This window comes from Homo sapiens, chromosome 3, assembly GCF_000001405.40.
Source record: "Homo sapiens chromosome 3, GRCh38.p14 Primary Assembly".
In the NCBI taxonomy this organism is placed as follows: domain Eukaryota; kingdom Metazoa; phylum Chordata; class Mammalia; order Primates; family Hominidae; genus Homo; species Homo sapiens.
Genome location: NC_000003.12, coordinates 193,748,223 through 193,818,730, shown reverse-complemented (window position 1 = coordinate 193,818,730; position 70,508 = coordinate 193,748,223). Strand labels below are relative to the sequence as shown.

Below are 70,508 nucleotides of genomic sequence, written 5' to 3'. Positions count from 1 at the left end.
GCCGACCTGTTTTCATTTGTTTAATAGCTGTTCTCATGGTTACTTCCGTCTCATAGATGCCCCATCCCTACAGTCATGCACATATTCGGTCAGTATGCTCAGCAAAAAACACCCCAGGACCAAAAAGCTTTATGGACATCAGGTTACAAGCTGTATTCTGCCCCTCCCTGCCCCCGAGCCTCTCACCATCTTAGAAAGGCAGGACCTGTGCCATCACTGAAAGCAATGGCATGTTGATATTTCCGTTTTGTTTTTTTTTTTGTTTTTTTTTTTTTTGAGATGGAGTCTCACTCTGTCACCCAGGCTGGAGTGCAGTGGCTCAATCTCGGCTCACTGCAAGCTCCACCTCCCAGGTTCACGCCGTTCTCCTGCCTCAGCCTCCCGAGTAGCTGGGACTACAGGTGCCTGCCACCACGCCCGGCTCATTTTTTGTATTTTTACTACAGACGGGGTTTCACCTTGTTAGCCAGGATGGTCTCGATATCCTTATCTCGTGATCCGCCCACCTTGGCCTCCCAAAGTGCTGGGATTACAGGCATGAGCCACTGCGCTCGGCCGGCATGTGGATATTTCAACCCAACCCAACACTACTGTTGGGCGAAGGCCTCAGGTGTCCAGGGAACAGAAGCCTTTGCAAGCTGGAGGGTGCAGGCCCCACACATTCTGCACCACCATCGGGGGTTCTCTTGTTCAGTGGTTTTACAATCTTGTTTTGTAGCCCAGTTCTGGCAATGCTGCCCAGACCATTCTCCTCTCAGGACTTCTCCTACAGTCCACCCAGAAGCAGAGCCCCACAGGATGATGACAGGTGCTTCTGACTTTGGCTTATGAACTCAGCCAATATTGTCCAAGATAAACTCTGATCTAAACAACAACAACAAAAAAAACTCAAAGTATAAAATGTGTGTCTCTACAAGCAACACCACTGTTAGAATGTCAGGGCTGAGAGACCTCATTTATTGGAACAGGCCTTCACCTGTGATCAATCACCAACAGCAGGCAGAATAGCAACGTGTTAAAGAGCTCACGTTTTGGCACCAGGCTGCCTGACTTTGAATCTTCGCAGCTGTGTGATCTTGGATTAAATGTTAACATATCTTTTCTTGGTTTCCTCATCTATAAAATAGAAATAATCATAATGCTTGCTTCATAAGGTTATTCTGAGGGTTAAATAGAACCATTAATCTACCCTGCTTAGGAGAATGCCTGGCACCCAGGACCCGCTCAGTAAATGTAGCTATTGGAATCATCGAATCCGCTGCTAGCATGGACTCTCAATGAGGGGAAGCACGAGGGGCTCGTGGGAGCTACAGCCTGGAGGAAGCTGGGGGTCAGGGAAGGCTTCAGGGGTAACTTGAAGTCTAGGAAGAACAGGCAACCTCCTGGGCTCCACATTCTACCTCTTATTTGTTCTGCTTATTATTCTTATTTGTTCTGCTGGAGTCCACGCTCGCATGTGGACACACACACATGCAACACGTCAGCAGATTTGCAGCTGTCAGGGACAGAACATGGGAACAACTGCCAGCAGCTGAGATCCCAGCCCCAGCGCGCTCACTCTGGCTGCTCCAGCTGTGAGGGCGGAGGAAGACTGGAGCCAAAAGTCAGCCTCCCCCACCCCTGAGAAAATCTCCCCAGATTAGGCAGCTGCCTGCTCTCCCTCCTCCTCCCCCTAGGCTCTCAGCTGGAGGATGGGAAGATGGATAGGGAGGCGAGGAGCCTGAGGCCAGGAAATTGGGTCTCTTTATTCCCATCTTCCTGGAGAGTGAGCAGGAGACCCCCGCCCCAGGATCCCAGAGTCTAGCCTTGCCTACAGCTGTTCTGCTTTTGCAGCCAGGCATCTGTCCGGCTCCATTGTCCCTGGATGTGGGTGAGGAGTGGGAGGAGTCAAGAGCTGCCGTCCAACTCTAACAGTGCTTCTCAGCCGCGGCTGCACTTCGGAGTCACTGGGGAGCTTTGGCTTGGGCCACGCCTCAGAAGAACTGAAGCAGAATCTCTGGGGGTAGGGCCTGGGCTCTGGTATTTTTTGGTAAAACTTCCTGGGTCATTGTACTGAGTACCTAGGGTTGAGAAAGATGGACAGATAAGGAAAACTAGCTTGCAGGAGTCATAAACCACAGACCTTCAGATCCGAATGGAACTTTGGAAACTGTCGGCCCAACACCCTTTTCTTTTCTTTTCGTTTCTTTTCTTTTCTTTTTTCTTTTTTTTTTTTTTTTTTTTTTCTGAGACAGAGTTTGCTCTTGTTGCCCAGGCTGGAGTGCAATGGCACTATCTCGGCTCACCACACCTCTGCCTCCTGGGTTCAAGCGATTCTCCTGCCTCAGCCTCCCAAGTAGCTGGGATTACAGGCATGCACCACCACGCCCAGCTAATTTTGTATTTTTAGTAGAGATGGAGTTTCTCCATCTTGGTCAGGCTGGTCTCGAACTCCAGACCTCAGGTGATCCACCCGCCTCGGTCTCCCAAAGATTACAGGCGTGAGCCACACAGCCCGGCCACCAACACCCTTATTTTCTAGACGGGAAAATATAAGGCCTGGGGAGGAAACATGATAAGCCTAAGCTGAGTGAGCTGTGGCAGAGCAGAGAGAGAACCCACGCGTCCTGATTCCAAGTCCAGTGTTATTTTCATGATGTGTATCACGACACATTTTAGAACTGCCCCTTGAACACTTATGCCTTGAAGGATAGTGCTTTAATAGTTGCTACCAAGAGTACAAAAATGACATGGCACCTGACATCAAAGAGCTGGACAGAGCAGCAGACATGAGCCACTGAATGTCATCACCTGGCCTTGGGCAGACAAGGGATTGCTAGATGAAGGCCCACGCTTGCCACCTCATTCTCCCCACCTACCCAGCTGTGGAACTTAACACTTACGGCTGCTACCAGTACAGCAATCTCACGCCTAGGCCTGTGCTAGAGGAGTCCAGCACTTTCTAGGACCATGCCCATGCCCATGGGCAAGGAGCCCAACAAGTCAAGGGCATACGGCTACCAGGAGCCTGCATTCCTCAGTCTAGTCCTTACCCTGAGCATCTGGAATTCCCTGTCAAAACACCACTAGCCAGGTCTGGGGCCTACATGGGTCTTTCCTCAGATTTGTTCTCCCAAGTATGGATTGTACAGCCAGCGTGTGTACCCCTAGGCCCAGGATATGCTGCCAGTGCGTGCACCTCAAAGCCTAGGGACCACCAAGGGATATATAACCAGCATGTGCACCCACCCCTAAGCCCGGGGGCCACCGAGGGATACACAGCCAGTGTGTGCACCCCTAGGTCCAGGGGCAACACAGGATATTTGCATTCAAGGGATTTGGAAGAGGACCTGGGCTTCTGAGCTGGGTGCCCTGCTGTGTCCAGATGGGGATGCATAATGGTCCTTGTGGGCAAGGACATTGCTGGGGAAGGGAAGGGAAGGGGGTTGGGCATGGGCTAGGGGTAAGCTCCCCTTTTGAGAATTCTAAATTAGAACATGGGCTTCATGTTATTATAAAGATCTATTTGTCTTGGCTGAAGGATAAAATATATTTTAGTTAATAGTTTTAGGCTTATTTTATAACTTTTAAATAATAGATTGATTAATTTGCATTCTTGCCCCAGGCTCTGCAAATGTTAGGGCAGGCCTCTAGCCCACACTTTATCTTTGTGTGTATTAGAAAACAGTGCCCCTTTTGCTGTCTGGGTAACCCCATCCAAGCATATAGCTTAGGACGTGGAGGGTGGTTGGGATTCCATCCCCATTTGGCCCCGTGGCCAGGTGTCCTTGTGCTGTGTAAACCCTGCACACCCTTACCTGGCTGTTGTGGAAGAAAATCAATCCACACTCTATTAGCATAAGGAACAATTCCCGGGACAAGGGCATGGGAGAGCCACAGTGGGACATTCTCAGTCCTTTAGGATCTCACACTACCCTGGCCTGCAGCCTCTCTCTACCTCTCCTGAATTAATAGCACCTTGTCTTCATCTCAATCAGTGATCCAAACACATGAAGAACCAAAGTACCCAGGGCCCCTTTCCCTGAAGCAAATCAGCTGGTCCACATACATGTCTGAAGTCCACGGGCTCGCCAGTCTGTGTGGGCTCTGCTGGCTCCACTGCATGCACAGAGCCTCCAACTCACAGAGCTACACTCACCATACCCCGCTAACACAGTGGAGAGAAGTTCCTGTCAAGTGGAGGGACTGGAGGAAACTTCATTTGGTGAGGACTTCTGTGGGGGGCTAAAGACTAAGCAGGCAGAGGTCATGGAAGTCCACCCATGAGCCAAGTCTAGGCGGTGGGGAACATGGGCGCAGCTGAGAAGAACGTGCCAAGGTCAAGTGAGCTGTGTGTGAAGAAGAGCAGTGGGTGAGGTGGGTTCTGAGTGTCAAGGGTAGGAAGGGGCAGGCAGGAGCAGGTCATAGCGGTCCTGAATGCTAAGACAAGCAGTTCAGAGGCCACCTGGTCTTCACGCTGACAATCTCAGCTGCACTCTCTGAGGAGACCTACAGGGCAAATCTTTCCGTGCGGTTGGTAATTTTTGACACTAGAAAAGTGTGAGTTCAAGAATGTGAGTTACACTCTCACCCAGTCAAGATGCTGGTCTTTCTCCTCAACGTGGGACTTGTTCTGAGTGAAGCCAGTACAGTGCCCGGAAGAAAGCATTGATCTTGAATCTGCTCAAGCAGGTGGCTAATTGTGTGATTGAGAACTCTGAATTTTGCCCCGTAGAGTCCCTATGCAGCAGGGCTGTGATATGCTCATCTGTGTATCATTATTCATTCATTTGTTCATTCTTCATACATCAGCCTCCAACTGAGGTTTTCCTTCAAGCCAGGTCACCACGAGAGCCAAGGACAAATCGAAGCAGCAGCAGACTGGGTCCCTCATGCCTTTCTTTATTCTCTTAGAGCCTCCATCGTAGTAAATTGCCTCTGAGAGAAGGATGAAAGACATAAATATATGCTTCTTATCTCTCAGGCAGGTGCAGTTTTGTTTTCTCTTCTGGACAGGGTATGTTGCTTAGGAAGTCTTGCAGGTAAGTGGCTGGAATGTCTCTAAAAGCCTGAGGCTAGAAATGTGAGGGCCGGTGGCCTGGAATGCAGCCTTCTATTGCTGGGACAAAAACACCTGTGAACTTTTCTTTGCGTGCTTGTATTTAGCTTTGCAGTGCAGCTGTGCATAGCCCTTTATTCCTCTATAGACTCTGTTTCTTGAAGCAAAAGACCCCAGTCCCCTATTGCCTCTCCCTCAGCTCCGCCTGTGTCTAGCGTCCGGCTAGGTGCAAAGTAGGTGATAAGTTAATGAATGTTTAACTGAATAACCCTTTCCTGCTCTGGGGTAATACCCAATACAAAGTCCTCTCTGCCCTCACGCCTCTACCCTCCAAACACACATTGACACCCTCACCCCAGACTGCAGGTGGCACTAGAAGAGCTGGGAGGGTCTGAGGTAGTGGGGGTGAGGGGCTGGGGCCTTGATTTAAACACAGACATCTTCCTGCTAGATTTCACACTGGAAAACAAATCCCAGCTTTTGTTCAAACCCTGGTTCATTGGAAGTAGTGCCCCACCCCTGGGAGGCTAAGGAGTAGGCAAACAGGATTCATGCTTATCCAAAAGGCTGATCCACACTTGAGACCTGTCCTCATCAGAGCACTGCAGTCTCACCAGTTAACAAGAGTCCCCATGAAAATTTCCTGCAGCAAACGTGACAGACGTGCTGTTTTGCAAATTGTGGCCTGCATTTGCCTAATCCCCTAGCCTGGGCAGATGCATATGAAAGGACTCCCCAAGGCTGCAGGAAGAAACAAGGGAGGCCTCCCTTCCCCCAGCACAGTCAGAGGACCCCAAGCTGGCCATGGCCCATTCCCGCCCACTGGTAGCTTCCCCTTGGTTTGGAAAACTGGAAGGTGATTGAAGAATAATGTTTCTATAGAGGTCACTAAATTGTACTGGCCACAACCTGTGCCAGGTCCTATATTCTTTCATTTCATTCTCACAATCACTTCCCAGGGGTGCTGGTGCTATTCCTGTTTTGCAGATGAAGAGACCAAGAGAGGCTAAGTTGGGGTTAAGTAACTCTCCAAAGTCCTCTATTGGGTAGGTAACAGAGTCAGGACTCCAGTCAGATCATGCGGAGCATCCAATTCGTGGTCTCTCCACTACAATGCACTCAAGCCCAGGTAGAATGCAAGAGGCAATTTGGTCTCCTCTCCAAAGCTCCACCCCCACATGATGCTCCAGGCTTCTCTCTTCCCCTGTCCCGTTCCTCTGGCATCAGCATTACAATGTCTCTGCATTCTCTGCAAAGTGAGTTATTATTTTAGAGAAAATGTGGATATGGCTCAGTTGACTTTGTTACAGGAATAGACACCCCCAGTGCCAAGAGGTCCCTTAATGCCCTGCTTGTGGGGAAATGAACATAAGCCGCCACTCTGAAGCTGTCAGGCCGCAGTGAGTAATGATCCCAAGGCTTGGCTATCTTCATGACATTTGATAGTCATTTTGCCATTCTTGTTCTCATTTAGTGAGCCTTGAAGTGTAGTAGGTGTGGTTATGACTCTTTAAATCAGGAGTTTCTTACACTATCTTTGGGATGTAACATCCTAAACTTGGAGATGGTATTTCAGATCCTGCAATTAAGACAGAAAATTAAAACTCAGCAAATAGAAGCCATTTGTCCAAAGGCATGACCAGAACTATGACTGCAAGCTCCTGAAGGCAATGCTTCTTCCACAGACTCATGAGGCTGGCGGATGAGAACACATGAGATCATGGCCTCACGGTGGTCCTGTGTCCCAGGTATCAACATCTCCATCATAGGTGAATAAACCGGGGCTAGGGAGCTGTGGTGAGTGGCAAATCAAAGTGATTAGGCTCCCACTGGTTACTCTGCCCAATAAATGTGCCTTCTCTCCATTTATACTGCCTATTTTGGAGTTTCGGTCCTGCATTGACTCACAAGGCAAATGAACATCTACATACTCAAGAAAGGACCAAAAAACCAGTAGTTCTCAGTCTCTGTTTCTGACCTCAAGTACCAACAGGGAAAATATATCCATGAGATCTACAGCCTGCTGGGGACCTAAGCTCCATAGCCATGGAATAGCCATGTAGACCTCTGTCTTCCTGCACTCAATCTCCTTAATCATAACATGGGCAGGAGTGAGCCCCTCAGCCCTTCCCTCAACCTACTCCTGCTGGAAACAGTGACCTTCCACACAAAAGGGCCAACCAGAAACCATGGGGTCTTAGACATACACAGTCCCTGCCCACAGTCATTTCCCCTCCCCTGTATTCCTTCTGTTTCTCCCTTGGGGTGCACTTTCATATTGTGCTGGAATGATTGCAATAACCTTCTGATGAGCCTTGTAACCCTCACTTTAGCACCATCATTATCCTCACACCACACTCCCACCCTCACCAAATCCACCCTCTACGTTGCTCCAAGAACAGGTTTGAGAACACATATTTGTTTCTGTCACTGCTTTGCCTCTTTTAAATCCTTCAGTGACTTTCCACTGCCTTCGGAATGCATTTTCGATCCTGTGGCAATGGTTATGCTGTTACAATTATCTGTTTTCTGTCTTCCACATTGAGAGGTGAGCTCCTTGAGGCAGGCACTGTTGACACAGAGAAGGTATTCTGTAAACGACTTAAATGAATCGATGAGTAGTAAATAAACACTAAATGAATACATGAATGGATGGAGAGTCCATCACTAGGCAGGAAGCCCCATTTTCCTCTGTAGAGGCAAATCAGGTGCCCTGGAGATCAGACTCAAAGAAAGAAATATGAGACTGGAGGGATGCAGGAGTGTTTTATGACCTTGAAGGTAGATTTAGGATTTAGACAGGTAGAGAGGGAAGCACGGAGATGAGGGGAGAAAAAGAGGAGAGGGAATCCCAAGAAAAGAAAAAGAGGCAGTACAAGTGCAGCATGCAGTGAAGGAATTCATGTCAGTGAGGTGAGGCCTAGGAATGGAAATAGAAGGGCAGGTGGGCAGCAAGCTCTGGTGGGGGCCTTGGAACTAGACTGAAGAACGTGAGCTTCCATCTATCCCAGCATTAGGGCTCATGCTGGCCAATGGTGGAGAGAGGAATAGCTGAAGAAAAGTGGTGACAGAACCGACTCCCACAAATGTGAGACTGTTGGTGTTTCATTTGGCTCTCGTTGACTTGAATTTAAAGGCATCTAAATATCCTTTTCCCCCTTATTTTTTTAAGACACTAATTGAACACTTGGGCCCTATAAATAAGTGGTGAAGAATGAACCGGTTTTTGTTTTAATGAAAGGTTAAAGCACATTTAACCTTTGTTTTTTGTTTTTTGGGGGTTTTTTTGAGACGGAGTCTCACTCTGTCGCCCAGGCTGGAGTACAGTGGCACGATCTCTGCTCACTGCAACCTCCGCCTCCTGGGTTCAAGCAATTCTCCTGCCTCAGCCTCCTGAGCAGCTGGGATACAGGCATGTGCCACCACCCCTGGCTAATTTTTTGTATTTTTAGTAGAGGCAGGGTTTCACCATGTTGGTCAGGCTGGTCTTGAACTCCTGAGCTCAGGCAGTTCACCCGCCTTGGCCTCCCAAAGTGCTGGGATTACAGGCGTGAGCCACTGCGCCCGGCCACATTTAACCTTTTATTGAATGTGCAGTCAACATTCAAGTCCATTTTTATCTCTGTAGTATTCCTGAGCTGTGATCTCCAGGAACGGTGATGCATTGATGTCCTAGCCCTGAACAGCAAACACTGTCTCCTCTCTGTCCTGTCCCTGAGAATGGAGTCAGTACCTCTTTGAATAATTAACACTCTTTTACGTAGACAGAGTCAGGGAAAGGGGTTAGGTGAAGTTCTTATGTAGTTTGTTCTGCTGTCAAATGTCAGTTAAGCCTTCACTCTCTTCTTTCTTGGAAGAGACAGGCAGAGGTAATGTGGATGAAGCGAAGAGCCCCTGTCTGGGATTGGGGAACTAGGCTCTATCCCTCTCTCTCTTGCCAGTTTTCTGCATGGTCTTAGGCAAGTCTCTCATCCCAGGCTTCAGTTTCCCCATCTGTGAGAAGGGATTGGATTAAACCTTCTTTTGAGAAGAGTTTTATGCTCTGAAATGCCACTGACGTCTGTGCCGTGTCTCCTCTGACCTCTGCTCTGTATACTTGTTGGTGAGAACACTGGAGGGGCAGGATCCCCAGGTGGAGAAAAGGAAGGGCTTCTTTTAAGGAGACATAACTAGGAAGAAAACCTCTAGCCAGGGGAGAAAGAAGGCCAAAGAGCTCTGTCCTTTGCACAGGCCTGACATTTTTATGGGCCTTCGCTGGCCTTGGACCATGAGCTGCCCACACACACACAGGGGAACCCCCCAGCAGCCACTGAATGTGGCATTGTGGCACTGGACCCCACCAGCCAACAGCCCTTGCTTGCAGCCTCCCTTAGAGCAGACTGGGGAGCCACCAGCCCAGCCTGTCAGCTCACATCAGGCTTGGCCTGACAGGGTCCAGCACAAAGACCTCCCACAGAGATGGGAAGGAGAGGAAATTAGGTTGGAAATTCACTGACAGCCCACGCTTGACCCCATGGAAAGTGTTGGTTTGGGCTAGAAGAAATGGCACAATTTAGCTTGACCAGACTGGCCCATTCAAACAGACTCCAATGCCACAGAGCATTGAGTTAAGCCTCCTACCAAATTCTGACTCTTAAGCAGTTGGATATCCACTGTGTAGCAGGCATAGAGAATGCAGAGGTAAAATCTGTGACTACTGTTTTCACAAAGCTTGCAGTCTACTGAAAAGAGAAGGCACGTCAACAATTTGTCATAATCTATCTTGCTAAATGTCATACTCAAGATACACAGAGGGGTTTAGGGGGAACTGAAAATCCAGCAAGTGATTCTGAGAAGCAATGAGAGGGAGGAAAATCTTCCTAGAAAATGGGAAATATCTCCTGAGTTTTAAAGGATAACATCCCAACTAGTTTCCCAGTGGAAGAGAAGGGGCTGAAAGGAGCATGCCTGGGAAAAGGCCCAGCATGTTTGCAGGTATGGAGAGGTGAGAATATGGCAAGACTGAATCACTGCACAGAGCTCTCAGAGGCCGGGGAATAGTGTGCAAGGGTGGAAGGGCAGCAGGAGCACCTGGAAGTTTTGTAGGTTGAACTGTGTCCCTCAAAACAATATGTCAACGTTCTAACCCCCAGGACTTGTGCATGTGACTCATTTGGAAATAGGGTCTGTGTAAATGTAATCAAGTAAAGATGAGGTCATACTAAATTGAGGGGAGGCCCTAATCCAATGACTGGTGTCCTTATAAAAAGAGGAAGATTTGGACGCAGAGACACACAGTGGGGAAGCGTCATGTGAAGACAGAGGTGGAGACCGGAGTGATGCTTGTAAAAGCCAAGAAACGCGCAGGATTGCCAGCAGCCGCCAGAAGCTAGGAGAGAGGCAAGGCACAGATTCTCCCTCCGAGTCCCCAGTAAAGAACTATCCCTGCCAATACTTTGGTATCAGACTTCTGGCCTCTAGAATTGTGAGGCCATACATTTTTCACCCAGCTTGTGATCGTTTGCTACGGGAGCCGTAGGAAACTAACATAGTGGGTGTATGAGCCACTCTGGGCTCTCACTTGGTGGTGGCCTAGGATGGCCCTGGCTTCAGAGATGCTTCTTATGGAGCTCTTAAAATGGCTTAAAAATCCCCATAGCCTGACATTCAAGCTGTTACCCTTCCAGATTCTCTTTCATACCTGGTGCCTGCTCACAATCCTTCATTAGACTATGTATCCTGACTTTTATAGTTTTTCTTTTTCTTCTTGATTCAGAAAGGTATCCTCTCCATAATTATAGAGTCATATTGTGTGAGTTTGGGTGAATCAGTGAACTATCAAGTTGCACCACGTGTCCTCCTCAGTTTCTCTGATTTATCATCCTTTCTTTGAGATTTACAGAATTAGATTGATTGCAAACTTTAAAAAATGACCTTCAGCTCCTTGCAGGCCCATGTGAGCACACAACTATCTTGCTTTCAGACCTGCATCTCCAATTTCATCTCGTAGAAGAAATCTTCCCATGAGTATCTCTAAGGCAGGGCCCACCTCCAGTGCTTCCTTCTGATCCTGCACAGCAAGTTCACCTCCTGGATGTCTGCTCTGTGTTGGCTGATGGGGAAACTAAGTTGAATAAGACATCCTTAAGAAGCTGGCAGTCTGGTGAAGGCTGGGGTTGGGAGACAGTTATAAAGACCAAGTTGTTTCAGTAAGTCATAATCAGTGACACAGGAGGTGGATGTATAAGGTACTTTAGAGACCAGAAGGGGAGTACCTGGCCCATAATAATGGCTTTCATTCTTTATGAGCCAGACACCATGGTAGAAGCTTTACATGCATTATCTTTAATCCTCAACAAGAAAGGTGTGTAGTACTATCCTCATTTTACAGGTGCAACTGAAAAGGTTAATTAAGTAACTTGCTCAAAGTCTCTCACTTGGCAAGTGACAGAGCCACTGTTTGATCTTAGGTCTGCCTGACACCCAAGATCACACATGGATTCTTCACAATACCAGGGTGACTGATGCTCAGGGCGTGTTTCATCAAAGCAGGTACTTTAAAATATTCACTGATTTTTCCGTATTGTTTTTGTGCTATCCAAAACATTTAGTTGAAAGATAATGATTAATTTAAACTCACCAAAGTTGCCAACAACCCGCTAATTGCTGTTCTTGTCTTACTTGACCTTTCTGTGTATTGGTCTTGCCTCTGTCTTGAAAATCCTTCCTCCCTTTGGCCTTTGTAACATCATACTTGGCTGGTGTTCCCTCTGCCTCTTTGGATTCTTTTTTTCCACTTATTCTTTCTCTGTCGAGCTCCTCTAAGGCTCTGACCGCTACTCATTTTTTATTTATCAATCTCTAACCCTCTTCAGAAGAAGTCCATGCATCTTACTTATTTCTATTACTGTCATAGTCATGGTTTCCTCATTTGTTCCTTGTTGATTTCCAGATCTTTATATGTAGCATCAACCCCTCTTCTGAGCCCCAGACCTAGATATTAAATGCTCTTCCAACCTTCTCCACATGAAGCTCCCACAAGCACATCCAAGTCACCACACCTACCTCTGATCTCACCATCCTTCCTCCCAGACCCTGCCTCTTCTAGCCCAGGGAATCATGCCCCATGTCCCACTATTGGTCAAAGCACCCCTCTCCTTCATCCTTCCACACTTGAACAATGCCTCAATTCTCTTCATTCTACCTCCTAAATCTCTCAAAAATGCCTGGCTCAGCTATCCCCACAGTCACTACCTTGGGTCTCTCCCTTGTCTTCTCTATCTAAATGATAATTTTCTAAAACTTGTTTAAAAATTTAAACTTATAGATGATTTGCAAGGATAATGGATAATATAGAGTGTTCCCATACACCCTTCACCCAGCTTTCCTAATGTTGGCATCTCGTATAACCATGGTCCAGTTATGAACTAAGAAATTAACATGGTTTACTGAATGATTGTGATGGCCTTGTTGACAGATACTTTGGGTTGTCTATTTGCCTCCCCAGCAATTTTTTTCGTTTTTCAGCTTGAAGTGGAAATGTGTTCATCCCTAGGGGATGGATCATGATAGTTCCTTCTAGATGCTACCCTAATACTTTGCTCTTTCTCCATAATCATTGGGTCATAAATCTGTGTACGTGCCTGCTGTTGTCACTGGACTTAAAAGCAGAACTGACAACTGCATTCTCAGTAGGCACTCAGTAAATGTTTGTGATACAAGTGAACAAATGAATGAATGAGATCAGTGTGGCTAGAGCTGTAGGTTTGTATATGGCAACCAGAAAAGTGTCACTTATGAATTAAAAAGTTTCAACAACGATTGAGGACCCAAAGTCCTTTCTAACACAGAGGCCCAGTCCCAGTACAGATGGACCTAATGCCATTTTTATCCTCACGCTGACCATCCTTAGTGATGAAGGACAGGGATAAGCCTGGAGTCACAGGCTTCTTGAATCTCATGTCTGGGAAAGCGCCTTAAATCCAATGGTTCCCAGACTGAGTTGGCTGACTCAGAGCCTCCAGGGATGCGGCCTGGCAATCTGCCTGGTTAATAAGTTTGCAAGGTGATGCAGCAGGCAGCGGGAGCTGGCCCCGGTCCAAGAACCAGAGTTTGGAAACCCCTGCTGAAGGCCAACCTGCTTATTTACAGACAGCGTGGACCATCTACACATAAAGGCTCCATCCGGCTCTGACTTTTTCTGATAGATTTTTCTTTTTCTTTCATTTAAAAATAAGCCTGTAAATTTGGATGCCGTAATATGCATCATGGATATATAGATTATACTTTAAAAATGCCTTTTAGAAAGTCATATAAACCAGAAAATATCTCCAGTTTCTTTTTTTTCTTTTTTTTTTTTATTATTATACTTTAAGTTCTAGGGTACATGTGCACAACGTGCAGGTTTGTTACATATGTGTACATGTGCCATGTTGGTGTGCTGCACCCATTAACTCATCATTTACATTAGGTATATCTCCTTATGCTATCCCTCCCCCCACCAAACAACAATCTTAATCTTAAAAATTTTTATTATAAACCTCATTTTATATAATGTAACATCAGAGATATTTATCTTAGGAGTCCTGTGTTAGCATTTCATTAGGATCTGATGGGTAAATGATATACATAGGAATCCAGATTTAAGTCTGCAATTTTCATCCATTTCTACCCTGTCTTTTGGGCACTTGCTAGCCTTTGTTTCTACATATAGGATTTATCATTTTTATTACTAGAACATAGTACAGGGTTATAGACCAAAATAAGTCAATCCTGATATTCACACCTCTCCAGAATTGTATATCACCGTCTAAGGAAACCAAATGGCAGATTTTCCACAAATACCCAATATTCTGTAATGGTTTAGCTAGTTACTTACTTCATGGAATCAGAACTATCATATGTCAAAACCTGACCTAACCCTGGCTCTCCTTCTCATTCTGGATAAAGTGAATGAAGCTGAGGAGAAACTTGGGCAGCCCCACCATGGATCTGCACAGCCATCATTGGTGCAGGTGGGCTGCAGGGAGCAGGGGATGGTGGGCCACAAAGGTTGATTGACCACCTCAATATTTATCCACCTCAGGCGAGAACAATGCAGCTTCCAAGTCTGCGTTTTTTCAACTCAAAGCCCACTTGCTAAGTGCAACCTAGGGTCAAGCCTGTGGCTAGGCATGGGAGGAGAGAGTGAATAAGCTGTCACAGACAAAGCTCGCGGTGCAGTGGAAGAGAAGTTCTGGGAGTTCTAATGAAATCAGTGTTTCATGCAACAGTGACAAAACTTCTATAAGTCCCAGGTTAATTTGAATCCTTTAAAGGAAAAGACACTGGATGTTCAACGATCGGAGCAGAAATGATTTCATGGTCTGTGGTGCACATTTTTTGTTCTTTCTTCTTCACTAGAAAGTATTCTTTTCCAACAAACATTTAAGAAACAATTAAGCCTTCACGGCTAATCAGATGTACATGAAAATGCTTTGGTCACCATTTTTCTGGGCAACTGCTGTGACATCTGTTCTATACTACAGGGCTATAGGGGAATAAACCATTTCTATAGCCCTGCTTCCTTTGCCTGTGATGGGAGCATCCCACACCTGGTAAGTGTAACATCCACTGAGGAACTGTAGTTCTTCTGACTTCTCAAAGTAACTAACGGGCAAGGAGACCCTTTCTAACATTTTGATCTTGGGGCCCCAGACTTGAAATTTGCAGCTAATGCTTTCATCAGAGCTGTGACAGGTTTCTTCCTACCCTCTTTTCTTTTCTTTTCTTTTTTTTTTTTTTTTTAGCAGAGTATTGTTTTGTTACCCAGGCTGGAGTTCAGTGGCGCAATCTCGTCTCACCACAACCCCCGCCTCCCAGGTTCAAGCAATTCTCCTGCCTCAGCCTCCCAAGTAGCTGGGACTACAGTCGCGCGCCACCATGCCTGGCTAATTTTTGTATTTTTAGTAGAGATGGGGTTTCACTATGTTGGCCAGGCTGGTCTCGAACTCCTGACCTTGTGATCCACCTGCCTCGGCCTCCCAAAGTGCTAGGATTACAGGTGTGAGCCACCGCACCCGGCCCCCTCTTTTCTTCTTTCTTTCTGCTAGCATGTATTGAGCATACATTATGTACGAGGCCCTGTGCCAAACTCTGGCTTAGTTGATTGAGAACAGTTATGCAATAAAGTGACTGCTGACAGGTGTGTACAGAGTATTCTGAAAGCACCTGGGCCATCCATAGTTTTGTCCAACAATTATTTACTGGGCAATTGCTCTGCTGTGTCAGAGACATAGAGATAGAGATAAAGTAGAATGAGTTCCTGTTTTCAAAGACCTCACAGCCCAGTCATAACACCTAAATGGAGACAGTTATGAAACAAGACAGATAATATTGAATGGCGTTAGATACTGATAGTCTATCCACCCATCCTTCCAACCATGATCCAATCATACAACAAGTATTTATTGAATATCCACTACAAGCCAGCTCTATTCTCAGCTTTAGAAATGGAGCATTGAACACAACTAACATACAAACCATAAACACAAAAAAATTAATAAAAGGGGTTAATTTTAATAGTTAAAAATTATTGAAAGAGAATAATTCAGGGTGATGTGATAAAGAATGCTCCAGATAGAGAGGTCCTGGGAGGTATCTCTGGGGCAATGACATTTGGGTTTAAGGGGTGTGAAGGAGGTAGCTGTGCGATCATCTGGGTGAAGATATAAGCCCACGCTAAGGGAACAGCAATAGCAAATGCAAAAGTCCTGAGGAATAGATTTAGTGGGTTAAGAGAACAGAGAAAAAGCCAGAGTGACTGGTGTATAATTAGTGTTTAGGGTGGGGAGGTGGCTGGTGTCCTAGAAGAGGAGATCTGAGGGAAGGACGTGAAATGAATTATATAGTCTCTTACAGGTCAGGGCAAGATTCTATTTTATTCCTTTTTTTTTTTTTTCTTTTGACGCAGTCTCTCACTCTGTCACCCAGGCTGGAGTGCAGTAGCGTGATCTCAGCTCACTGCAACCTCTGCCTCCCACCTCACCCTCCCGAGTAGCTGGGACCACAGGCGTGCACCACCCTGCCTGGTTAATTTTTTTTTGTATTTTTTGTAGAGACAGGGTTTTGCCATGTTGCCCAGGCTAGATTAGATTTTATTCTAAATGCACTAAGATGACTTTGAGGAATTTACACTGGGAAGGCCATATTCTGATTTATGCTTTAAAAAGCTTGCTATGAATCCCTCTCTTAGTAATTAATAGGACAAGTATACAAAAAAGTAAACAGTAAAGATATAGATCCAAACAACACAACTTAATTGATATTTATAGAACTTTCCACACCCAATAAGTATAAATACACATGATTTTCAGCTGCAAATAGAACATTGACTGAGATCAAACATTTGCTGAGGCCCAAAATATATCTCAAAATGTTTCCAATAATTGAAGTATTACAGAATGTATTCTTCCAGCAAACAAAACTAAGCTACAAGCCAATTACAATAAGATACCTAGAAAATCCTCCAAATATTTAGAAATTAAATAACATGCTTCGAACTTGGACCTGGGTCAAAGAATTAATTAAAAGGGAAGTTAGAAAATATTTTGAGGCCAGGCGTGGTGGCTCACACCTGTAATCCAAGCACTTTGGGAGGCCGAGGTGGGCGGATCACTTGAGGCCAAGAGTTTGAGACCAGCCTGACCAACATGGTGAAACCCGGTCTCTACTAAAAACACAAAAATTGGCCAGGCTTGGTGGAGCACGCCTGTAATGCCAGCTATTTGGGTGGCTGAGGCATAAGAATCACTTGAACCTGGGAGGTAGAGGCTGAGTGAGCCAAGACTGTGCCACTGCACTCCAGCCTGGGCAACAGAGGGAGACTGTGTCTTAAAAAAAAAAAAAAAAAGAAAGAAAGAAAAAAGAAAATATTTTAAACTGACTGATAATGAATATACAACATACCAAAATGTATGGTATGCAACTAAAGCATTGCTTAGATGGTAATTTATAGCTTAAATGCTTATATTAAAAAGAAGAAAGGTTTAAAATCAATGATCTAAGTATCTACCTTAGAAAGCTGGAAAAATAACACATTAAATCTAAAACGGAGAAAAAAAGTATGAACATAAGAAAAAAGAAATAAATGAAAGACCAGAAAGCAATGAAATAAAAACCATACTCCAAATAGAAACAATTGGCAAAGCCACGCTTTATTCTTTGACAAGATTAATAAACTTTACAAATCCTTATGAATTAATCAAGAAAAAAATAAAGTAAACATAAATGACTTATTTCAAGGATGAAAGAAGGGATATCCTATAGATCCTACAGACACTAAAAGGATAATAAAAGAATACTATGAACTCTGTCAACAAAGTCAATAATTTATTTCAAGGAACATATGTCTCAAAAAACATAACTTACCAATGCTGACTCAACAAGAAACAGAAAATCTAAGCAGCCCAATTTCTATTCAAAAATTTCAATTCATCATCTTATTCAAAAACATTCCCACAAAGAAAGCTTCAGACCCAGATGGTCTCACTGGTGACTTCTATCACATACTTATAGACCCATTTTACAGAAGCTCTCAGAAAAAAAGAAAAGAAATGACCATTTCCCATCTCATTTTATGAGGCCAACATAATCCTAACTTTAAAAACCTGAGAAAGACATTTTTAGGACAAGGACTCTCTCATCCCCACTGCATGGATGAAGCACACTGAGGCTTGGAGTGCTGACACGACTTGTCCCAAATCTCGGGACATGAAACGGCAGCACTGGGGCCCAGGTTCCCATCCCAAGAGGTTTTTGCTACCATGCTGTCCTCTAGAAGGTGGCCCCTTCACAATCTGCAGATCACATCCTGTAGGCAACAGCTCACACCTGCTGGGGCCAGGAGACAAGACCTGAGGAATGCCCCTTCTCCACTTCCTACCCCTAAAGGAATGTGGATGGTGGGTTTTGCACCCCATCTCGCCCATTGTGTGAATCTTCCTATTTACAATGAACAGCTGTGTGAGGCCAAAGATGTATGTGTGGTTATAGGAAAAAAACTTCCATATCACATCTGGTTTTGTCATTTGGGCCAATAATCCTGTCTAGTCCATTATGTATTGCTCTGTGTAACAGATACGGCACAGAAGGAATGCTTAAAAGTTTTAACAGGAGAGGAAGTCCCTGCCAGATGAAGATAACGGCAGGATCACAGCATGGTAAGAGCAAAACTCTGCTCAGTTTTTACTTATGCAGAGGCCCAAGTTGTATTTAAACTGAAGCTGGAGTGTTATCGATTAATATTCAAATCAGCAAAGTCTTGTGTTTTACCCATGGTCAGAACTTGAAATAACGGCCTCAGTTCCTCCGTGACCCTGCAGTTTTGATGTCCTGGCCATGATTTTAGAAGGGGGCCATTGGCTAGAACGTGGGAATTTATTTCACAGTGTGTGTTGTAATGGGTTGCCAATCTTCGTGACCTGCTGGAGAACATGGCTTAGCTTCATCTCTCAGCCTTGACCTCAGTCACATCATGCTGAGGCCTCCTCGTCAGTTCTAGGGCCATGGTTTCCCAGTGTGTCTTCTGCCTGTAATTTCCTCTCCTGCAGTATACCTTTCCCAGCTTCACTGGAAATTGTATTTCTAGGTTGTCTTTGGGTTAAACTACACATTTATTAGTACATCTCTCTAAATTCTATCCTCAGTATGTGTTACTGACTTCTCAAATTGAAATTCTCTAAACTGAGCTCCCAATGCATCCTCCCTATCTCCAGAGTCCTTCCTGTCTTAGCTAAAAGACAGTTCCATTCATCCAGTTGCAAAAAACAAAAACTTGATAGCTTTTATTGGTTGGCTGTACCTTTTCTCTCTGTCCCACATCCAATCCACCAGCAAATCCTGTTGTCTCTAACTTTGGAAGAGACTTGGAGTTCTTACTGCTTACCACTTCTACGGCTATCACCCTAAGCAAACCTCCTGATCTCTCATCCGGATTATTGCCAAGCCTCCTGACCAGGCTTGCTGGTTTCTCCCCTGCTCTGCTGGTTTCTCCCCTGCTCTGCTACTATTTTCTTTTTCTTTCTTTTCTTTCTTTTCTTTCTTTTTTTTTTTTTTTTTTTTTTTTTGAGACAGAGTCTTGCTCTGCCACCCAGGCTAGAGTGCAGTGGTGCGATCTCGATTCACTGCAACCTCTATCTCTCGGATTCAAGCGATTCTCTTGCATCAGCCTCCCAAGTAGCTGGGATTACAGGTGCCTGGCACCATGCCTGGCTAAATTTTGTATTTTTAGTAGAGACGGGGTTTCACCATTTTGGCCAGGCTGGTCTCGAACTCTTGACCTTGTGATCCACCTGCCTTGGCCTCCCAAAGTGCTGAGATTACAGGCATGAGCCACTGCGCCCGGCTACTATTATTTTCAAATAGCAGCCAGAATGCTGCTGTTAGAACTCGGAAGTCAGACCATATAACCCCTGTGTCCAAAATCTGTAATTACCACCTTGCTCAGAGTAAAAGCACCATTCATTATAGTGGCCTACAAGGCCCTGTGATAGCTGGACCTTCTCTGTCTCCCTCAACTCATCTCTACTCTTTGCTCCAGTGCCTCTTCCACTCAGCCACACTGGGCCTTGCATACTGGAGGCAAGTTCCTATCTCAGGGCTTTTGCACCTGCCCTTCCCTCTGCCTGGAGTGCCCTCATGTCTGCAGGGCCCATTCTCTTGTTTCTTTTAGATTCCTTAGCACGGAGGTCTTCCCTGACTACCCAAAATAAAATAGTCCCTTCTGCTCTGACCCTCCCTACCCTCTGTTTTTGCTTCATTTTTTTTTAACAGCACGTATAACAGTCTGATATCCTGTTTGCTTATCTAATGACACTTATAGTTTGTCTTCCCCAGCGGGCTATAAGATCCATGAGGGCTTGAACTTCTTTATGTTATTCACTGCTGTCTCCCAGTGCCTAGAACAGTGACTGAGACATAATAGGTACTCAATAAATATATTTTATATGAGCAAATAAATGAACATATTCCTCTAGCCTCATCTTCCAGAGAATCCCTCCCATTGAACACTAGCTTTTAAATACTTTTGACAATGATGACAGGTATTCCTTGAAAAAAACTTTGGCAGCTACAAAAGAATATTTAAAAAATAAAGATAATGGTTGTCAACATACGTGTGTGTGTGTGTGTGTGTGTGTGTGTGTGTGTGTGTGTACCATATTGATTAAAACAAGCAAACAGAAAAATAATATGGCCAAAACATGCACAAAATACATCAGCACAGTGTGAGGAAAGAGTTGATTGGGTTCCAAGTTCTGTGGATTTACAACAATGGGTCCCTGGTCTCCACAGCATCCCAGTGGTAATCACACAGACAAGAAACCAGATGTTGGGTTTATTGTGCGAAACTTTGTGGTGACATGGGTGGGTTTGTGTTTGGACACCCCCTCCAGGTTCTACCTCCTCAGTGTTTTGATTATTTGGCAAGAATAGAAAGCATTCCTGGGAATTGTACAGTGCCTATTGGAGTCCTTATTAGGAGAGGGATCGCTCAGGCACAAATGGATCACTCAGGCCCCGGATGTTTCCGGGGAAAGGAAGTAGTGAAGTCTCTTCAGTGCTGTTTGACTCTCCCTGTGTCTAGGATTGCCAGATGTTTCAGGACACAGGTGCATGAGATGGTCCCGTTTCCCAGGGCCTTGTCCTGTTTCATGCTGTGTTGGGACATCTCATGAAATCAGGAGGTGAGTTTCTCCCTGATTATAACTTCCTATATATCCCTCGTAAAAGTGAGTTTTCTGTCTGTAGATGACCTACATAAAATCCCTACCCCGAACCTCCTGTGCCCTACAGACAGCTCCTACAAGTCAGGGAGTCAATACTATTAGGAGACAGGCAAGTCAAGCTCTCAGAGTGCCAGATGGCTACATTTCCTCCTCTGCCCTCAACATTTCCTTCTTCCTCACCCTCAGCCTCCAACCTAGTGGTTCTCAAACTTGAGAGCATGCCTCAGAACCTACTGGAGGGGTTTTTTTTTTTTTTTTTTTGAGACAGATTCTCGATCTGTCGCCAGGCTGATCTCGGCTCACTGCAACCTCCACCTCCCAGGTTCATGTAATTCCCCTACCTCAGCCTCCCAAGTAGCTGGGACTACAGGTGCACACCACCATGCCCGGCTAATTTTTTTTTTTTCCCCTGGGACCCATCCTCATAGTTTCTAACTCGGTAGATCTGGGGTGGGGCTGTGGACTTCACATTTCCAGCAAGTTCCCAGGTGATGTTCATGCTGCTGGTCTGGGATCCTGCTTTAAGAACCACTGGTTTACTTCATCACTTAATGTGAAATCTCTCTTTTATCCATCTCCTCTCCATTCTTGCTGCTACTGGTATAGTGCAGGCCCTCACAGATTTCTCAACTTTTAGGACTTGGAGAGACTTTAAACATAAGAATTTTTCACAGAAGTAAAATAGGCTCAAAATCATACATCCAGACAGTGGGAGCTAGGATTCAACTTCAGGTCCTTCAGACCCCTGGTGGGCAGCAGAGTGGCTCACCCCTGCATGCTGGGTAGGAGGCCCTGATGCTTGGAGAAGGACAGGCCACTGAGCAAGTCAGCAGAGCATCAGGGACTAGGACCCAGCTTTCTTCTTGTTGCTGTTTTGAGACCAAGTCTCAATCTGTCACCCAGACTGGAGTTCAGTGGCATGATCTCAGCTCACTGCAACCTCCACCTCCCAAGTTCAAGCGATTCTTGTCCCTCAGCCTCCTGAGTAGCTGGGACTACAGGCATGCACCACCATACCTGGCTAATTTATTTTTTTCTTTGAGACGAAGTCTCACGTTGTCACCCAGGCTAGAGTGCAGTAGCATGATCTTGACTCACTACAACTTCCGCCTCCTGGGTTTAAGTGATTCTCCTGCCTCAGCCTCCTGTGTAGCTTGGATTACAGGTGCCCACCACCATGCCTGGCTAATTTTTGTATTTTTAGTAGAGACAGCATTTCACCATGTTGGCCAGGCTGGTCTCGAACTCCTGATCTCAGGTGATCCACCCACCTTGGCCCCCAAAGTGCTGGGACCCAGCTTTCTTAATTACTATTGCTTCTCTTCTTCCCATATTCATCCAGCTACTTTAATGAACACCTACTAGGGGCCAAGCATGAGATCATCCTTCATTCTGTCAAAATATACTTGAGAGTCACTACTGTACCACACAGTCATTTGTCCTGTTCTCACGAGTTCACAGTCTAATAGGAGAACTGGACATTAATCAAATAACTGCACACAAAATTAAAGTTAAAGCATCTTTAGGGCTATAAAGAAGATGCACATGAAGCTCTAGTTGCACGTAAGTGGAAAATTTAATGTAGACAGAGGGGTGGAGGACATTTTTCCCAGGAGAATGACAAGCAGTTTGATACTTAAAGGATGAGTCAGCAACAGCCAGGTGAAGAGGGGAAGAACGGGATTTGCTGGCGGGAGTCGAATGTACAAAGGCCCTACGAGAGGAGGGACCCCGTGAGTATGGGGGGATGGAAGAAGAGCAGCGTGGCTGGAGTAAAGAGGGTCAGGGTCAGCCGGGCGGGGTGGCTCATGCCTGTAATCCCAGCATTTTGGGAGGCCGAGGTGGGTGGATCACTTGAGGTGAGGAGTTCAAGACCAGCCTGGCTAACATGGTGAAACCCCGTGTCTACTAAAAGTACAAAGTTAGTCAGGCCTGGTGGTGGGCACCTGTAATCCCAGCTACTCGGGAGGCTGAGGCAGGAGAATTGCTCGAACCTGGGAGGCGGAGGTTGCTGTGAGCCCAGATTGTGCCACTGCACTCCAGCCTGGGCGGAAGAGGGAGACTCCATCTCAAAAAAAAAAAAAAAAAAAAGAGGGGGTCAGGGTCCAGGTGGCAGGGAGACACCAGGTTGTGCAGGGCTTCACAGTCCACTTTAAGATGTTTTAACTTTAAGAACAATAGAAGCCACTGTGGGGAGACGTGGCATAAAAATCAGATTTGCTTTCGTGGAAGATCCAGGAGGCTGCCATGTGGAAGAGGCAGGAGTGGACACAGGTGGGCAGTGAGGGGGCTGTAGTGATGAGAGACGGTGACTCAGCCTCAAATGGCAGTGGGAGACACGAAGAAGCAGACAGAGTCAGGGACCATGAGGACACCATCATCTCCAGGGCTTCGTGAAGGGTTAGTTCCAAGCAGAGAGGGCAGTGCTGTGGCTGACATCTGGGCTTCTGGAGCATGTGTGTCATGGAAGGAGACCAATATTTTCTTATTCAAAGCATATTGTATCCACAGTTTTGCCGCGAGCATTTTCTACCTCATTAAATACTTGTTGAGATGTGATGGTTAGAACGTTAGTCGTTGCTGGGAAGAACTCACTTTCCAACTTCTCTACCAGATTCTGTGTAGTGAGGACTACTTACTACTTGGTGTGAGGACCGTGTGTTTGGCCATCTTCCCACACCCGGAGCCCCTCCTCCCGTGCCTTTCCCTGTGCCTTGCTTGCTGTCGGTGATTAATAAGTGTTTGTGGAATGACGGGATAAAGAAAAGGAATGCCTTTAGGAGTGATGTCTGGGTTCAAACAGCCACTTAGGCTTCCACATGACTTTAGATCTTCAAAAAGTAAGACTAAATGATTACTTACAGTCCACCTATTTCTAGTCAAAAGTTATGTGTGACTATTAAGTTTATCCAGTTGGAATCACAGTACGTCAACTTCATTGGAAGAAAGCAGGGAGAGGATAGAATCTTAAATCTGTGGAAACTGAAGAGACCAACTGCCTGAAGAAATCCAGACCAGATATTTCATTAAATTGTGATAGCCCCCAAAACAGAAACAGCAATTGCATGTTCCAAATGTAATCATTAGATGCTGCTGAATGAAGCATATATAGCCTTCCCTAATAGAAATACACGGCCCCTTAGCCATTGTGAAACTAAATTCATCTTATCTAATTTTCCCAGAATTCTTGTGCCCTAGTTTTGGCTATTTACCAATAACCTTGAGACAGACGTTTTAACTAAATACCTTTCTTCAACAGCTCACAACTGTGAGCCCCTCTGTTTGGAAAACCTAGATTTATCCATCTGCTCCTTTTACAGACAGGAGCTGTTTCTTACACATCCCATTCCCTTATTTACTGACCTCTGTAAGATAAATTTACTCATTCATTTCCTCAGCGACCCCTGACGGTCACGTCCCCCTATCTCACGGATGAGATGCCAGTCCAATATGTCATCTGTGTTTTGCTTCAGCCTGAATTCTGGGAAGTGTTGCCATTTCTCTTCCTGAACATTTGCTTTGAAGATAAAAAGAGGATGTTCATCTCCCCCAAGGACCTCCCCGGGCGTTCCTGCCTGTCAGTCTTGTCCTTGCCTTGGGAAATTACATCAGCCAAACATGAGCTGGACTAACAACCCATCAGGTGACTGCACTCAAATGAAGAGAAGCCCAAGGAAAAGTCCTCTGTAGCATCCTTCTTGCCTTTGATACCCAGGCAATGACTTTAGGAAGGTGACTTGTTTTCACTAACACCTCCAGATGAATGCAGTCAATTTTAAAACCAGGCTCACGATCACTGAGGCAGTAAAAAGCCCCATGGCCTGGTGACCTGGGCTCTGGGTCTGGCTTCGTCACTGACCAGCTCTGACCTTAGAAATGTCTTTACTTCCCTGGCCTCTGGGTCTTCAACTGGAAAATGGGAGAGTTGGGTTGAAGTGCTACTAACGTTTTCAATTATATGTTTACTCTTTCTTTATTATATCTCCAACTGCTCTATGCTCTATGTTTGAAAGAATTTTGACTTCTCAACACATTGAACTTGTTAAGCAGCAGCCTTTATTTTATTTCTCTTTTTTATTCATCAAAGCATACACCAGAGCCTCTGATCAACATGACTGGTTAATCTTCTAGCCAAATAAAACCTCATTGTAAGGACACATGGTTTCTTGTATGATGTTTGAAATTTTGAAAGTATGTCACAAATCCCTACTCCAATCCTCATGGACCCCTAAAAATTCTAAGGATCCCAAATGAGGAACAAATGGGCTAAAACACAGTTAGAGAAGCCTTCTGTGTCCAGTGTTGTGGCAAAGATGATAGAGCCCCAAAACCCCTGTATATAAAAGAAAAGAGAAAAGAAAAGAAAAATGTTACAACACTGGTTTAATTAGCCCAAGCTCAGGCTGTGAAAGCTCAGGCCTTTGTCTTTCTTCTCTGTTGGAGGAGACGGCTTTTTTCCGTCCTTCCCCTCCATTTAATCTTGCCAGTACCGGAATTCACTGAATAGCTCAGCTCTCTCCACCAACAAATACCCAAAATGATGAATAACAAACAACTCACCTATCTTTTCGATGGTTTCATTTACGAACTTCCCTAATACCTAAGGATTATTCTAGACTTCAAAGAATGCATTTTCTATCCGACTTTATATTTTTAATGTAGTGATAGAGTACTTACTATTTTCCAGGCAAACAGCAGACACGCAACACATGCTTGCTGAATGTATGAATGGACTCTGTTAAGCATTTCCACATATTCCATGTAATTTAACTCTCTCAGCAGCTCTGTAAGGTAGGGAGTATTCTTCCCATTTCCCCACTGAGGAAACTGAGTCTGAGGCAGGTGCTATTAATTGTTCAGAGTTATACAGCTAGTAAGTGGTGAGGCTGGCTTGAAGCCAGATCTTTTGTCCATACATCCCTGGGCAGGTGCCCTACAGGGCAACCCCTTTTGGATTCCTGGTGCTCTTCCCTTGGGTGTTTCTGAATGAGCTGACCCTCTCTCTCCTCCTCACCATCACCAGCCCTACCCAGTTCATAAGTCTAACCTCCAGCCGTCTTCTGTCTTGCTTCAGTATTCTTTTGGACATATCTTGCCACCCTGATGTTGTCATTCTGCAACATCTTATTTGAAACTATGGACAGCAATTCCCCCAAACTTTGTAGCAAGTTCTTTGCAATGTTTTGGTGGGATCACACAGCAGCCCTGTTAGGAGCGGTCTCTGCAGTCTCCTCATGCATCCCCTCACTGGGCAGACAAGCACAGCCCCAGGGCCGCTTGGAGGTTCTCTGTCTTTGGCAACTGCACATGCATGAATCTATTCCTTCATCACTACACCTGGGTCACTGTCAATTTTGGAACCACGTTACATTTTTTTTCCCTCTTTCAGAACCTAGAAGGGGCTGGGCGCAGTGGCTTAGGCCTGTAATCCCAGCACTTTGGGAGGCTGAGGTGGTGGATCACGAGGTCAGGAGTTCAAGACCAGCCTGGCTAACATGGCAAAACCCCATCTCTACTAAAAATACAAAAATTAGCCGGGCGTGGTGGCAGGCGCCTGTAATCCCAGCTACTCGGGAGGCTGAGGCAGGAGAATCACTTGACCCCGGGAGGCGGAGGTTACAGTGAGCCGAGATCATGCCATTGCACTCCAGTCTGGGCGACAAAAGCAAGACTCCGTCTCAAAACCAAACCAAACCAAACAAATACCTAGAACTGAGAAGGTCCCTTTTGAACAACTGGTCCAATGCCTCCATGGTTACCGCCCCCCACCACACCCCGCCACACACACACCTATGCCCATTTTACAAATAAAGAAACTGAGGTCCCTGAACTCCTGGATAAAACGTTACATCAGAGGACACAAAAAACAATGAATAACAAATGTTTTTTTCTTGGTGATTGATAGTGGAGGTATTTGAAAACATTCCTTTTTCTAGGATAGACGAGCAAAGAACTCATGGGCTGATGGCCCTCAGTATTCATCCTGTTATCGATGACAAGGCCTGTGTCGTCCCTGCCTCTATCAGCATGCTAGCTCAATTGCTCAGCATGTGGTGCCGATTGGAGTGCTCTTGCTCCACCACTTTGGGGCTGAGTGCCCTGAGACAGGGCCATGGTAAGACTTCTAGAAGAGAAACAGGAAGAGGAAACCTGTTAGTCAAGTATTTCAGCTTAGTATAAAGTACCTCCATGGCACGTCCGTGGCCTTGCATGCAAGCACACACAAACACACACACACACACCATCCTGCCCCTTTGATTCAAATAATTATATCCATAATACGTTGTTTAATGAAAAAAAAAACATCCCAAGGCTAGTGTTTGGGGACAGACCTCCCTGCTTACCTGGTTTGCTGAGAAAATTCCAAGATTTAGAGTCAGAAGAAACGGGAGTAGGATCCTGGCTTTGACGTTTACACAATGTTCAACCTGGGGCGAGTTCCCTTTGGAGTTGTTTCCTGATACATAAAATGGAAATGCCACAGCATTGTTCACAGTGGTGTTGTGGGCACTAGAACAATAAAGCCTGTGAAAGCCGTTTGCAAACTCTAAAGTGCTGCCCAAACAGGAGTACAATTAATACCAGATTTTTACTCCAGGGACCTTCTGGGAAATTCATGTGCTCTGGGGTAAGGGGATCTCTCTCTTTCAGGGCTATTCAACACATGTGGACAGATGTCTTGTCACAGTGCTAGCGGGCGAGGGTGAGGCAGAAATGGGGATGGTGCAGGCTCCGTCCATTCTATTAGTGAGTCCAGGACTACCCTGAGTATGGACTGCCTCTTGAAGTAGTGAGCTCACCATCACTGGAGATATTTAAGCATGGAACAGACAATCGCTTTGCAGAGAAGCAATGGAGGAAATCTAAGCATCAACTGGATGTCGGAATTGATGACCTTCGAGGTTTCTGCATACTTCTCTGGTTTTATGGAAAGGAAAAAGAGAGTTCCATTCAGCAGGGTGTGTGGTTTGAGTTCTGCCAGGGGGTCATCATTCAAACACAAGACAGTGCAGGTCTTTCTTGGGGTCTATGGATTCATGCTGGGGGAGTGGGAGAGATGGACACACAGCAGAGCTCTGAGTGACTACAGGACAGAGAGGTGCTCCGGGGCAAGGCAGTCACAGTGTGTGCATGCCCACCCAGTCCACGCTGCTGCTGCTCACCCTTCTCTAGGGTAGTGATGCCCACATGGCTTGTCCACTCAGGAAGCCATGGTGGTTTCTCCATGCCTGATGCCCAAACTTCTTCACTTGATATCCGTCACCATCCAAGGACTGCCTCCAGCCAACCAGCCTAATCAGCCAAACTGACCCTCTCATGATTGCTAACAAGCCATGGCTCTCCTTCCTGTTTGCCTTCCCCCACCTAGAATGCCTTGCCCCACTTCTTCCACCTCCCCAGTCTCTGCACAGCAGAAGCACTCATCCTTCTAGGCATCACTTTAATGCCACCACCTCCAGGAACTCCTCCCTGATTGCTCTCCCCCCTATTCTCCAAGTGATTTTTCCCTCTGAGCTCACTTCATCTTTCCTTCTCTTGTAGGGCTTATTCTCTATATTAGAGCTAATTGTGGGTATGTTCTGTCTCCCTCTACCAAAATTTAAATCCCTTAAAACCAAGTTCTCTGTCCCTCTATTCCCCAGCAACTACCCCAGCACCTGGTACCTTTCCCAGCACCAGCAAGTGTTTGATGTTGAATAAGTAAATAAACAAATGCACTTCTACTTCCAAACACAAAAATCAGCAGCAGAACGAACTGATGGATTCATTCTTCTCTCCCTGAGTGCTAAGTCTGCAAAATGCCACATCTGGAACACAGATAGAAGATCTAAGGGATGTCAGCAAGAGGAGATCACTGGAAAATGGGGAGTACAGAGATAACATCAATTGGTAATGTGAAATCATCTAATAAATGGATCGGTGATTAATCACCAATTAACCACAAGTCCCAGGACAGATTTTCGAAAGGTGCTCAGAGTTATTGGGCCTACCCAATAAAAAATTATAGTAATCATGACCTGATTTAATTTTTTAACACTGTTTTACACTACTCTCATGGGATAGTCAGGCCAAATGCAACCTCAAAGGGAGGAGTTGGGAGTGGTGGTGTGATGGTGTTGAAAACACTCTAGTCTGGGAAACAGAAGATGTGGGCTCTCTCTTAAGCTCTGCAACCAATTTGGTATGTAGACTTGTCAGAATGATGACCCTTTCCTTCCCCTTCTAGCCTCCTGTAAATCACAGTGGAACTAGGTGCTCCCTCAGGTTAGAGAACGTGTCTGGTTTTTCCATCTGCCTTTGCAATGCTTTGGCTGTTTCCCACTGACTTCTAACAAAAGGCCCTCTGGGTCTACTTAAACACTGGCCAACTAACAGCAGCACATTGCTGGCCAAAGCAAGGTTGACTGGTGAGAACTGTGAAATGGGAGTCCTGAGAAAGAGAGGGCTCCATCAACTCATGAGCCAGGATCTGCCCTTCAGTTTTGATGTTACAGTCACTGGAGATCATTGAACAGGTTAATCAAAGCCAGTGGTCCTGGGTTGGATTCCTTGCTCTGCCATTTTGTCTTTTGGTGCCTCAAGGCTCCCACAGATAAACTGAGGCAACATCTTTGAGCCAGGCTCCTGGACTGCATATTTGCTAAGCTGGCCACAAACACTGCTTGGCCTTCCTCAGAACCCAGTGGTGGGAAGCAGCCCTCTGCGGTGCAAGGAAGAAAACCAGGGATGTCCCCCACCCTCTGCCACCCACTGCCCAGTGCAAATACAGTGCCCATCCCTCAGCAGCAAGTAATTAAATGTTCCCAGGGTGGCCTGTAAATTCTTCACTTCTCTCTTTGGGAGGTAGAAAGGAAAGGAATTCCTACTGAATATTTCTCTATTTTTCTATCTGTGGGTGAATGTGGGTTGAGAGACTGTGTATGTGTAAGCATGGCCCCCCAACCCTGTGCCTTACACAACTAGGTATTTACACACCAGATGAACCCTGCAGGGAAAGGCAAGTCCCCAGCTGCTGTGGAATTTTAAGAGATCTTTCTGGAATGGCCTTATGGGATGTCTGGTTCTAATTGCCTCCATCAGCCAGAGCTGGCGAGCTGGCAGGAGCAATGAGAGGTGCAACTGAACAGATTCCAGTTCACATCAGACCCCCAGCCCTGCCAGAGTCCCCCCAGGGCCAGAAAAGAGAACAAACGTGGCCAAGACGGTGGGTGTGGTGTGGTGGAAAGAACACTCTGCTGGAAGTTGGAAGGCCCAGCCTGCGGCCCAGCCCTGCTGCTAACGCCCTGCCTCTCTTTGGATCCATCACTTTCCTTCTCGGGACTCCAGTTTCTCATCTGCTGAATGAATAGTGAGGACTGGCTGATCTCCAAGGCCCCTTTCTAGTCTAAGATTCAGTGACAGAAATGTCAAGTTCTCATTGCGGAGGGGAGACATTTTCTTCTGAACTTTAAAATCAGGTGCTCTGCATTTTAGATCTTTAAGAAGAATGGGGAAGGGGCGATTTCATTTCTACCCACTATAACCGACCCTTGTCCCAGCCCCAGCCCCATTCCTTCTTCTTGCTGGCTGGGTTGGCTGGAGGTCTGAGCGCTGACCCCGCCACAGAGGCAACAAGATCCCATAGTTCCTTAGTGCCCCCTATAGGCCCCAAAGGCAGTCACACTGAAACGGGAGTGTCCGTGAAGCCACCTTCTCCCCAGCAACACAGGGCTTCGTCTGCTGCAGAGCCTCCGACTTTAGAGGCAGGTGACACAAATGGGCCCCTAATTTGTGATGAATTTCTTCTCTTTTGAGCCTGTTGTTGTTTTAAGGCTCAGACTAAAACCAGTTAACCAATAGCCCCAGCAGGCTGGGATTTGAACACCTCACAGAGGGTCACCAAATAGCAAATACTTCTAGTCCTGCACTTGCCCCGCCAGCCCCTGCCAGGCCCCTCGCCCCACTAACCCCTGCCACTGATGCTTGCACATCTCCAGTGACTGGGAGCTCTTTTCTCTCCAAGTCCATCTGGATCAGTTAGGAATTCTGTTTAGCTGGTAGTAAGAGTCCTAATTGGAGTGACTTTGCCAAATTGGGAGTTTATTTGCCCATCTAAAAGACATCTGTAGATAGGCTGCAGCCTACAAAATGATCAATCATTACCAGAGCACAAGCCTCGCATCAGCCCTGTAACCTCATGGGCTACTGCAGAGTCCCCTGCAGAGGACTACGGGGAACGCCAAAGGCCAATGCAGCGCTCTGCCCACCAAGTCGGGCCCCTTGAAGACCCACGTCATGACTTGTGCTTGCGTCTCGTTGGCCATCCTTGCTGCAAGGAGGGCTGGAAATGTAGCCTCATCACCACTCCAGATAAAACTGGAATCCGATACTAAGGAAGAAAGGGGGAATGGACACTGGTCAGCAAGGAACAGGCTCTGCCACACCGCCCGTGTGCCTTGAGAGAAGTACCGAATGGGGTGGCAGCTGTGTAGTTGCCTCTTCCGGATGCTAACCTCCCTCTGTCTGCAGAGCAGGCGTGGACCTCTTGTGTGCTGCCTCACCTGGGTGTGCTCACCTCATCCAAGAGAACTCCTTGCCTCCTCACACAGGACCAGAGCCTTGCCAAGTTGGTTGGGAGAGATAGTATCTGCCAGATCACTCTCGACTGCAGATGATGCCAGGGAGTAAAACCTCCAACTTCCCCAGAGCCAGGCCTCTCTGGTGCTTTCCTGAGAGAGAACCACGCCGGCTCACCTACAATGACCCAAGCCCAACTCCAACACGCTCCCCAACCCCCACCTCCCCACCCACCTCCAGCGCTCTCCGCCAGGTCTAGAACCAGTGGATATCTCTTGCCAGCAGCCTCTGGCAGCTTTCTCCTAGTCTCCCCGCCCCGTGGGGGAGATCCTCATTCCACGTTTTAATACACACTCACTCCACAGACAGTTCATTGCTTTCTCTCCATTTGTTCTGCTGGGAGCCAAAGCCACTCACCAGTTCAAAGGAAAAAAAAAACTTTTCAATGTTTAAATTTGATATTTAAAATTGTAGATGTAAAACACAGACAAAACTGACTTGGTGTTCTTAGTTTGGCCCAGCTAACACCACAGCTAACTTCTTTTCCTTCCTTCCTTCCTTCCTTCCTTCCTTCCTTCCTTCCTTCCTTCCTTTCTTTCTTCTTTCTTTCTTTCTTTCTTTTTCTTTCTTTCTTTCTTTCTTCTTTCTTTCTTTCTCTCTCTCTTTCTCCTTCTCTCTCTCTTTCTTTCCTTCCTTCCTTCCTTCCTTCCTTCCTTCCTTCCTTCCTTTCTTTCTTTCTTTCCTTCTAGATGGAACCTCACTCTGTCACCCAGGCTGGAGTGCAGTGGCGCAATCTCGGCTCACTGCGACCTCCGCCTCCCAGGTTCAAGCGATTCTCCTGCCTCAGCCTCCCAAGTAGCTGGGATTACAGGCATGTGCCACCATGCCCAGCTAATTTTTGTATTTTTAGTAGAGACAGGGTTTCACCATGTTGGCCAGGGTGGTCTCGATTTCTTGACCTCATGATCTGCCCGCCTCAGGCTCCCAAAGTGCTGGGATTACAGGATTTTTTTTTTTTTTTTGAAATGAAGTCTTGTTCTCTTACCAAGGCTGGAATGCAGTGGCACAATCATAGCTACTGCAGCCTCAACTTCCTGAGCTCAAGTGATCCTCCCATCTTAGCCTCCTGAGTAGCTGGGATGACAGGCACATGCCCAGCTAACTTATTTTACTATTTGTAGATATGGCGTCTCCATATGTTTCCCAGGCTGGTCTTGAACTCTTTCAAGAGACCTTCCCATAACAGCTAACTATTAATATTTAATCAGCTGGCCTCTGGTTTTCTGGTCTCAGATGTCCCAGGTCCACCAGGCTTAGAAGGGAGGCCATTTCTTCCATCAGGCTTGGAAGGGAGGCGGTTAGTTCCCAGGCTCTGCAGCATTTGGCGAATGTCCTTGGACTGCTGCATGGTCACTTTCCTATGAAGAAAACTGAGGCACAGAAAGGCTCTCTACGACAGTTGTCCCTTACCCTGGGCCAAGATATTCAGGGTAGAAGAAGGGCCCAGGTGAAGGGAAGAGAAAGCTGGGGGCAACACAGTGGGCTCCATTTGGGGAACCATTTTCTTTTTCTTTTCTTTTTTTTTAGACGGAGTCTCGCTCTGTCTCCGGGCTGGAGTGCAGTGGTGCAATCTCAGCTCACTGCAACCTCCGACTCCTGGGTTCAAGTGATTCTCCTGCCTCAGCCTCCCGAGTAGCTGGGATTACAGGCATGCGCCACCACACCCAGCTAATTTTTGTATTTTTAGTAGAGATGGGGTTTCACCATGTTGGCCAGGATGGTCTCGATCGCCTGACCTCGTGATCCACCCACCTCGTCCTCCCAAAGTGCTGGGATTACAGGCGTGAGCCACCGCGCCCGGCCTGGGGAACCATTTTCTAAATCTCCCAGGCATGCGTCAGGTCTTACTGTGTCTCCATCTGCACTTTTTCACTTCAACGGCCATCTACATTATTCAATAACTGCACCAATTGTTCGTTATACGAAACTGCATTCTCTTTACAGAGCATCATTTCAAGCAGGCTTCAGTTTTTGCCACGCTTGTTTGACGGGGTCTAAATGTGCCTATTCTTCCTTCCTGTCACTTTCATCCATTCAGTTCTCTCATGAGACTGAACATGTTTGAAGAGAGAGACCCTTAACTATACAATCAGACTAGGATTTCCCTTTAAGATGGAGTTTCCAGGAATGAACTCTGCTTAAAAGCAGAGACCACCTCTTTGGGAATGTGAGGGAGAGAAATAATCAGCTTCAATTTGTGAAGAACCATTTATCATGAATGCTCTGAAACCATGTCTGTTTTAGATCTTTTCTCCAGCATAATTCAGTGATTGCACATATATCATCGAAGCTTCCTAGACTCCTGGGCTCAGCAGATGGCCCCCCAGAGGCCAGCTTTTCCATTTCTCATAGTATACTTAGGCAAAGACAGAGTGTCATTTTAGCACTTTCCTAGTTGGTATTTTTAAAAATATATTTTTGTACTGTTTAATGCTAGGTATTTAATACCTGGGAGTACTTAAAACCCTAATGGCAAGTTGAATTATCACTGCTTTGCAGCCATGGAAGCTAAAAGAAAGCTTAGAAAAAAATGATTTGGTGCATGTGTCATCTTCAGTTCAAGGTGGAAGGAGAAACCTGAGTCCTTTGACCGTATCATATTGACAGCGTGACTTCTTCCTAGCGCATCTGAGTATATTGAAGTTATTATTTAGAAAACTCAGCCAAGTCTCTCTGTTCTCAGATGCTCAACTCTAATGCCTCCAAAGCACAAAATCAGAGTAGCTCAAATAGGGCAGCAGCTTAGTTTGGATAAATCATGTCAGTCCCTGGATGATTACTGTCCTTATAAAGTAGGGGTCACACCCCCCAAAGAGCAGTGCAAAATCTCTTGGAAAATGTACATGGGAGATGCAAAAAAGAATGCATCTGCAGTCATCTCTTTATATCTATGTGGAGATTATCTGTTTAACAAGCATTAAATGAGAGGTTCATCTCTTTTTTTTTTTTTTTTTTTTGACAGAGTCTCATTCTACAGTCCAGGAATGCAGTGGTGTGATCACAGCTTGCTGCAACCTCTACCTCCTGGGCCAAAGTTGTCCTCCCATCTCAATCTCCTGAGTAGCTGGGACTGCAAGCACACAGTACTAGGTCTGTTTTTTTGTTTTTTTGTTTCTTTGTAGAGATAAGGTCTCACTGTATTGCCCAGGCTTGTCTTGAACCCCCGGGTTCAAGCTCTCTGTGTGTCTCAGCCTCCCAAAGTGCTGGTATTACAGGTGTGAGCCACCATGCCCAGCCTGCATTGTGTTTTGTCTTGGGTTCACAGTGTAGGGTTCACATTCGGACCACTGGTGCAGAAGAGGGTAAATTTAAACCCCTTCAAGTCACAAACTTGCAGGTATACGTGCTAAGTGAATAAAAGGAGGGAGTTCAAGTGGCTCACAACTATAATCCCAGCACTTCGGGAAGCCGAGGTGAAAGATCGCTTAAGGCCAGGAATTCAAGATAGCCTGGGCAACATCTCAAGATCCAATCTCTACAAAAAATCTAAAAAACTTTTTAAAGGTGAGGGCAGTGGTAAACAGTATAATACACTGATTTTGTATTTAAAAAGGAAAAAGGAATAGGGATACACATATACCTACTTATTTGCATTGTATCCATGATGACTACATCTGAAGGAATGCACCAGAAGCTGGAAACATTGTTCCTAGAAGTGGAAGATGGGTGATGGGAGGAAGGAGTAGGAGGGAGGATTTCTACTTTATATCGTTGGTACCATTTTAAACTTTAAACCATGAGAACGTATTACCTATTCACCAAAGAATCAATACAATTTGATGTAAAACATCATGCAACCTGTTCCATGGCAGGGTCAGTGGCTCCAGGTCCTGGGAGTAGGAGAGCAGTAGGTTGGAAAGGGTTGTTTTAGAACCTGTCTCAGCCAGCCTGGCTGAGAGTTGTGACATCCTTTGACCTCAGACTGTGCTCCTCCTGCTACCCAGAGTGTGGCCAGGAGTCACAAGCTCATGTTATTTCTTCAAGCAAATGATGATGTACATCGGTTGCTGGCTGGCATATCGTGCTTTCCCAGCAAAGCAACAAGAATGCTTATGTCCCTGTCTGGGATCTCACTGAAGAGGGTTGCAGACCAAACAGAGGGAACCCCAGAAGCTGGTCATGATGGGCTGGGAAAGTATGTGCTGTAAGGGAGGTCTGAAGCCGGGAGACCAGAGGGCTCGAGGAGCCAGGAGCCGTGTTTCCAGCCATCTGAAGGGAAACCAGAAGACAGGCTAGATGAGAGCTGGGTGGACCTGTGTCCTGGGCAACCTGCAGACTTCCCAGAGCCCCTTTCCTCATCCGCAACATGGGACAGTAATATCCACAGCAAAGGTCTCTCTGGAGTTTTCTGGTTTACGACTTAATGCATGCAAGATGTCTAGCACTTACTAGGCACCCTGCAGAGGTTTCTGAGTCCCATCCCCACCCCTAATCATTCCTGTCAAACCACTAAATTTGTTCAGAGTGGCCCCAGTGTGTGAAAGCTGCAGGAAAAGAGACTTGGGCTCCTATTAGAAAAGACTTTCCTATAGACAGAACCATTCAAAGGTGGAGCAATTCTGTTCTGATGGGCATTTTTCAGGTAACAGTGCTTTATTGGAAGAAACTCAAGGCTCTTTTTTCTGGGTCTCTAAACTCATGACAAACGAAGTAGGATCAAAGACCCCTGGGCCCCATCTCAGACATGGCCCTTCGTGGCCCCTTCCACCTCACTCGCCTCTCCATTCCTGTCCCTCCTCCAGCCAGCCTGTGCAGCTCCCAGAAAGGCTCAATTAAGAAGGCATTTCCAGACCTCGCTGCGGCTGGCACCACCACATTTTTTGCATTCTCTGCCTCTGCGGCTCCTGGAGGCATGAGGTGTGTATCTGCCTGTGTGTGTGTCTCTTATCTACCTCAGGAGAAAAGGACACGAGTCTTGTGACTCAGCCTAAGAGCAATTTCCTCCTTTGACTTCACATTTCCAATTGGAGGGACCCTGGGTTCCAGCGATAACCGTGAGAGTGTCTTCTTAGAGCGAATGTCCTTAATTGTGCTCTGACTTTCCAGGGCTTCTGAGCAGGTGCTGTTGGGAGTCCTTGAGAACTCCAGAATAAGTGAGGTCTGATCCATGCTCCAAACGCAACTACAGTCAAATAGAGGGGATACACACTTATGTTCGGTGTAACTCTCACACCAAACGAACCATGACAAATGCCACAGGGAGCTAAGTGCCATAAAGAATGATTGTAAATGTTAGATATAATAATGGCAAGTGGTTATGTTAAAGGGAAAGCAGTCCTTCTCAGTCAGAGATGCATGCAGATGTCTAGGTTGTTTTAAAATACTCTAGGGAAAGCCAGGCCCGGTGGCTCATGCCTGTAATCCCAGCACTTTGAAAGTCCAAAGCAGGCGGATCACCTGAGGTCAGGAGTTCGAGACCAGCCTGGCAAACATGGAGAAACCCTGTCTCTACTAAAAATACAAAAATTAACTAGGCAGGGTGGCGGGAGCCTGTAATCCCAGCTACTCAGGAGGCTGAGACAGGAGAATCACTTGAATCTGGGAGGTGGAGGTTGCTGTGAGCCAAGTTCACACCACTGTACTCCAGCCTGGGCGGCAGAGCAAGACTCTATCTCAAAATAAATAAATAAATAAGTAACGCTAGGGAAAAACATCTTAAGTGTTTTGGGGTGAGATGATATGATGTCTGGGGTTTGATTTAAAACATTCCAGAAAAAAGGTTGGAGAATAGATGAACAATTTGGCAAAACATTGATAATTGTCATTATTAAAGCTGGGCGTGGGTATAAGAGAGTTTGTTATATCATATTCTCTATTTTTGTATATGCTTGGAAAATTCCAGAATAAAAAGTTAAAAGGAAATGAATGGTTAATGCTGACAGGAGGTGTGTGGGTCAGGGACAGCTTCACACAGTAGGTGAGGTTGAAACTGGGCTTAGAAGATGAGTCAGAGATTGGAAGTGGGAGGGATAGACATGATTTGGAAGCTCTTGTTGGCTTTATTTTTTGTCTGTAAATCCTTCTGTTCTCCTGGGTTTTCATAGCAGTGAAAGCATTTCCCCCTCCAGGGTGTGACCTGCCCTTGTTTCAGACACCCCTTTGGATGGGGCCTCTCAGTGAGGCCTTCTTTGGCTGGCAGAGCTGGAGCTGTCGTGGCCCTGACCAGGTCTGCAGCCCCCACCCCGCTTCCTTCCTCCTCTCTCCCCCTCCATGCCCCGTCTGGGGAAAATTATCCCAGCTCCAAGTAGTAAATTTAAGGCCTTGGCAGCCCTCCCACAGATGACTCCCAAATTATCCCATTCCAAGGGTGGGAGTGGGGAGGCCAGAAGTTCAGGCCCGAGGCATTCACCCAGTCGTTTGAGAGCTCCGGGCGCCATCTGCTGACGGCACCCGGAGCTCCAGCTTGGAATGAAGGCAGGGGGTGTGCTGGAATTCACCAACTCCAGAACAAGGCCGGTCTCAGATCTCTGAGAATGAAGGGGATGCACTGTTTGACAGACACCAGGCAGAAAAGGCGAAGAAAGAGGACGTGTGTGCGTGTGCCTATGTGTGTGCCCGAGTCTGCGTTTGTGGATTTATGCATTTTATGCATGGCGACTGGCTGCTGGGCTGGGGGTGTTTTGGAGGGTGTGTTGGGATGGTCTGCATGCTTCTGTCATTGTTCCTTAGGGTGAGTATGTGGGCCGTCTCCAGAGTAAAAAGACAGTAAATAAGAGGTAATCAGACCCAGCTGTATCCCTCCGAGGGAAGTCTCCAGATGTCCTCCCATCGTTAATCCTCAGCCCAAACATGGGTGATAGGTGACTCGGTTGATTGCATTTTCAGCTGGGGAAAATGAGGCATGTGGCATAACCAGAGCCCTTAGTGAGAAGACTGGCTTCACCACAAGCATCAAATAACCTGGAGGCAAAGACCCTGGAGGTCATTGAGTTCAACCTTCTTACTTTGCAGAGAAGGAAGCATGAGTTCAATGAAGGGGAAAGCAAAAGAGATCCTATTAGATTATCCTTCAAGTCCTTCTCAGCCATGAGTTCTGATGGGCAATTCCGCAACTCACCAAGCCCAATATTTGTGCCAGGAGGGTCCTGGGCAGCTGCTCTCCTGCCTTGCCCCATCTCTGCTTTACCTCTTCTCTATTTTCTCTCCTGAAAGAATTTCCTGGCCCATAAATCCTGAGAGATTTATTATTTCCTGAGGCATCCCTTAGTTGGAAAATGTAGCTTTACAGTCGCCGACTCAGGACCACACTGGGGTCCCAGCTGTTAGCGTGGGAGCACAATTTCTCCTGCATGGTAGTGGGGAGGACGCCAGCCTTCCACCCATCGCAGAGGGGCCACCAACATCACTAGTTACATTTCCTGGCTTCTAACTAAAGCTGCTGAAACACCAGCTCAGAAGTTTCTCTCAGCAAGTTGTAAGAGCAGCCACAAAGTCTAAGAAGAACCAAAGAGCTTGGTTTCTCTCCTCGCCAGCTGGAAGCAGGGGACCTGGGATCTTCCTGTCATCACGATTATTTCTTCTCTCTAAAATGACTGCTTCTGACTCTAGTCTTTTCCCCTCCAATGTGAAAAAAAAAAAATTCCTAAAGCACAGCTCACCTCAAAATCCTGCAGGCAACACCTCCTTTTTTCATATAGGATAAGTCCAGATACTTTTATGGGTTCTTCAAGCACCTCAAACCATGACCCCACATCCCTCCAACACCTTCTCTTCATATTTTCCTATGTGCACTGAGTTCCGGCCACACTGGCCCCTTACCTGTTTCTAGTTCCACCCCCAAGGCCGTTCTGCATCTGCATTGACCATACTGTCACTCACAGCTCCCTCAACCTCAAATGCTCCTTTCTCTGTCTCTAAATGTTGAGATCCCATTTCCCAAAGACCTATCTCAAATGCCATCCTTTCCTGGAAGCCTTTAGGGACCTCCTCCCTCCAAACTAAACAATCCCTGTTGAGTCTGCTGGTGTTGTATTCGGCTTGTACCTTTTCACATTCTTCTAGGCTGCCTTATTTTACAGCTCCTTCTTCCCATTGACTATTCCCCCACTCAGATTCTGAGACCCTGGAGTGCAGCGGCAGTGTCTACAGCATCTTCCTCTTTCCTTTCATCACCCTCCTTCCTCCCAAAGATCCAGCAGTGAGGACAGTTCCCAGCAATGAGGACATTCTCAGGGGATAGTGGTAGAATTGAATTTCCAAGTAATTTATAAGCGATATTCACGTAATCTAATATTTTGACTTTTCCAATCTCTGCTCTCCTCCCTTAGGGCAAATTAACCCAGAAGAGTACTTCAGAGAACACAGACAAACTGCCGTGCAGTGAAGAGAATGTGGCAGGAAGCCCTGGTATTCTAGAAGAAGCTCTGCCCACTCCAGACAGGATCCGCACGCCTAGTGCCATGTCTATCTCCAAGGAGATCACATTCTAGAGCCAAGGACCGCCACTGAGAAGAAAGTAACGTGAGCCGTCAGAATGCATACCTGGAGCGCTCCAGGAAGGAAATCTCAGCCCCGGCATCCTCCATGGTCACACGGAGAGGGCGGGTGTCCTTGTAGCTTTGGCCCTGAGATGGGAGCTAGAGCTGGACACAGGGTTCTAGTCCTGGCTTTGCTGTAAACAGCTCCCAGACCTGGAGCAAGTGCCTTACCTGTCTGTGTAATGTGGGAGCTGATGTGGATCATCTTTAAGCCCTCTGCAAGATGGACACGCTGGGATCATAATAAGGACACATGCCAGTCAGGCCAGGTTCTTCATTTGAAAACCTTTATACATTTTTTTCTCTTCAGCCTTAATAAAATTAACTCACCTAGCATTGTATATATGTCAAGCAGTTTTGATCATCCAAATTTTTTATTGTTGGCTGACCTCTAGCCAACAATTCATTTATTTTCTGACCTTTTAAGATGTTTCGTAGCTGCCATTTCATGTATCTGAAAAATGAGATGTGAAAAGAATACACATATTTAAGAACAAAATTTTGTTTCTTTTAAATAATTTTAATATTTTTTTCTAAGAATGATACACATTCATTTTAAGTAAATTTCCAAGAATGATACACACTTGTATTTTTTCTAAGAATGATACACCTTCATTTTCTGTATTGGAAATACAGAAAATTATAAAAAAGACAAATATCTCCTAAAACCCTACTACCTAAAGATAGATATTAACAGTTTGGTGTAGATCCCCTCAGATCTCTTTCTAGGCATATTTTTTGGATATATTTTTGCAAAACTATTATCCTGTGTGAAGTCTTGTTTAAAAGCCCTGGATTTTTGCAAAACAAAATATTACGAATGTCTTTCCATGACTATACTATTCTATGGTGTTATTTTTAATGGTTTCATAGGATTGTGTCATATAGATATACTATATTTTATTTAACCAGTCTTTTGTAATCTCATAAATACCTTATTTTCATGTGTACATCTAATTATCTTCTTGGGTTATGTTCCTAAAAATAGATTTGCCCAAAGCGATAGACTTTCTCTTTCACGCAGTCTGCCCCTGGCATTCTCAGCACGTTGAATGATGGAATGTCAAAACCGGAAGGGACCTTAGACATGAGATTTACAGATTGTTTAACAGATGGGAGAGCAGAGGTCCGAAAGGGCAAGTGCCTTTCCGCAGTTCCCAAGGGAGTTGGCGGCAGAGTCAGAGCAGAGTCCCTGCTCCCTGCCCAGCAAACTTCTCCACAATTCTCTGCCTCCGTTAAAACACAGGGTGCTGGACTGCATCAACTTGAAGCATCCTTTGCAGGGTTTTAAACGTACCTGCAGCAAACCTGGGCATTTACTGAGCTGGCTTCTATTCCAGGTAAATATCTAGGCTAAATGCCTGTGCTGAATATGACCTGAATCAGCTAGGACACCAACAGTTCACTATCCCAACCAACAGAAATCCCCTCCTAGGGTTAAGATTTCATTTTTTGATTTGAGGGGTAGGACTGAGATGCTGAAAAGTAGTTGCACAGACTGGGCCTTCTGTAAGATGAGGACTGGTGTGAAGTGGCTTGAAGCCTTTGGGATTTAAATGTTCTCATTAAAAGGAGAGACAGGTCTGATGTTTGAATCCCCCAGGGTGGGTAGGGCAAGCCCCCACCTTGGCTATGGCCTCTCAGACACCAGAGCCAAATAATGCATTCTGTGCTAGGTAAGTTCCCTACAGCTCCAGAGAAACCTTCCATGGGGAATGGGGGGTGGGGCTGGGGAGGCCCTGTTTATGCTAACGAGGCACTAAATTAATGCATTACATGCCTCATTTAGCACGACTGTGCAAAATCTAAAAGTACTAATAAATTTTCCTTCTGGGGTCAAGAATCATAAAAGGATAGATGATCAAGCATTAATTAGCAGGGAAATTAAAGCTTGACGGTTTCTGTTCTATCCCTGTCTTCTCTCAAACGGCACAATTTGTTCTAAATGCCTTTTTGAAAAGTAGTCGTTCTCAGAAAAAAAAAAAATGTGACATCAGCCAGGGGAAGGGCTTCCTGTCCTCTGCGGCTGTCAGGGTGAGAGGATTTGCATAGAGGTGACTTTTCTAGAAGATCCGCACTGGGGTATCAAATGAGAAGAATCTTGCCTTCTTTTATTGACATTTTTTTCTAATAGCTTACACTAGCCATAACTTGTAGAAAAGGACATTCAACCACTGCAGAGTCTCAATGACATCTGAATTTTGCCAGATGCTGCAAAACAGAGACCACTGAAATCTTTGTCTTCATCTATAGTCTTCCGTTTGAATTTGCCAGTGACTACTGAGGACAAATCTCTATAAACACTCATTGCTCCTTCTCCCCGCCTTTTTTTTAAGGATATGTATTTATGTATTACAGAAAATTGGTTGCGAGTTTTAACACAGTTCTTAACTGCAAGTCTAAAACCTGCTGGAGACCAGTCTGCTAGTTCCCATCCCTCAGTGTGCCTGCTGGGTATAAAGTGGGATACTTGGTTAAGAAACAAAGTGGTGAGGATCATAAAACTACCTATTAGGTACTACGCTTAGTACCTGGATGCGAAACAACAGGTACTATGCTTAGTGCCTGGATACAAAACAACAGGTACTATGCTTAGTACCTGGATGCAAAACAATTTGTACAGCAAACCCCTGAGACACACAAGTTACCTACATAACAAACCTGCACATATATCCCTAAACCTGAAATAAATTTTTTTTAAGTGGTGTGCTGAACAACACTATAAATGTAACTTTCTAGAATAATAAGTCTCCCTCCTCTCTTCCCCAGGCCTGGGCTCTGGCGGGAGGGGGAGGGGAAGGTGAGTGTCTCCAGAGACTGAGGAAGGGCTGCCCCTGAGACTTCCCATCAACCCTGGATCCTCCCAGGCATCTGCCAATAAACGTAAACAAAAGCCCAGTGGAAGGCTCAGCTCCTTTGAATCCTCACGTGTTTCGGTCATGGCTTTGGAGGTATAAATACACCCAGATGTTTTAAACTTCTCCCCTGTTGTATCTAATCACCAGAACAACTGGGGCTCTTGCGCCCCTCCTCCCTCTCCTGCGGGGAAATGCAGAGAGCCTAATTAAAAGGGCTTTCCTTTGTTTCCCTAATAGCTCTCAGCCTTGGGGAGCCCAGAGCATTTGGTCAGCAAGAGAGACTCTAACATTTAAGGCCCCACATGTGAGAATGCCTGCACCAGTACGTTCAGATGCAGATTAACCCCCATAGGGAGCTGAGGGGCTAGAATCTGAGATGCATCGAGACCATAGTTATGGGGGAGCATCACCTTGCATGACTCTGCAGTGAGCCAGGGAGTGGCAGTTGGAGGATGGACCCTTCCGAGGTCAAAGGCCAGTTTTCTAACAGCAGTGACAGGAGCGGCTGCTGGCTGCTAATTCATTATAAATAGTCCCATTCTCTCCTTTCCAAGGGGCTTGACACGAGCATCCTCCTCTGGCCTCTTCTCTCCAACCTTCAGCCACCACCCAGTTCTGGCCCTGCGATAGCTTGAATTAGTCTCTGTCCCTTCAATCTCCATTGCTCATTGGAATCAATCACTGTAAGCCCAATGCATTCTCCACATTACGGCACAGCTGCTCTTCCCAAGACACAGACCTTGTCATTCCCTCGCTTGAAATCCTTTCCCAGTTCTTTCTTGACTCTAGAATAAAGCTGCAAACCTGCAACCTTCTAGGCTTAGCTTCACCTTTCCCCCTGTGCTCCTGCTGGATGTCTCGCTTTTCCTGAGCACGATTTGCCTTGTTCTTGCTGTGCCTTCCATTTGCAAAGCACCTCCCACAGTCGGGCCAGGAGAAATCCAACCCTCCCTTCAAAACCAAATCATGGACATCTCTGTGGTTCATCCTTCCTGGACCTCTGTAGGCAGAGTCGGTCCCGATTCCCCATGTCCCATTCTGTTGAAATGATCTCTGTATGTATTTTTCCTCCAGACTGGGAGCCCTATGCAAAGAAGTGGTCTGTCTTTTCCATTCTCATGCCTCCTCTCCCGGACACAGTGTCATTACCCCTGTAAGTATTGTACAGGATAGCAGTGACATCATATTTTCTAATTTAACAGGAATTTTCTGGGCCGCTGAAGGCAACCCTTAACGTCAGACATTAGACCTGTTTCCCAGAGTACTGCTAGTTAAATGTTAACCTGCAGTGTCCACCAGGCCATCCATGAGGGACCCTCCGCTCTAGCTTGGTGCCTAGCAGGGCATGAGATCCCTTAAGCCCAGACGGCTGCTGGGGCATACACCTCCCTCCTCTCAGCATTCCCTTCCAGTCAGAGGATATTTGCAGAACAGGCCAAAACTGAGCATTTTGAGTAGGGCCAAGGAACACCCTAGCTCAGAATGGATGTGGACAGAAAAACATACTGCCTGGACCCCATCTCAAGCCAGTGAATCACCATCTCTGGGATGGGGCCCAGGCCTGAGTGTTTGCAAGCTTCCAATGTACAGACAAAATTGAAAATCACTACTTTAGTCCAAAATAGGGGGACCCTTGCAACCCACTTGTGAACTCTCAAGAACATAAACAAAGCAGCCTCTCCTGAAGAGTTCTGCGAAATGCCACCCTTTCCCCACTATTCGAAGGAGTCAAACAGAGTGGGTTTAGGTGGTTTCATTATCCAAAATGGGCTGACTCCTTGGTCATAAAGTGGCAGACAGAGAAATGCAGAGGGGAAACACTGGGGCTACTCAAAACCACACAGGACCTGGGATCAAAGGACTGGGGTGCAAACTCACCCCAGCCACTTACTGACTTTTTGGCCAAATCTGAGTGTTGTTTTCCTTATCTATGAAATCCATTTAGCAATAGTTCCTACCACAATTTATGTGGTGAAGATTGGATGAGAGCTGTGAGGGCATTCTGTAAATGATAAAGCTGTTAACTGTTGTTATTTTTGGTGCTATTATTAAACATTTCTTAGTGGATGGGAAATAGGGCCCCTGCCTTACTCATTTCTGCATGCTTCATGCTGGACATCTGTGCCTGGCTCATGTCCTACATAGAGTGTGGATTGAGTATATGAATGAATAAATGAAGTAATGAAGTTAGGAGTGAGTGAATGAATGAAAGGATGAATGAACACTGAAGTTCCATGTCCAAAATCCACATGCCACAGTTCCCAAAGGAAAAAAAAAATGCTTATCCCCTGCCTTCCTGCTAAGCCTTCAGCAGACACGACCCACACATGGGGTAACTTGACAGAGAAGCAGACATCTGGGGGCCAGAACCACTGTTACAAAAACCACCCTGGAGCTAATCTCGAGGCTCAGGAAATGTCCATAACTTTGCAATTTCTGCTTTTGTCCTCATAAGCCTCCCTTCTACGATGCTGCTAACACCAGGCAGGGGCTGGCCACGGCCAAATGGACAAGAACAGGGGTCGGAGCAAGGAGCATGGGGAAAGTGGAGCCCCATCCACTCTACCCTCGTGCCCAGAAGTGAGAAAGCAGTCCTACCTCCCACAGCACCGGCCCATGGGCAGAGGCCACCAAATAGAGTTGGGGCAGAGCTGCTGGAGTCTGGGAAAAAGACCCAGATTCAAGTCCAGGGGCCACTGCTTCTCTTCTGTGCGGTCTTGGGTAAGTCACTCAATCTTTTTGTAAAAAGGGGCTAACAACTCCTTTATCACAGAGCTGAGAAGAGTACAGAAAATACTTTTGGAAACTCCTAGCACAATGCTTGGCTTTAAATAGTCCCTTGTTCATTTTTTCAACAAAATTGGTTTATTATGACTTACCAAGTCCCCGACACTATTTCAGGACACAGGGCATTCAATAAATCCTTCCCCCCTTGTGTCTTTTCTTCCTCCCTTTCTTTTTCTCAGAGTAGGAAGAGAACGTGGTATCATTTGGTTTAAACGTAAAGGTGTGAATCAGTGTAACTGTGACTGTTGTTTATAAGAGAGCTTCTCCCCCATGATGTGAGACAGAAAAGATGCAGAGAAGATGTACAAATACACACTTAATACCACGGACAGAAAAGCACGCCTATCTTTCAGACAATTTCTCTCAACAGGCTGGAAAAGGGCAAATTATATCAAAACCTCTGATTGGAGAGGCCAGCACTTCCCCAGAAGAGAGGGGGCCAGATGTGTCCAGACAGTCTAGGAGGGCTGGGGGAATTTGAGGTGCTCCTCCCTGCTCCCGGTTATCTCCCATTTCCTTTGGGAGCCCCGGAGACACGGCCTTCCCAAAGCAGCCTCCGAGGTGGCCTGTGAAGCTTTTGTCCTTGGCAGCAGAGAAATTTCTGCTTCAGTGGTTTCAAACAAGGCTTGCATTAACTCCGGGCCTGTGAAGAGAGCACGTGCAACAAAACCCAACACCGTGTCCCGGCCCTCAGACAAGCACAGAAACAAATGGTGCAGGAATTTTTCAGAATAGAATCATCCGCTCAATGTCACTGCATACATTTACCTACCTCAGTGCCTATTCAGGGGCCCCTTTAAAGGGTGATATCAATAGAGATGGATCAGACAACATCTCTATGGCAACACCTCCACGGAAAAATGATGGCGGCCACAGCAAGACGAGCGATGACTATTTTTTTTAAATATACACAAATACAGCACTACGCACCCCAAAGCGCCCTTTGGCTCCCAGGACACAGGGCTGTGTTTAAGACAACAGCATAGGAGCTCATGACAAGACTAATTAGGAGCACAAGGGGAGTATGCAGGCTCAGGACCGAGAGTTTGACAATGAATTAAGACCTGGGGCTTTGGGATACTGAAATTTGTCAACAAAATTAACATTCCCTTTCCTGGAAACTCTCAAGCTGAAGGAGTTTACGAGGACCTTATTTTAAGTGTCCAACTTGGAGGGAATTATCAGAGAGAGAGAGCGAGAGACGGTAAAAACAAACAGTAGCCGCCATCAGCCCCTTCAACAGCACTGTAAACCTAGCCAAGGATGGGTTCCCGCCCACTGCTTCTCACAGCCGTTCTCCTCTGATGCCTTCGCAGATCGGAATTTGGGGAAGGAGTGGCCTCCATGACCTCAACATCAGAAGCCTAGAGGGTCTTTGTGGCTTAAAGGGCTGTGGTAAGAGAAAGCCTAAAATAATACTTATATTAGGAACAACCAACACCACGATAAGAAGAAGAACAGAAAAGGAAGACGTGGGTTCCATTTACATAGGTACTTTCAGGAGGTCTTGTGTACTGAACGCTTTAGAAAGAAATTGGTCACTGTCTCAGCAAAGCAATTTTTCCACTTGTTGGAAAGGATGATAAAAGGAGAACCGTCCCTTCATCCGTTGCATTGTGTGTCACAGCACAGAAATGGGAGGGAAACAGGCCCAAGGTCTGGGAGGCTGCTCATATTTCTCCACTTACTTTTCCCGTGACCTTAGGCACGTCATTAACCTTGCTTGCCTCTCCCGCTCCCTCCAGACACGTGAAGTACTGGCTGCCGATTGTAGAGGAGAGATTCCTGGGCAAGTGCAGAGTTATATAGAGTGCCCTTTCTACCTGACACACGAAAGAAATGAGCTGTAACAGACGCCAGCGGCAGGTGCAGGACCTGTGAGCTTCACTCACTGTGCCCCAGTGTTTGGGTTCCTGCGCTTTGAACCGCCTTACTTTAAGAAGCCTTGTCATTGGAAAATTGACCGCAGCTGATGGCTTCTGTCATTTGTGCTGTTGTTTGGAGGGCAGGGCTCTGCGTCGCTTTGTCAGGCCGCACAGGGAATGCGCCACCTCCGGCCCGCACTGTCTGCCTACCCAGACCCACAAGGCTCCTCAAAGCCTCCTCACCAAGGGCTGACTCTTTTGCCTTGTTCTTTCTTTTTCTTTCTGTTTATTCTTTCAAAACATGTACTCCTTTTAGGCAGTTGCGAGAACTTCTACAATAATCTGTGTTCTAAATTTTAGGAGCCACAATAAAAACCTCTCTTTTTTTCCTGCATTGAGACATTCTTAAAGTTAAACACATACAAATTAGATGATTAAAATAATTCCATTTTCTAGGATCTATAATTCAAAACAAATACCTCTTACAGAATTTTTAAATTCTATTAACCTAGTTAAAATACCTATTTTATATCCATTTGAGATATAACAAATATTAATTTCACTAATTTATATTGGTTTCTCTATCTCACTAATATATATTAGTTAAAATGTCTGAAAGGGCTACGAAAAAGCATGAATAAAGACTCAAAACATTTCATTCAATTTAAGAAAACAACATTACATTCAGAAGCAATTAATTCAATTTTGCTTACTCCATACATTTTCATTTTATTTTAATCAATTATCTCTCCAACATTATTGCAATATAATGCTGTAATAAACTATATTTGTTTTAAATAGAAGATATTACATTTTCTAAAATCATGAGTTTTAGCTTTCATAATGTTATTTTTTTCAAGCAAAATCAAACTTTTTCCCATTCTTCCTGTGACAGGAGTCAGTTTCAGCCCACTAAAAAGAGATATATGGCTGTTCGGTTCATATCAATTGATGGTAAACACATGTTGAAAGTCCTGTTTTTCAAGCTTGCATTTTGTTCATTGAACTGATGACAACTATCATTTCCACAGGGTTTAGCACTTCACAATATCAGCTGTACATTTTGAGCATGGCAAAAGAATTGATTGAGCTTCCATTTATTTTTTGCCTTCAAGGATATGTATGTAATCCACAAATACAATTCACAATACAGTTAAGAGTTGATGTGGGCCGGGCGCTGTGGCTCATGCCTGTAATTCTAGCACTTTGGGAGGCCGAGGCGGGCGGATCACCTGAGGTTGGCAGTTTGAGACCAGCCTGGCCAATATGGCGAAACCCCGTCTCTACTAAAAATACAAAAAAATTAGCCAGGTGTGGTGCCGGGTGGCTGTAATTCCAGCTACTCAGGAGGCGGAGGCAGGAGAATCGCTTGAACCCGGGAGGTGGAGTTTGCAGTGAGCCGAGATCATGCCACTGCACTCCTGCCTGGGCAACAAGAGCAAAACTCCGCCTCAAAAAAAAAAAAAAAAAAAAAAAAAAAGAGTTGATGTATACAGTGGCTCTACCATGCTTGTTGCCCTGAGCAGAGTTTTTAACATGAAAACAGTTAGGGCAGCCTGCTACTACTAAGAAGCAGAGGATCTAGAAAGAAGAGGCCATCTACTGCCAATCCTTGGCTCTGATTGGAGGGAAGCAGGAGGCCCCTTGCCCCTCTCCCTCTGCTGCCAACCAGAAAATGAAAGGATCATCACTTTCTGAGGTCACACCAAAAAAGACAAAATGTGCAAGCACCACCACGTCCTCTGGGCACACTCTATCTTGTTACAGCTCTTTCGAGGTTCTTGGTGAACCCCATGAGCACATTTTCAATGTAAAAAGAAAATCACACAATGAAGTTAGGATCAGACACTTAAGGCAGGTATTGTGTACTGATTTGCTAACAACTGGGGACATGTTCATGGACTTGTTGGTTTTATAGTGACATTTGCCCCCACTTCAGGGTATGTGGGTGTGTTGAGGGAGCAGTGGGGAGGTGTTTCCTCACCCTTCTGTCTTAATATAGCCTCATCAAAATAGCTCGGTGTGTTAGGTGTTTCTTACATTGCTATAAAGAAACACCTGAGACTGGGTAATTTATAAAGAAGATATTTAATTGGTTCATGATTCTGCAGGCTCTTCAGGCAGCATAGTGCTGGCATCCGCCTGGCTTCCAGGGAGGCCTCAGGAAGCTTACTCTCATGGTGGAACGCAAAGGGGAAGCAGACACATCACATGGTGAAAGCAGGGGCAGGTTGTTGGGTGGGAGGGGCCTGCCACACACTTACACAACCAGATCTCAAGATTACTCACTCAGTTAGGCCGGGCGCGGTGGCTCACGCCTGTAATCCCAGCACTTTGGGAGGCCGAGGCGGGTGGATCACGAGGTCGGGAGATCGAGACCATCCTGGCTAACATGGTGAAACCCCGTGTCTACTAAAAAAATACAAAAAATTAGCTGGGCGTGGTGGCGGGCGCCTGTAGTCCCAGCTACTCAGGAGGCTGAGGCAGGAGAATGGCGTGAACCTGGGAGGCAGAGCTTGCAGTGAGCCAAGACTGTGCCACTGCACTCCAGCCTGTGTGACAGAGCAAGACTCTGTCTCCAAAAAAAAAAAAAAGAAAAAGATTACTCACTCAGTATTGTGAAGACAGCACCAAGCCGTGAGGGATCCACCCCTAGGATCAAAACACCTCCCACCAGGCCCCACCTCCAGCACTGGGGATTACAATTTATCGTGAGGTTTGGATGGGGACAAATATCTGAACTCTATCACTAGGCTAGAACTTGGAGCTCATCAACCTCATTTTGCAGATAGAAAAACTGAGGTCCAGAGGGGGTTATGCTTTGCCCAAGTTCATGCAGTTGGTGGGACTAGAAAGGAACCAGGTGTGCGGGCTGCACCAGATTATGTTTTGTTTTTTGGATTAACTCCACGGTCTTCACCATGGGCTGTATTAGATCCCTGTGCCGTACTTTTCACACCCGGGCTTCTGCTTCAAGTCACAGCCTATCTCAGCTTACTGAGATTTTTAAAATCCATTTTTGCTCCTTGTAACATCCTGCTGACCTAGCCAGAGAACTGTGAAGGTCAAATGAATAATGGATGAGAATGTGATTTGTAAGGTGATAGCTGATGTGTACTTGTGAATCACTATTACTCCAGCTCTCCCTTGGGCCCCGATCACAAGATTCAATAGCAGCCTCTCCCCATACAGCTGATGATGCTGACTCAACTCTACAGCCCCCAGGAGCCAGAAACAAAGATAAGTTGCATCTGAGGGGAGTCCCAGGCTTCTCCATGTGGGCAATTGGAAGCCAGAAGCATTTCAGTGCAGCCAAAAGAGAGAGAAAAAAAGAGCACTTATTTTTGCTTGTTTTCTTCTCAATTATCAAGTAATAGCTACCACAGTAATCCCCCCTGCATCCCCTGGGGGCTGTGGAATGGGCAAGGGAGGCTCAAGGATGGGTAAGGGCTGGGATGTCTATTGCAGATTGTCTGCTTTTTGAGGATATTTTGACATAGTGACATGAGAGCAGCTGGGTCCAAATGGCTGGTTCACAGCTCACAGCTCAGCTCACAGCTCACAGCTCATGGCACTTTCTTTTTTGACAGGATCTTACTCTGTTGACCATGCTGGAGTGCAGTGGTGTGGTCTTGGCTCACTGCAGCCTCAACCTCCTGGGCTCAAGTGATCCTCCCACTTCAGCCTCCTGAGTAGCTGGGACCATAGGCGTGCACTGTCATGCCTGCTAATTTTAAGAAATTTGTTTGTAGAGACAGGGTCCTGCTATGTTGTCCAGGCTGCTTGAAGCTTTGTTCTGAGAGCAGGCAGTGGCCCAGGGCCCAGAGGACAAGCCAGTTCATCTCTCTAAGCCCCTGGCTTGCTGGGCTTCCAGGCACTAAGTTATATCTCTTATACACAGGACACACTGAGGTGGCTAGAATAAGTCAGGAGATGCATGCAGCTACTAGAATAAGAAATGACAAAAAGTGTTAAGAGGAAAGGCCAACTAAGTGAGAAGTTTCTGAACTGAGGCCTGTGTCTGTCCCTTGACCAGACACTCACGGAACCTTGGAAGCTCTCCTTTCTGGGCCTCTAAAGATGGAGATAATAATCCCAGCTCTGCCATACTCCCAGAGCTGCTGTGAAATAAGTGGGAGAGGTGATATCTGGAATCATTAGATGAGAAGAGAGTTTCATTTTCTTTCTAACAAGCATTTGCTGCATTTTTTCTGTGTGCCAGGTACTGTGAGGACTTAGAGGACACAGAGATAAGTGAGACAACCCCCCTGTCCAGGAAGAGCTGTCAGCGTAAGAAATGCCAAGCACAGGTGGTATGGGCTGCAGCAGAGGCACAGCCCACGTGCTCTTGGGTCTAGGAGTTTACCTACAGAGGGGGACTCTTTGGAGCTCAGGCATGAGTGTATTATTTCACACCTACAGATGGAGCACTTAGAAAAAGCAGTTCAGTGGGACCGGAGGAGTCAGGGAAGGCCTCGGGGTTGGGGGGAGACGGGAGGTGGCTATTCCATTTGCAGTACTGATTTTATGACCACTCCAAAAATCGTTACTCATTCGATCCTTAAAAAAGTAGATTCTGTGATTATCTTCATTCTACCAATAAGGACACTGAGGCACACAGAAGTTAAGATACCTGCCCACCCCGAGTGAGCCAGCAAATGGCAGGGTTGGGATTCCAACCCGGGCAGCCTGGCTCTAAATCAGCCATAAAAAAGGGAAGCGGGTATAATTAGAAGAATCATGGGGCGCTAGAGATGGTATCCTATAAGGAAAAGAGATTTTGCTGTTTTTGTTTCATTGTGTTGGTGTTTTTCATTAGTTTTTATTGTAAGATTAAATTAATAGCTTTAAAATCAGTTACCAACACTGAAGTTGTGGGCCCACTTGTGCTCAGCCTGAAAACTGCCAGTTCTGTCCTGGGGTTCACTGAGATGGGCCAGTCCGAGGCCAGGGTGTATGCCAGCAGCCTTCTGAGTTCTGGAGGCCTCAGTGTTCCCCCTTCTTCCTCAGCTGGGCTGTCATCTACTCTCCCTCCATCCCACCTCTCTTGGCTTCATCATCTCTAAAACACTGAATTCTGCATCAGCTCAGAACACCTGGGTCTAGGAGCTAACTTACAGAGGGGAGCTTTGTGGGGCACAGGCATGGGTTTTATGCCTTTTTCCCCTAAGGTAGGTTATTTATTTAAGCGCTCCCAAGCAAAGGAGTGGAAGTTCAGTACCCCGGTTGTCATTTGATATGAGTACAGAGGTGAGCTGAAGGTCACTTTTCTGCTCCACATGCAGAGTAATGATTGAAGCCAGTGTGCTGGGCTCATGCCTGGGTAGTTGTCCAGGTTCTCTTTATTCATCTTCATAGCTGGCTGGAAGCAGATTAACTGAGGGTTATTGACTAGAGCATGGTCACCGTCTCCCCAGGGAAAGGGCTTGGACCCTTGGTGGGGCTGAGGTAGGCGATAACCTGGGGTCCCATGTACACACGTCATGTGGCTTCAGCAAGGTGTCCAGCTCACTCCCACCCCAGGGGGCACGATGAAGTAAAGGGTCTTCCATATGTCCCCTGAGCCCTCCTCACTGTGGCTGCCCCTCAACCTGGGCTGCCCCAGCTGTGGCCTGGACTCAGCCAGCAGCCCAGGAGCTGGGACCTAGCCACGGGCCACTGCCATCTTCCACCTGGCCCACCACCACTTTTACCCTTTTGCAAGTCCAGAATCCAGAGTTGCGCCAGACACCCAGAAGGTGTTTGTCGGTTCGTCGGCTACCATCATCTGCACAGTCAAGGGACACAGGATCTTCTCCTGCATCATAGCCCAGTTTCAAAACACGCTCCTACTGGTAAGCCCACTGATCCCAAGAAATCAGCAAGAGGGGAGTGTTACAAACCAGGCAGCTATAAAACCAGGTCTCTCCTTTACTTGTTTCTGCCTTAGCCTCTTAAGACATTTGGAGGGAATGAAGAAGAAAATAATAAACAAAGAACAAAGACGAGAAGACTCCACTCTAAAGTTTGAAATGGGAACAGAAGGTCAGATTTGAGATAGCCGGGGCAACCAGTCATGTGTTTCTTCACAAAACCTCCCTCCCTTGTGGGCAAATGGGACTTCAAGGCCACCAGGAGACAGAGACAGGGGAGCTATTCAGGGCTGCAAGACCTGTTATCCTATCCTTGCTCTTGAATGACACCCTCTTCTGCCTCACAAGAGAGCCCTGGGGCCCAGCTTTCCACATGGGCCCGGCCCGCCCATGCCCCTCCCTGCCAAAGCTCTGATCTCCTGCCCAGATTTTGCACACATGCTCCCCAGGATGACATCGTGAAGGCAATCCATCTACTGTGACCTTACCGAAAGCCTTGCCTTCTGCTTGGCAGATGTGATCTTTTCAATTCTCTCTCCAGAAGTCTCTGAAATGGGCTGAGGGGCTGAAGAGGAGGCTAAAGCACCTCCCAAGCTTTGGCTTTTGGGCTGGCAGGAGTTAAAGTTGCAGTCAAGGAACTGTGACTTCTCACACTGATCCTGAGGCTTACAGGACAACTAGGAACGCATCAAGGCACAGCTCAAATGCCATCTTCTCCATGAAGCTACTTCCAATCACCCAACACCACCAGCAGGACAGAACACCTCTATTCCTCCTCTGTGCCCCACTGCCCGTTGAACTCTCACTACAGCACTTGTAAGTCTGCTTTGTATTCAAATTAGATGGCTACTTCTATGACTCCCTTAACAACTTGAGTTCCTCGAGGAACTGGTGGCATTGGGCTCAGAGAAGACTCTCAATAAACATTTAATGATAGATTTAATAAAAGAACAGATGAAGCAAATGTCACATTTCACTTACCTCTTGTACACCTACATAGGGAATGCCTTTTGACCATGCAACAAATATTTATTGAGTCCTACTATAAGCTGGACATGGTTCTTTGTTACAGAAGAAAACGAGGCAAACAAAAATGCATATCCTCATGGAATGTATGGTTTAGAGGAGAAAAACAATGTGAAGGGAGAAGACAACTAGGTAAAATAGGTAGACTGATAGCAAAAACTGGAAGAGAAACAAGGCACAGAGAAACATAAAGCAGAAAATGAGGCTAGAGCAAGATGAAGTGTGGAGACGATATGGAACCTACTTTTATCTATGGAGGTTGGGGAAATCTTTATAAGAAAGTAGCATTTGAGAAAACACTTGAGAGGTATGAGAGATGGAGCTATATGGTCATCTGAGAGAGGCGCCGTACAAAGGCCCCAAAGCAGGGACATGCCTCAGGTGCCCGTGTAGCTGGGACAGAGTAAATAGTGGCACGAGATGAAGGCAGAGAGATGACGGGGGCACAAGTCATGTAGGACCTGGTGGGTATTATTAGTAAAATAGAGAGTCACTGGAGAACTTTAGGAAGAGCGGCACGATTTGAGTTAGGTGTTAGCAGGATCATTCAGGCTGCTGCGTGGAAAACAGACTGCAGCGGGGCAGTGCAGAAAGCTGGGAGACCACTTAGAGGGGCCTGAGATAATCTAGACAAGCACCAACATTGAGTTGAGACGAGCTGACAATTGAATTTGCTGCTGACATTGAACGTGATATGTAAGAAAAATGGAGGAATTAAGGGAGACTGCAAAGTTTTTGGGCTGGACAACTAGAAGGAAGGAGTTGTCATGAACTGAGATGAAGAAGACTTCAAGAGAAACAGCTCATTTATCATGTTGGTTTTAAGACACCTATTAAATATTCCAGTACAGTAGCAGAGTAGACAACTGGGTATCCAAGTCTGAAGACAGAAAGAAGTCCGAGCTGGTATGGTAGGCCCAATAATGATCCCCCAAATATGTTCCCACCCTAACCCCCAGAACCCATGAGTGTTAATTTGGGAAAAGGGTTTGATTAAGTTAAGGACTTTGAGATTAGCCTGAATGATCCAGATGTGATCACCATGGCTCTTAGAAGGACACAAGAGGAATAAAAGAGGAAAAGATGGTGTGATGATGGAAGCAGGGGTTAGAGTAATAATAGCCACAGGCCAACGAATGCTGGCAGCCTCTAGAAGTTAGAAGAGGCAACGAATGGGTTCTCCCCAGGAGCCTTCAGAAGAAACCAGCTCTGCTGGCACATTGATTTTTAGCCCCGTAAGACTTCTGATCTCCAGAATTATGAGAGACTAAATCTGTGTTGTTTTAAGCTACTAAATCCACTAAGCCAGTAATTTGTTATAGCAGCCAAAGAAAAATGAAGATATAAACCTAGGGGCATATTCTAATAAGAATAATGGTCTCCCTTGACTGGGGCAGTGAAAATTAAAAAAAAAAAAAAAAGAATAATGAGATCTCCCAGGGACCAGTACAGAGAGAGAAGAGAGGTGAGCACAGAGGACTGGAGCAGCTGGAGTGATGAGGAGGAAGGCTCACAAGAGACCAAGAAGTGTGAACTGCCCACTAGGAGGAAATCAGGAGAGTGTGGTGCCTGGGAAGCAAAGTGAAAAGAACTTCAAGAAGAGGAAGTGATTTGTTAGGTGAGGTGCCACTGATAGTCAAGACAAATGAGAGGTGAGCACTGACCATGGGATGGAGCCCCTCAATGGCCTTGATGAAAGCAGTTTGGGCAGAGAGGTGGGGGATTGGGGGAAATTCTCACAGCAGGACCCAGAGAGAGTTGGAGAAGTGAAATTTGGTGATGGCATGAGAAGGCAAATCTCTCAGCCGGATGTGGTGGCTCATGCCTGTAATTCTAGCACTTTGGGAGGCCAAGGCAGGCGGAATGCTTGAGCTCAGGTGTTTGAGATCAGCCTGGGCAACATGGTGAAACCCCCTCTCTACTAAAATACAATAAAAATTAGCCGGGTATGGTGGTGTGTACCTGTAGTCCCAGCTACTCGGGAGGCTGAGGCAGGAGAATGGCTTGAACCCGGGAGGCAGAGGTTGCAGTGAGCCGAGATTGGGCCACTGCAGTCCAGCCTGGGCAACAGAGGGAGACTCCGTCTCTGAAAAAAAAAAAAAAAAAAAGGCAAATCAAACCTCTCAACGTGTTTGGCAGTACAGGGAAAATGAGAAATAAGAGGACAATCGAAGGGACACTTGGGATATTGTTTATGGTTTCTATTTAGGCTGTTGACAATGATGTAATAGAGAAGGGGAAATTGAGGATGCAAGATAAGGAAATGACTGGAATAATGTCCTCAGAGAGAGGGAGGGGGGCATAGGATCCAGTTATTCCAGTGCAGGCTGCCTAGACTCTGAGGGCCTCCCCTCCCTCTGGGTTCCTGCTCCACATCCTCCCTGGGCTGAGGAAGCATCCCATTTTCCTCACTCCTGAAGGGATCTCCCAATTTCTTGTGATTCCGCAGCAGCTTGTCGGCAGCCCAGTGAGCTTGCAGGTCAGCAGTGCTTCATCCGGGAGCAGGCAGAGTCCTAGGAAGGCCACTTTGCAGCCAAGGCCAGGTGTTCCCTCTGCCCAACTCTGAGAATGCTTGACCGGAGAAGACCCTGAGAATATCCTACAACAACTCCATCACATTATATGTTCTGAGAGTTAGTACACTTTGAAAAGCCCAACTCTAACTAGGACTGACATTTCAAAATCATGCAAAAACATATTTTTATAGTCATATATGAACAAAAGGGCTTATTCCACTTTCCCCTCAACTTTTAATGACATCAAGTTGTTAATTTCCAGGTTCCTTAATTATACCCAGAATATTTTCCCTTGCCTTCTGAAAACTCCCTTATGTCAATTGTACCCAGCATTCTTCATTGCCTCCAACCCCACATTAGCAGACATCTCATGAAGATGTGAGACAGCTACTGGATTCCTCTGTAAGAACAGACAGTGAAGACCCACATGTTCTTCTGTATTTATGATAGTATACACTGTATATTTTCAGTTATGCATATTCAATACCTCTGCGCCAGGTATTTATTTATTTATTTATTTATTTATTTATTTATTTATTTGAGACGGAGTTTCGCTCTCGCCCAGGCTGGAGTGCAGTGGCGGGATCTCGGCTCACTCACTGCAAGCTCCGCCTCCCGGGTTCACGCCATTCTCCTGCCTCAGCCTCCCGAGTAGCTGGGACTACAGGCGCCCGCCATCACGCCCAGCTAATTTTTTGTATTTTTAGTAGAGATGGGGTTTCACCGTGTTAGCCAGGATGGTCTCGATCTCCTGACCTCGTGATCCGCCTGCCTCGGCCTCCCAGAGTGCTGGGATTACAGGTGTGAGCCACCGCGCCCGGCCTGCGCCAGGTCTTCTTATATAAAAAGTCACATATATTCGAACAGGAATGGCTGACAATTTTGTGATGGTCACAATTAATGACCAGTTTCATCAGGGTTCCATTTGCCATAGCTGAATCTGCTTATGTTTGTAAGAATCATTCTTAAATAATTTATACGATTTGAAAGAACTTTATACAGAACTATCCTTGATAGAGTATTTGAACTGGTTACAGTTTATCCCCCTAAACATTGTTTTTAAACTTTATATTTTTGTCTTCAACCTCAACTCTCATCCTAGGATACAAACAATAGTTGTGAATAGTTTGTTTCCGTCTTTATTTTTTTAACTTGTAAATTAATCTCCATCAGGAGAGAGAGCTGGGTAGCCTCGCAGCAGATCAGAGGAGAAGCTAGACGTGGAACCCTGATGATAGCCTAAACCCCACTGGAGGGGTCTTCTGGAATCCTGATAGCCTAAACCCCACTGGAGGGGTCTTCTGGAATCCTGATAGCCTAAACCCCACTGGAGGGGTCTTCTGGGGAAGCTGATGCTCATCTGCCCTGTGGTAGGAAATGGCCTTTGGGATGGCAGCAGCTTTGTAGATTTCTCCAGGATGTCCACATCAACCGACTTTTCAGACTGTTTATTTCCGATGCACATGTAGGCGTTCGTATGTGTATTTCTTCAGAAATAGGGATCTTTTCTGTTTCTGAGAACATACAGAGAAACAGATTCTACAAATCTATACAGTAGCAGTATACGTTTCCTCCAACCGTGCTCCTGGTTTAGAACAACATGTAAGTACAATGGAATGGCAGAGATTCTATCCTTTATCTATTCCAGCCTCTAATTTTATGAATGCTGAAACTAAGAGGCAGAGAAAGAAAGGACTTCCCCTTGTTGACACAATAGTCAGAAACAGGCTGTGCCCAGGCCTCTAAATTCCTGAGCTAGTGCTTGCTCCTTGCTACCATACTCTGCAGTACAGTCTTTTCTGATTCCAAACTGTCATTGGACTTTTGACCAAGGTGTCATTTCTCTGGAAATGTCAAACTTACTTAGGAGTGTGTTGCCAAAACAGAAAGGCATCTTTTCAGACTTTGTCCTGTCACACTGGATTAGAAAATGTCATGCTCTTTCTTTAAGGTGATCCAAGATAAAATCCAGCCTGGATGGATGGAAAGGTAAAGGGGAGGGAAACAAATAAACAATACAGCCTGAACTAGAAGGTTGAGGTCCTGGAAATTAGTCCTCATGATGTCTTTTACCATTATGTGATCTAGGGGTCATTCTGTCCCACCTTGGTCTCTAGACTAAGCTTCCACACACATAAGATGAGAAGTTTTCACCAAATGGTCCTTAGTGTTCTGTGTCCAGGGCTCCTTCAGTCAAAGAGTACCCTTGGCTGGGCGCGGTGGCTCATGCCTATAATCCCAGCACTTTGGGAGGACAAGGCAGGCGGATCACGAGGTCGGGAAATCGAGACCATCTTGGCTAACACAGTGAAACCCCGTCTCTACTAAAAATATAAAAATTAGCTGGGCATAGTGGTAGGCACCTGTAGTCCCAGCTACTCAGGAGGCTGAGGCAGGAGAATGGTGGGTGAACCCAGGAGGTAGAGCTTGCAGTGAGCTGAGATTGTGCCACTACACAGAGCGAGACTCTGTCTCTAAAAAAAAAAAAATAGAGTACCCTGCCTTTGTTGGTGTTTTCATTTGCCACCATAACCAAGAGAAGACAAGATGTCATCTGGGCCACATGTAGAGCCTTTAGTGTCCTGGGAGTCATTAAAATCCATGCATGCTGAGCCCTCTCATAGACAGCAGGAAGTTCTTTCCTAGTATGTGCTGCTGTTGGGAGAGAAATTATAGGATACAAACTGGGGAGTCCAAATCTAGTGTGTCACAAAAGCCTGGTTTGACCATAGCTGCCAGATACGGTTTGGCTCTGTGTCCCCACCCAAATCTCATCTGGAATTGTAATCCCCATGTTAAGGGAGGGACCTGGTGGGCAAAATCTGATGCTTTAAAAGTGTTTGACAGGCCGGGCACGGTGGCTCATGCCTGTAATCCCAGCACTTTGGAAGGCCAAGGCAGGCAGATCATGAAGTCAAGAGATCAAGACCATCCTGGCCAACATGGTGAAACCCCGTCTCTACTAAAAACACAAAAAATTATTATTGTTAGCTGGGCGTGGTGGCGTGTGCCTCTAGTCCCAGCTACTTGGGAGCCTGAGGCAGGAGAATCGCTTGGACCTGGGAGGCAGATGTTGCAGTGGGCTGAGATCGGGCTACTGCACTCCAACCTGGCGACAGAGCGAGACTCCATCTTAAAAAAAAAACGTGTTTGACGGTTCCCCCCTTTCTCTCTTTCTCTCTCTCTTGCCACCTTGTAAAGAAGGTGCCTGGTTCTCCTTTACCTTCCACCATGTTTGTAAGCTTCCTGAGGCCTCCCATCCATGCAGAACTGTGAGTCAATTAAACCTCTTTTCTTCATAAATTACCCAGTCTCAGGTAGTATCGCTATAGCCATGTGAAAACGGACTAATACACTGCCCCTACAGAATGGGCAGATGCTCTCATGGCCAGTTCTCAGTAACAGCAACATCTTGTGATCAATTCTTCAGTTTCCTATTGAAAGTTGCTCCTCACAGGCATCTCTGGCTAAGAGGTCTTTGTGCCTTGAAGAATAAAAACCATGGGTATTTAGGAGCTAATTTATTTCTCTTTTAATCTTTAAGGCCTTCTGTTTTCATCTATTTTAGTCTAATACCAAAAGGATCTGCTTATTTGTGGATTCATTCATTTAATCATTCATTCAACAAATTATTCTTGGCTCCTCCTATTTATCAGTCACTATGCTAGACTGGGGCTTCACACAAGGTTTTTGCCCTCACAGAGCTTATAATCTACTGGGAGAGGCTAAAAATGAGCAATACATATATGTGTAATTACAAATAATTTTAAGAGCTCTGAAGTAAAAGAAGAGGGAGCTGAAGGCAAGAATAACACATGAGACTAATTTACACTGGGCAGTGACAAAGTGACAACTTATGCTAAGATAGGTTTTTGCAAGTACATTCAGTGCTTACAGGTTTCACATGGAGCCCAATTTTCTGTTAACCTAGAAAGAGAGATTCAGCAGAAGGTGATGAGTATAGTGGAAAACAGTGGTTCCATGCAGTCCAACACCACGTTTATTTCCTGGGTGTAAGAGAGAAAATTAGTAGAATAAGTCTGCCCAATGCTGAACATCTCCCTTTTTGGGAGTTTGCAGTCAGAAAAGATTGTGTTTAGTAATAAAGCAACCATTTCTTTTTTTATAGTACATGTTGGCCAGTTTCTAGTTAATCCCTATAAACTTTCTCAGTTAAATCATTCAGTCAGCCAAGGTTGAGTGACACATGACTTCCTTGCTTTAAGCAAAGGGGTCTTGTTAAAGAATATTACAATGGTTTAAGAGAAATTGGATCCTACCACTCTGCATCATCAGGAAGACTAATCTTGCAAAGAATTAAAAACACATGGGGATTTCTGTGTCTGATCCTGACATAGTAACTGGTACATAACTTGCCTTCACTTAAAACAACTACAAATGGGGAAAAACACATGAGGCAAATGTTTTCAGACACGGAGCAATAGGCAATAGGGGAATGTGATTTGGGAGACAAGTGAACTATATGACGTGAGTTCCATGGTCACCCCAGTTTTTTTCCCAAGGAAATTCTCCTGCTGCAATAAAAAGAGCTAAGGAGGCAGAGATTGAAGCTTTGGGATATAGACATGGCTGAAATTTGTGGGGTGGGATATCAGAAAAGAAGATACTGCACAGAAAATCAGGCCACTGAAGTCTGCATGGGGATGGACTGTGGGTCTGTGGCTGAGAACTCAGCTGCCCATACACAAGGCCTAGCAAGGGTCACATGCTGCAGGACTGGGAGCTGAACAGAGAAACCAGAAGTCCTGCTTTGCTGAGAGACGTTGGACTTCTGTCCCAAGCAGAACATTTTGAAGATTCAGTTGAGATTCTAAAAAGGTTATGCCTTGAGATGAAGAACCATGCTGTATAGTAAGGGCCAGCTCTAAACCTAAGCTCAATACAAAAATAGATCCCTTCAACAATGCAGGGATTAGAGGGGAAATGGAATAAAAAAAAATACGCCCACTTTCACAAAGAAAAAGAAACAACTCTAACAGGACCAAAATTATATTCCAAACACTTAACTGCCTTCAAGAACAAAATTCAATGTCCTTTAAAAGAAGGTGACAAAATCTGGACTCCCTATATTATCCATGTCAGAGAACAAACAATAAAAAATTATCAGACATGAAGATATAGGAAAATGTGACCCAGTTAAATTCAAGAAAAAAAAAATCAATCAATAGAAATAGACCCTGAGATGCTCCAGGTGTTAGAATTAACAGACCAGACTTCAAATGTAAAAGTTATTAACACATTCAGTGATTTAAATAAAAATATAGGAAATCTCAGCAGAGAAATGGAAACAATAAAAAAGAACCAAACAGAATTACCAAAACCGCAAAGAAAAATGTGTAGAATTAAAAATTCTACTAGATGAGCTTAATAGCAGATTGCAGACTACATGAGAATGGGTTAATGAACTTGAAAATAGGCCTTTTGAGATTGTTCAACTTGAAACAGTTTAAAGAGATAAAAAAGATTAAACAGATTCTCCATGATGTGTAGGGAAATACCAGGCAGTCTGACATATGTGAAATTAAGGTGTCAGAGGGGAAGAGATGAGAAATGGAACAGAAAAAAAATATTTAAAGAAGTGATGGCTAGAAAATTTCCCAGAGTTAGTGAAAACCATTAAAATACCAATCAAAAATGCTCAGTAAACACATTGAATCACAAATACACATGGTATACACATAAATACACATAGATCTACATTCAGGCATGGGATGGTCAAACTTGAAAATGAACAATACAGAGAAAAAATTTAAAAGTAGCTAGAGGACAAAAGCAGATTACATACAAGGCAAACAATGATATGAATGACAGCTGAACTCTTCAGAAACAATGAAGGCCCGGAATCAATAAAATGGATTTTAAAGTACAGAAGGAAAACAACAATGAGAAAATAATACTCTCTCAGCTCTGAAGTCTACATCTAGCAAAAATATCAAAACTAAAGGCAAAATAACAACATTCACCAAACAAAATCTGAGCAAACTTATCAGCAGAAATGTGCTATGAAAAATATTAAAGAAAGTACTTTATGCAGGAGGATAAAAGTAAAAGATAGAAACTCAGATCTAAGCAAAGAAATTTAAAATGTCATAAATAACAATTATGTAAATAAATATAAAGGGATTTATTTACTTTTGTTTAATTTACTTAAAAGATCATTGGCTGTTGAAACAATATTGTGGAGTTTATAATATTTAACAAAATAGAATGTATATCAACTAAGTGCAAAGAATGGAAGAAGAAAAATGCAGGTGTATTGCTATAAAGTTTTTACATAATACATAAGGTAGTAAAATACAAGTTGAAAGTAGACTGTGAGAAATTAAACATATTTATTGTAAACCCTAGAGAAATTACTAAAAAAAAAAAACAAACATGTATAGTGAATTCGAAATCCAGTAGGGCAGTCATTGAATCTTAAAGTTCCAAAATGATCTCCTTTGACTTCATGTCTCACAACCAAGTCATGCTGATGCAAGAAGGAGACTCCCATGGCCTTGAGCAGCTCTGCCCCTGTGGCTTTGCAGGATCCAGGCCCCCTCATGACTGCTTTCATGGGCTGGCATTGAGTGCAGCTTTTCCAAGCACATGGTGCAAGCTGTTGGTGGATCTACCATTCTGGGGTCTGGAGGACAGTGGCCCTCTTCTCACAGCTCCACTAGGCAGTGTCCCAGTGGGGACTCTGTGCCAGGGCTCCAACCCCACTTTCCCTTCCACACTTCCCTAGCAGAGGTTCTCCATGAGGGCCCCTGCAGCAGACATCTGCCTGGACATCCAAGCTTTTCCACATATCCTTTGAAATCAAGAAGAGGTTCCCAAACTTCAATTCTTGACTTCTGTGCACCCACAGGCTCAACACCATGTGGAAGCTACCAAGGCTTGGGGCTTGCATACTCTGAAGCAAGGGCTTGAGCTGTGCCTTGGCCCCTTTTAGCCATAGGTGAGGCTGAAGCAGCTGGGACACAGGGCAGCAAGTCCCTAGGCTGCACACAGCAGTGATGTCCTGGGCCAGGCTCATGAAACCATTTTTCCCTCTTAGGCCTCTGAGCCTGTGATGAGAGGGGCTGCCATGAAGTTATCTGACATGCCCTGGAGATATTTTCCTCATTGTCTTGGTGATTAATGTAAAGCTGCTCATTACTTGTGGCAAATTTCTGCAGCCAGCTTGAATTACTCCCCAGAAAATGGATTTTCTTTTCTATCTCATCATCAGGCTGCAAATTTTCCAAACTTTTGTGCCCTGCTTCCTATTTAATGTTTTTTTTCTTTTTTCTTTTTTTTTGGTGAGAATGATGTCTTTATGATATTGAGTATTTTTATCCTGGAGCATGGTATAGCTCTGCATATTTATTTAGGTTTTCTTTAGTATCTGTTAATAAACTTTTACAATTTTCTCCCTAAAGAATTGGCACCTCATTTGTTGGATTAATGTTTTGTTGTTTAGATATTTCTTCCGCCAGATGCCCCAAATTATGTCTCTCAAGTTCAAAGTTCCACAGATCTCTAGGGCAGGGGCAAAATACTGCCAGTCTCTTTGCTAAAGCATAGCAAGAGTCACCTTTGCTCTAGTTCCTAAGAAGTTCCTCATCTCCACCTGAGACCAGCTTAGCCTAGACTTCATTGTCCAGATCACTATCAGCATTTTGGTCAAAGCCATTCAACAAGTCTCCAGGAAGTTCCAAACTTTTCCACAGTTTCCTCTCTTCTTCTGAGTCCTCCAAACTGTTCCAACCTCTGCCTGTTACCCAGTTCCAAAAACACTTCCACATTTTTGGGTATCCTTATAGCAGCGTCCCACTGCTTTGGTACCAATTTATTGTAATTAGTCCATTCTCATGCTGCTATGAAGAAATATCTGAGACTGGGTAATTTGTAAAGAAAAGAGGTTTAATGGACTCACAGTTCTGCATGGATGGGGAAGCCTAAGGACACTTACAGTCGTGGCGGAAGACACCTCTTCACAGGGCAGCAGGAGAGAATAAGTGCCAACAAGGGAAATGCCAGAAACTTATAAAATCATCAGATCTCATGAGAACTCACTCACTATGATGAGAACAGCATGGGGGAAACCACCCCCATGATCAAATTACTTCCCACCAGATTCCTCCCACGACATATGGGGATTATGGGGATTACAATTCAAGAAGAGATTTGGGTGGGGACACAGCCAAACCATATCAATGAGGAATAAAGACCAGATTTATTCTTACAGCAAAAACAACTGAAAAATAGACAAAATATATTAAATGATAGCACTCAAGGCATTGGACATTAAACAGTGAAGGACAGAAAGGGGACTAGAAACAAATGAGATGAGCCCTACCATTGCCCCCAGCTTACTGCCTGGAGAAGATTTCGAAGCCAGGGCACAAAGAAGGAGAACCCAAAGAGAGCCCAGTGGTCTCTCATGAGTTGAGAAGATGGAGCTGAGAGTTAAATGTGGACAAGACAGCTAGAGGTCATGGGGCAGAACACTTGAGAGGGGAGAATTACACAAAGAGAGAGCTCTGAAGAGTCTTAGAGAGTTCTCCATAAATCTTTAGCTGAATGCTGGTCAGTGTACATATGTGAGAAAAATACCAGAAGCTGGGGAAAGACAACACAAAGGAATTACTGAAATAGAACTCAGGGCTCACATAGAGTTAGGAATAGTGCCTGTTCCCAAAATCTAGGATGAAAAGCCTCGTAGTTATGAATCTATCAGGTAGAGTAAAAAGAAGGGTTATCTGTAAGGGTAAATCTGGTTTTTCTTATGCATCTTAATTAGAAGTGAAAGAATATTTATAGGGGTACAAAAATATCCAGCATCCAACAAGCTAAAACTCAAAATGTCTGGCACTCAATAAAAAAGTATTAATAGTAGGCATGCAAGGTGTGAAAAAAAAAAAAGTCATAACAAGGTGAAAAAATTGATCAACTAAAACTGACCCAGGGCCTGGCATGGTGGCTCACACATGTGATCCCAGCACTTTGTTTGGGAGGCTGAAGCAGGAGGATCACTTGAGCCCAGGAGTTCAAGACCAGCCTAGGCAACATAGAGACGTCATCTCTACTTTAAAAAATAATAATAATAACCAAAAACACTAGCTAGTCATGGTGATCTGTGCTTGCAGTCTCCTAGCTACTTGGAAGACTAAGGTGGGAGGATCACTGGAGCCCAGGAGTTCAAGGTTGCAGTGAGCTATGATCATGCCACTCCATTCTAGCCTGGGCAACACAGTGAGATCCTGTCTCTCAAAAACAAAACAAACAAAAAACAGACCCAGAAATGATGCAGTATTAATAGTAAACAAGAACATTAAAAAAGTTATTATGACTTAATTTCATATTTTCAAGAAACTAGAGGAAAAACTGAATATGTTAGAGACATGGAAAATCATGTATAAATATGTGTGTGTGTGTGTGTATACACTCAGATTTTTGTATACACACACACACACACACACACATATAAATAATTTGGGTCTATATTTATACAGACCCAAATTGAACTTCAAAAGATGGAAACTACAATATCTGAGATAAAAAATTCAGTGGATATGATTAATGGTAGATTAAACATTGCATAAGATAAAGTTGGTGAGCTTGAAGTCACAGCAATAAAAACTAACCAAAATAAAACACACAGAAAAAAATGGGGCAGGAGAGAGAACAAAGCATCACTGGATGCTTTGTTCTTTGGGACAACTTAAAACAGCCAAATCAAATGTACAGATTAGAGTCTCAGGGGTAGGGCAGTGACTGAAAAAATATTTTAAAAAATATCTGCTGGCACATTTCCAAATTTGATAAAAACTATAAGACCACAGCCATGAAGCTCAATCAGAAATACGTAACATGCTCAAGAAACATCAAGAAAACCACACCAAAGACCATGGTAATTAAATTAGTTAAAACTAGTGAAAATGAGAAAATTTAAAAAGTAACCATAAAAAAGAGACACATTACATGCAGAAGAACAACCATAAGAAGACAACATATTCTTGGCTGGGTATGGTGGCTCACACCTGTTATCCAAGAATTTTGGGAGGCAGAGGTAGGTGGATTGCTTGACCCCAGCAGTTTGAGACCACTCTGGCCAAAATGGCAAAACCCCATCTCTACAAAAAAAGAAAAATACAAAAATTAGCCAGACCTGATGGCACATGCCTGTAGTCCCAGCTACTTGGGAGGCCGAGATGGGAGGATCACTTGAGTCTGGGAGATCAAGGCTGCAGTGAGCCCTGATCATGTCACTGCATTGTAGCCTGGATGACAGAGTGAGACCCTGTCTTAAAAAAAAAAAAAAAAAAAAAAAAAGGATCAGGTGCAGTGGCTCATGCCTGTAATCCCAGCACTTTGGGAGGCTGAGGCAGGCAGATCACAAGGTCAGGAGATGGAGACATCGAGACCATCCTGGCTAATGCAGTGAAACCCTGTCTCTACTAAAAATACAAAAAATTAGCCGGGCATGGTGGCATGTAGCTGTAGTCAGAGCTACTCCAGAGGCTGAGGCAGGAGAATCGCTTGAACCCAGGAGGCAGAGGGTGCACTGAGCTGAGATCACACCACTGCACTCCAGCCTGGGTGACAGAGTGAGACTCCGTCTCAAAAAAAAAAAAAAAGAAGAAGAAGAAAACAGATTTCTTGTTAGAATTAATGCAACTAGAAGACAATGGAGCAATATCTTTAAAGTATTAGAAAAAAAGTCAATTTTGAAATATTTAACCAGAAAATAAATTTTTTTTTGAATTGAGGTGAAATAAAAATGTTTTCAGATGAAGAAAAGTTTAGGCAGGAATAAAAGAAGTCAACCAAACAAAAGGAAACTGATACTAGATGAAAATATGGATCTATGTAAAGTAAGAAAGAGCTCCAAAAATACTAACTACATGGGTAAATATAAAGACTTTTTAAAATTTTTTTGTATTTCTTTAAAATAATTGTTTAAAGTAAAAATAATAACAGTATACTGTGGTGCTTATTATATATGTAGAAATATAATGTATAACAACAATAGCACAAATGCAGGAAGAGAAGAAATGGAAAATATACTTAAGGTTCTTATACATGACATGATGTATCACTTAAAGGTAGGCTGTGGTAAGGTAAAGATATATAATATAGACCCTAAAGCTAAAATAACAAGAGAAAAGGGTGTAGTTAATAAGTCTACAAAGGAGATAAGTACAAATCATACAAAATACTAAATTAATCCAAAAAGGAGACAGGAGAAGAAGTAAAAGGGAACAAATAACTGATGGAAAAAAATAGAAAATAAATAAGATGTTAGATTTAATTCCAACATTGCCAATAATTAAATGTAGATGCCTACACACCCCAATTAACAAGCAGAGATTTTCAGATTGGATAAAAAAAGGAAAAACCAACTGTATGTTGCCTACAAGAAACCTACCTTAAATATATAGATACAAATGGTTAAAAATAAAACAAATTTAACAAAACATGTTAAAGTAAACAACAATTAAAAAGCTGATGCGCTATGTTAATCTCAATCAAAGTAGGTTTTAGAGAAAAGCATATTGACAAGAATGAAAAAAGTCATTCTATACGATAAAAAAGTCATTTCATCAAGAGGGCACAATAGTCCTAAACATTTATGCACCTAATAACAGAGTTTTTAAAAAACTGATCAAATTGCAGGGAAAGGAACACAATTGTGCTCAGAGATTTTAATATTTCTCTCAATAAGTGATAGAACAAGTAAACAAAAATAAAAATATAAAAGGCTTAAAAAACACTATTCACCAATTATTGTATTGATATTTAATAGCACACTCCACCTAACAACAGCAGAATACATATTCTTTTCAAGAGACACAGAAAATGTAAGCAAGATAGTCATTATTCAGTATCGTTTTAAAAGTTTTTTATAAATGTTAAAGGATTCAGGTCATACAAGTATATTATATGTCCACAATGGAATTAAATTAGAAATCAATAACAGAAATATATATGAAAAATAACCAAATATTTAGAAACTAATATTTGAGTCAGAGAAGAAATTAATGGGAAAATTTAAAAGTATTTTTAACTGAATAAAAGTTAAAACATAATATATTAAAAATTTATGGAAAGCAACTAAACCAGTATTTAGACTGAGTTTTTAGCACAAAATGACAATATTTGGAAAAAATGAAAGTTCTAAATGAATGGCCTCCACTTCTGCCTTTGAAATCAGAAAAGGGAAAGCAAACAAACCCAGAACATGCAGAAGGAAGGGAATAATGAAGATCAGAGGAGATATCAATGAAATGTAACTTAAAAATAGAGAAAAACTAATAAACCCACATACTGATTCTTGGACAAGATCAATAAAATTGATAAATTACTGGTCAAACTGATAAGAGGTTTCATAAAAAGCATGAAACAAACTATCTCTATCAGGAAATAGAAAAGTGATACCACTTCTGATTTGGTTTGGATCTGTGTCCCCTCTCAAATCTCATGTTGAATTGTAATCCCCAGCGTTGGAGGTGGGGCTTGGTGGGAGGGGATTGGATCATAGGTGTGGTTTTTCACGGTTTAACACCATCCCCCTTGGCGTTGTCTTAGAGAAAGTGAGTGCTTGTGATATCTGGTTGTTTAAAAGTGTGTGGCACCTCCACCCCACCACCCCCTTTCTCCCTCAGGCCTCCCCTGAAGCAGATGCCACCATGCTCCCCGTACAGCCTGCAGAACCATAAGCCAATTAAACCTCTTTCCTTTCTAAATTACCCAGTAGCAGGTATTCCTTTATAGCAATGTGAGAAAACACTAATACAATTACAGATTCTATGAATTTCTGGAGGACACTCAGAGAATCTTATGAAAAACTTTATGCCAATAGATTTAACACCTTAGATGAAAGGCACAAATCCCTTGAAAGATACAAGGAAAAAAACTCACTACCAAAGCTCACTCAAGAAAAAATAGATAACCTGAATAGCCCTATATCTATTAAGAAAATCAAATTTGTGGTTAAAGCCCTTCCCACAAAAACAAACAAACAAATAAAACAACAAAAAAACTCCTCCAGCTTCAGACAGCTTCACTGAAGAATTCTACCAAACATTAAAGGAAAAAATAATGCCAATCTCCTACAAACTCTTTCATAAAATAGAGGAGGAGCAAGAATTACTTCCCAACTCACTTTACGTGGTCAATCATTTCTGATGCCAAAAGTGACAAAGACATTACAGAAAAGAAAATTACCAAACTTTCTCAAGAAATTAGATACAAAAATCTTTAAAAAAGTAATAGAAAATATGTTACAATTTTAACAGGAAAAGAACAAAAATCATATGATTATCTCAATAGCTGCAGACAAAGCATTTGATAAATTGAATATCCATTTATGGGAGGAAAGTAAAATAAGTAAACAAGAAAAAGAATGAAAACTCCTCAGCCAACCTAGCACTAGGCATCTATGTAAAACTTAAGGTTAGATCTTATGTAATGGTAAAAATTCAAATGCTTTACATCTTAATATTGGGAACAAGGTTGGGATGACCACTTTTACCTCTTCTACTCAAAATTGTATTAGATATCTTATCCAGTTCATTAAAAAAGAAAAATAAAGCTATGAAGTTGTGGAAAAGAAGGAGTAAAATTGACATTATTTTTAGACAATATGACTGTTTATATAGAAAACCATAAGGAATAGTTTAAAAATGGCTACTAGATCTAACAAGTGTATTAAGTATATTTAGTAAGGTTGTAGGTCAAT

At 44.7% G+C, this 70,508-nt stretch overlaps 2 long non-coding RNA genes across 2 annotated transcripts, besides 7 other annotated features; one reads left to right on the top strand and one right to left on the bottom strand.

Annotated features, from left to right (window-relative positions):
• Positions 2,728-3,639: an enhancer, noted in NCBI's record as "OCT4-NANOG-H3K27ac-H3K4me1 hESC enhancer chr3:193532881-193533792 (GRCh37/hg19 assembly coordinates)". NCBI's record gives its function as "activates a minimal SCP1, AML or CMV promoter by ChIP-STARR-seq in naive H9 embryonic stem cells {active_cell/tissue: H9 hESC(naive)}" and the evidence as "EXISTENCE:reporter gene assay evidence [ECO:0000049][PMID:30033119]".
• Positions 5,462-6,371: an enhancer, noted in NCBI's record as "OCT4-NANOG-H3K27ac-H3K4me1 hESC enhancer chr3:193530149-193531058 (GRCh37/hg19 assembly coordinates)". NCBI's record gives its function as "activates a minimal SCP1, AML or CMV promoter by ChIP-STARR-seq in naive and primed H9 embryonic stem cells {active_cell/tissue: H9 hESC(naive and primed)}" and the evidence as "EXISTENCE:reporter gene assay evidence [ECO:0000049][PMID:30033119]".
• Positions 22,622-23,123: an enhancer, noted in NCBI's record as "H3K4me1 hESC enhancer chr3:193513397-193513898 (GRCh37/hg19 assembly coordinates)". NCBI's record gives its function as "activates a minimal SCP1, AML or CMV promoter by ChIP-STARR-seq in primed H9 embryonic stem cells {active_cell/tissue: H9 hESC(primed)}" and the evidence as "EXISTENCE:reporter gene assay evidence [ECO:0000049][PMID:30033119]".
• Positions 26,425-27,082: an enhancer, noted in NCBI's record as "OCT4-NANOG-H3K4me1 hESC enhancer chr3:193509438-193510095 (GRCh37/hg19 assembly coordinates)". NCBI's record gives its function as "activates a minimal SCP1, AML or CMV promoter by ChIP-STARR-seq in naive H9 embryonic stem cells {active_cell/tissue: H9 hESC(naive)}" and the evidence as "EXISTENCE:reporter gene assay evidence [ECO:0000049][PMID:30033119]".
• Positions 26,647-31,479, bottom strand: LOC105374283 (uncharacterized). The gene is made up of 4 exons (XR_924839.2): positions 31,337-31,479; positions 27,582-27,699; positions 27,126-27,238; positions 26,647-26,905 (listed from the first exon to the last, which is right to left on the bottom strand). It is a non-coding gene; the product is annotated as an uncharacterized LOC105374283 (long non-coding RNA).
• Positions 37,217-37,511: a silencer, noted in NCBI's record as "tiled region #5455; HepG2 Repressive non-DNase unmatched - State 10:DNaseD, and K562 Repressive DNase matched - State 12:CtcfO". NCBI's record gives its function as "represses a minimal TATA promoter and a strong SV40 promoter by Sharpr-MPRA in HepG2 and K562 cells {active_cell/tissue: HepG2 | K562}" and the evidence as "EXISTENCE:reporter gene assay evidence [ECO:0000049][PMID:27701403]".
• Positions 37,764-37,823: a silencer, noted in NCBI's record as "silent region_15010". NCBI's record gives its function as "represses an Ori minimal core promoter by ATAC-STARR-seq in GM12878 lymphoblastoid cells {active_cell/tissue: GM12878}" and the evidence as "EXISTENCE:reporter gene assay evidence [ECO:0000049][PMID:35858748]".
• Positions 45,187-47,161: an enhancer, noted in NCBI's record as "VISTA enhancer hs1563". NCBI's record gives its function as "enhancer in: midbrain (mesencephalon)[5/5] | forebrain[5/5]" and the evidence as "EXISTENCE:transgenic organism evidence [ECO:0001131][PMID:17130149]".
• Positions 46,346-47,779, top strand: LOC105374282 (uncharacterized). Its single transcript, XR_924838.4, has 2 exons — positions 46,346-46,915; positions 47,266-47,779. It is a non-coding gene; the product is annotated as an uncharacterized LOC105374282 (long non-coding RNA).
• The last annotated feature ends 22,729 nt before the right edge of the window (positions 47,780-70,508 follow it).